Source organism: Helicoverpa armigera, chromosome 6 (assembly GCF_030705265.1).
Source record: "Helicoverpa armigera isolate CAAS_96S chromosome 6, ASM3070526v1, whole genome shotgun sequence".
In the NCBI taxonomy this organism is placed as follows: domain Eukaryota; kingdom Metazoa; phylum Arthropoda; class Insecta; order Lepidoptera; family Noctuidae; genus Helicoverpa; species Helicoverpa armigera.
In genome coordinates, this window is record NC_087125.1 from 8,071,200 (window position 1) to 8,127,908 (window position 56,709).

General features: G+C 38.3%; 10 protein-coding genes across 12 annotated transcripts; 7 read left to right on the forward strand and 3 right to left on the reverse strand.

Annotated features, from left to right (window-relative positions):
• Window positions 1-503: 503 nt before the first annotated feature.
• Window positions 504-4,852, forward strand: LOC110375441 (integrator complex subunit 2). The gene is made up of 7 exons (XM_021333545.3): window positions 504-949; window positions 1,028-1,401; window positions 1,638-1,822; window positions 1,995-2,343; window positions 2,425-2,497; window positions 2,582-2,765; window positions 2,849-4,852. The coding sequence occupies exons 1-7, from the start codon at window positions 660-662 to the stop codon at window positions 4,766-4,768; spliced, it is 3,375 nt and encodes a 1,124-aa protein (XP_021189220.3). The 5' UTR covers window positions 504-659; the 3' UTR covers window positions 4,769-4,852.
• Window positions 4,853-4,885: 33 nt separating this feature from the next.
• Window positions 4,886-10,935, reverse strand: LOC110375434 (anaphase-promoting complex subunit 5). Of its 2 annotated transcripts, none has more exons than XM_064035113.1 (13): window positions 10,716-10,935; window positions 10,556-10,632; window positions 10,129-10,336; window positions 9,920-10,053; window positions 9,712-9,818; window positions 9,322-9,478; window positions 9,055-9,242; window positions 8,634-8,922; window positions 8,397-8,547; window positions 8,117-8,293; window positions 5,517-5,951; window positions 5,135-5,295; window positions 4,886-5,023 (listed from the first exon to the last, which is right to left on the reverse strand). In XM_064035113.1, the coding sequence occupies exons 1-13, from the start codon at window positions 10,843-10,845 to the stop codon at window positions 4,904-4,906; spliced, it is 2,334 nt and encodes a 777-aa protein (XP_063891183.1). In that variant the 5' UTR covers window positions 10,846-10,935; the 3' UTR covers window positions 4,886-4,903. The 2 variants fall into 2 exon arrangements, with proteins under 2 accessions (XP_063891183.1, XP_063891182.1); XM_064035112.1 differs by having other exon boundaries at window positions 9,322-9,481.
• A 484-nt stretch (window positions 10,936-11,419) lies between these two features.
• On the forward strand, window positions 11,420-13,823 carry LOC110375464 (frizzled-7). The gene is made up of 2 exons (XM_021333572.3): window positions 11,420-12,801; window positions 13,045-13,823. The coding sequence occupies exons 1-2, from the start codon at window positions 11,622-11,624 to the stop codon at window positions 13,560-13,562; spliced, it is 1,698 nt and encodes a 565-aa protein (XP_021189247.1). The 5' UTR covers window positions 11,420-11,621; the 3' UTR covers window positions 13,563-13,823.
• Window positions 13,824-16,563: 2,740 nt separating this feature from the next.
• On the reverse strand, window positions 16,564-17,855 carry LOC110375486 (protein transport protein Sec61 subunit beta). The gene is made up of 3 exons (XM_021333613.3): window positions 17,692-17,855; window positions 17,379-17,581; window positions 16,564-16,790 (listed from the first exon to the last, which is right to left on the reverse strand). Exons 1-3 carry the CDS (start codon window positions 17,692-17,694, stop codon window positions 16,703-16,705), a joined length of 294 nt encoding a protein of 97 aa, XP_021189288.1. The 5' UTR covers window positions 17,695-17,855; the 3' UTR covers window positions 16,564-16,702.
• Window positions 17,856-18,713: 858 nt separating this feature from the next.
• Window positions 18,714-21,776, forward strand: LOC110375442 (2',5'-phosphodiesterase 12). The gene is made up of 8 exons (XM_021333546.3): window positions 18,714-19,506; window positions 19,871-19,994; window positions 20,239-20,378; window positions 20,466-20,628; window positions 20,726-21,014; window positions 21,100-21,220; window positions 21,368-21,519; window positions 21,608-21,776. The coding sequence occupies exons 1-8, from the start codon at window positions 18,849-18,851 to the stop codon at window positions 21,713-21,715; spliced, it is 1,755 nt and encodes a 584-aa protein (XP_021189221.3). The 5' UTR covers window positions 18,714-18,848; the 3' UTR covers window positions 21,716-21,776.
• A 610-nt stretch (window positions 21,777-22,386) lies between these two features.
• Window positions 22,387-24,794, forward strand: LOC110375444 (uncharacterized). Its single transcript, XM_021333547.3, has 4 exons — window positions 22,387-22,585; window positions 22,674-23,117; window positions 23,845-24,010; window positions 24,530-24,794. The coding sequence occupies exons 1-4, from the start codon at window positions 22,513-22,515 to the stop codon at window positions 24,756-24,758; spliced, it is 912 nt and encodes a 303-aa protein (XP_021189222.2). The 5' UTR covers window positions 22,387-22,512; the 3' UTR covers window positions 24,759-24,794.
• Window positions 24,795-25,719: 925 nt separating this feature from the next.
• On the forward strand, window positions 25,720-34,937 carry LOC110375481 (uncharacterized). Its single transcript, XM_021333604.3, has 3 exons — window positions 25,720-26,027; window positions 34,185-34,536; window positions 34,695-34,937. The coding sequence occupies exons 1-3, from the start codon at window positions 25,954-25,956 to the stop codon at window positions 34,896-34,898; spliced, it is 630 nt and encodes a 209-aa protein (XP_021189279.1). The 5' UTR covers window positions 25,720-25,953; the 3' UTR covers window positions 34,899-34,937.
• Window positions 34,938-35,840: 903 nt separating this feature from the next.
• On the reverse strand, window positions 35,841-40,866 carry LOC110375428 (RNA-binding protein 39). Of its 2 annotated transcripts, none has more exons than XM_021333526.3 (8): window positions 40,708-40,866; window positions 39,698-39,752; window positions 38,569-38,648; window positions 37,345-38,023; window positions 37,000-37,266; window positions 36,695-36,910; window positions 36,332-36,456; window positions 35,841-36,242 (listed from the first exon to the last, which is right to left on the reverse strand). In XM_021333526.3, exons 2-8 carry the CDS (start codon window positions 39,749-39,751, stop codon window positions 35,954-35,956), a joined length of 1,710 nt encoding a protein of 569 aa, XP_021189201.1. In that variant the 5' UTR covers window position 39,752; window positions 40,708-40,866; the 3' UTR covers window positions 35,841-35,953. The 2 variants fall into 2 exon arrangements, with proteins under 2 accessions (XP_021189201.1, XP_021189203.1); XM_021333528.3 differs by lacking the exon at window positions 40,708-40,866 and adding an exon at window positions 40,481-40,504.
• A 428-nt stretch (window positions 40,867-41,294) lies between these two features.
• On the forward strand, window positions 41,295-43,340 carry LOC110375429 (protein CWC15 homolog). The gene is made up of 5 exons (XM_021333529.3): window positions 41,295-41,460; window positions 41,609-41,753; window positions 41,975-42,254; window positions 42,374-42,478; window positions 42,593-43,340. Exons 2-5 carry the CDS (start codon window positions 41,623-41,625, stop codon window positions 42,728-42,730), a joined length of 654 nt encoding a protein of 217 aa, XP_021189204.1. The 5' UTR covers window positions 41,295-41,460; window positions 41,609-41,622; the 3' UTR covers window positions 42,731-43,340.
• Window positions 43,341-45,647: 2,307 nt separating this feature from the next.
• Window positions 45,648-52,967, forward strand: LOC110375475 (protein 60A). The gene is made up of 7 exons (XM_021333590.3): window positions 45,648-46,105; window positions 49,646-49,835; window positions 50,329-50,483; window positions 50,971-51,171; window positions 51,951-52,024; window positions 52,240-52,374; window positions 52,674-52,967. Exons 1-7 carry the CDS (start codon window positions 45,733-45,735, stop codon window positions 52,797-52,799), a joined length of 1,254 nt encoding a protein of 417 aa, XP_021189265.1. The 5' UTR covers window positions 45,648-45,732; the 3' UTR covers window positions 52,800-52,967.
• Window positions 52,968-56,709: the final 3,742 nt, after the last annotated feature.

Genomic DNA, 56,709 nt, shown 5'->3' on the forward strand with positions numbered 1-56,709 from the left:
AAGTCTGTTTTCATTGATATTTTACCTACTGCCAGTTTTATGGCACATCTGTTTCTGCACGATTTTCTTAATCCATAATTTAAGATGGCGGGCGGGAACAAATTAATGCATATTTGTAAAATTGAATTATAAATGAAAAGTATGATATACAAGCGTTGTAATAGCATGAACAGCGTGTAATTTTACTAACTTGACTCTCGAATAGTTTATATGTGTAAGTTTATACCTTGATATGTATTTTCTATTTTATAATTGTCGTTTCATAGACATCCATCTGACGCAGGCGTCAAAATCGCTCTGATTTGCCATTTTGGGCACTGCATAGTCTGCACTGCAGTTCAGTGTGGTAAGCTTTTTGTTCGGAACGTTCTATCTAGTACGTAGTACATATATATCGATGACTGTCGCAGACTTACTAAGGACTTGCTCCGTGTGAACAGAGCTTAGAGATTTTTTATCCCTGGCAACTAAATGTCTGTCGGCTGACAGTGACAGCAACAAGTTGACATTTTACACATGTCATGATTGTTGACATGGTCGGTGTTTGGTTCTTTTAACTTGGATAATATTGAGATTTTGGTGTCCCTACCGAATTTAATTAATGGAAGTGAGGAATTAGCTACTAACAATTGTGATATGAGTGTTTTATCTCAATAAACATGGATATAACTTTTATGAAACCTGTACAACCTAACGTCTTCAAGGCGATCAAAGATTTGGATATTGCAGCACTGAAAAAGTTCACGCCGGAGGAATTACGCCCTATAATACCATGTCTTGTCCGCATGGCGCTTATTGCCCCATTAGACACGACCAGGACTTGTGCCGAATCGAAGAAAGATGTGCTTACTATGCTCTCTGGCATCGATTTGGTGAACTTCATAGTTTCTCTTCTATCCATTGAATTTAATGCTCTAGAAACTGATGTCAAGAAAGAACAGCAAATGAGGTAGTGTACTGTTATTTGTCTTCCTCCTAAACTATTTCTAATACCGGTTTATAATTTAATTCTTATCCTATATTTCAGATTGAAAAGTGGATCACAATGCACTGAAACATTTTTGATACAAAGCGTCACCAATGGCATGACTAACGATTTTGAGCAGTCTGACTCTCCCCGGCGAGTTCGTCTGGTGCTGTCAGAACTGCTGCTGATGCAGGCGCAGCTCGCTGAGTACAATCAAAACAAGAACACCAATGCTGAATGTTGTGTGAAGCCATCGGAACTCTTTGACAATGATGTATATCTGGAAGAGGTTACTGATGTTATAAACATCAGCTTGGCAGAGCTGCCCAATCTGCTGAATGTCTGTGACATTGTTGAGGTACTACTGTACGTAAATAAAGGACCCATCATCATTTCTTGGGTGGTAGCCAACATGCCTGATACATTACAAGAAGGTTGGTTAATTTTTTGTTAAATAAGGAATATGCATTTAGTGACTAGTACTTAGTAGACTGCCTCAAATGGCCATTATTATAATTTGATAGGTATATGTCCTTAGAACAGCACACAGGCTTTCATATCAATTAACAGTTTTCTTAATTGCTTCTTATTTAGTTCAATGACTTGTTAACTAACTGAAAAGAGACATCTATAAGACTTATCATACTATCTATTGATCCTTGTGTTTCAGTGGCTGAATCACTAGTAATGAATGCAGATAGAAGTGAAGAAGGTGGCATCAGAGCTAAAACCCTGACCACATTGTGTGCAGCCTGTCCACACCTGGCAGCTGCTGTAAGGGCCAAAGCAGCATCAGCCTCAAGACTGCCTTCATTGGTCATAACCCTCACCTTGAAACACCATCAGGATGACCTGGTAGGCCAACATACCACATATATATAATATAACTATACTTTTTGTATGAACTTCACAACTGCAATCTATATTATATCTATGATCACATTGGTCATGTAAAGTCATGTTATGTAAAACTGAGCTGAACCGAACTGTTATGTGAAACTGATTAATGAGAAAATCTTGTTTACAGGTTTCATTCATGTCTGGACTTCTCCTAGGATCAGATCAGACCACCAGAGCATGGTTCGCGACTTTTTTGCGTAACTCACATAAGCGCGGCAAAGGCGATGGGCATGCAGCCTTGACAAAACTGCGCCAAGAGTTGCTGAACAGATTGAAAGATGCTAGTGCTGGGGTTGAGGCATCAGCACTATTGCGATTGTACTGTGCTCTAAGAGGCATAGCAGGCATTAAGTTTCAAGATGATGAGGTGGCCGGTCTGCTAAGGCTGGTTACACAAAAGCCACCTCCTACACCCGCTGGAGTCAGATTTGTATCATTGAGTCTTTGTATGATACTTGCCTGCCCATCTCTAATGGGTATGTATGAAATTTCATTGAAGTTGATATTCCATATTGTAACTGCCAAAAATGTAACAATCCTCAACATTTTTCTTTCAGCTGCACCTGAACATGAAAAGAAAGCTATAGAATGGGTGCAATGGCTGGTCAAAGAAGAAGCTTATTTCGAAAGGTAACAACGATTCCATATAAAAGGTACTTAGTAATAAGCCTAATCATTTGTAACAAAAACTATCTTGTAATTTTATTTTTGCAGCACTTCGGGTGTCACCGCGTCCTTTGGCGAAATGTTACTGTTGATAGCAATTCACTTCCATTCTGGGCAGCTGACGGCGGTGGGTGAACTTGTCTGTGCCACGCTGGGCATGCGCGTGCCAGTGAGACCGAATGGCCTCGCCAGAATAAAACAAGCTTTCACACAAGAAATATTTACTGAACAGGTAAGAAAAAGTATATTTTCGAGCTGAACTTCATATATGTAGCCATTTAATTCATATTTTACCTTGCATTTTCTATTTTCCAGGTTGTTACAGCTCATGCTGTGAAAGTACCAGTGACAGCAAATCTCAACAGCAACATACCAGGCTACTTACCAGTTCACTGTATTCATCAACTGTTAAAGTCTCGAGCTTTCTCTAAACATAAAGTTCCAATCAAAAATTGGATATACAGACAAATATGCAACTGCACAGCCCCTCTCCATCCCGTCATGCCAGCCTTAGTTGAAGTTTACGTCAATTCTATTCTTATCATAAACAACAAAGGCACTAATGAATATGTAAACAAACCCATTATGGAGGAAGAAATCAGAAAAGTTTTCAGAAATTCTATATTTGGAGCTAATTTTGATGTTCAAAGTAAACCATTTGCACCAATGGAAGTTGATAATGGAGAAACCTCGATGGAGATTAACATCGAGAAACCAACTTTGGCATCACAGTTGCTCCTGATATACTACCTACTGCTGTATGAAGATGTTAGATTGTCTAACACAGCCACTCTTATGGCGAATGGACGCAAAGTAAAGAGTTACTCTGCAGCCTTTCTATCTGAATTACCCATAAAATATTTACTTCATCAAGCTCAAAAAGACCAGATGAGTTATGGTGGTCTATTCAGCCCTCTGTTGCGGCTATTGGCCACACACTTCCCACAACTGTCTCTAGTGGATGACTGGATGGACGATCAAGTATTCGGAGATTCAAACCGTCATCAAGTTGACATAAATCTTTCGGAAACAGCCATAGATGACGCATTCAGAACGATCGAAGAAAACCCATATAAAACTGGAAAGATTTTGAAAGCTATGCTTAATAAAAATCCCACAGATATATGGCCGTATGCTGAAACTTTTGTAAAATATTTCAAAAACGTGTTGGGAGATCAAGTGCCACGGCATATACAGGAGTTATATCACGAAGTCTGGTTACGTCTGAATACAGTATTGCCACGATGCCTGTGGATTATGACCATCAATGCGTTACTGGACATCAATGGTGGCGTCAAGAACGTGACCATAACACAAGAAAATGTTTTAGTTGATCCACTACAAGTGCTGCGCTGCGACATCAGAGTATTTAGATGCGGGCCTATTTTAAAGATTATACTGAGAATATTAGAGGCCAGTTTAGCAGCTTCAAGAAGCCAACTTAGTCGTCATTTGTTAGACAAGCCGTTGCTCGAGAAAAGTGGACAATTGACATCTGATGCAGAACGAGAAGAATTAAAGAATGCATTAGTAGCGGCCCAAGAAAGTGCCGCGTTGCAAATATTACTCGAAGCCTGCTTGGAGACTGCAGATGACGAAGCTAAACCCGAATTGATGTGGGCTCTTCGGGAAGTTAGAAGCATCATTTGCTCATTCCTTCATCAAATATTTATTTCTGAGCCATCTTTAGCTAAACTGGTACATTTTCAAGGGTACCCAAGGGAACTGCTGCCGGTCACAGTTCAAGGAATACCTTCTATGCACATATGCTTGGACTTTATACCTGAGCTTCTTAGCCAAGCTTCACTTGAGAAGCAGATATTCGCAGTTGATCTCGTATCGCATTTGTCTATTCAGTATGCATTACCGAAAGCGATGTCTATAGCGAGATTATGCGTCAATACTTTGTCGACTCTTTTGTCTGTTCTCCCAAGTGATCTGCGGTTGGAACTGTTCCAGCCAGTACTGAAGTCTCTAGTGAGGATCTGTACGGCATTCCCGTCTCTTCTAGAAGATATAACATCTCTGTTGTTACAACTCGGGAGGATATGCGAGTCTCAAGCATCACTCGGTCACTGCTGGAATGATACCAGCATACTTGGCGAGGGAGCCTACGTACCCTCAGAGGTACAGCCAGAATCAAAGGTTTTAGTTGCCGAAGTTTTATGCAGAGATATAAAAGTAACAATGTCAGAAATCGTCGAGAAAGCTCTATTGAATGATAAACTCTATTAAAAAAATGTCTTTATAAGTGACCAACATGCAACATATGAATTAAGTTGAACGATAAGAAAGTACCAATAAACATTATAATTAAGATTATTTGGTTTTAATTTCAAATAAAAAACATCGTTTTTGTAAATAAATAGTTTAATACATAACCAGTAACATATTAGATGGTTCTACAGAATTCTGTAATTCTAATTGCCGGTACATCCAAGCGCACTGATTCCTTGCCGCGTGGTTACCAATGTCGTGGTATAATTGAGCCTGGAACAACAAGTACACAAGATAAAGTACCTAAATAAGTATTATGAATGATTGCAAAGTAGTAGTATTAATAAATTAGTATTTTTAAAACGTCGACGTCAAGAAACTTACCTGTAAATACCATGTTTGCAATAGCCGAACATGAGCGCCAACTTTGGCGAAGTTCTTTTTGACGAATTCTAGCGCTTCACAACACGACTGAAGCACTTGCAGCCTCGCTTCACCCGACGGAGCCGCGGTCGCGATCCGGCACTTCGTGTACAACAACATGGCTGAAATATATATTTATTTAAGAAAATGTAAAGTAGGTATTATCACAGCTCAAGTCAAATAACTTTGCCTCTCCGAAGTTCGCTGTAACTGAGTAACTTTCACAATATTCAAATAAAACACTAGGTACTAGGCATGCGTGATGCATCCAATGTCTAACTTCGAAAAGGCAAAGTTCTTCACTTCAGCTGAACATAAGTATATAATTTTTAACAATTATTACCTCTAGCCATGTCGTATGCACTGCCATCCGCCATAATAGTAGGCAAAGCTTTCCTGACTAGTGACAACGCGTTCTTCGCACACCCCATACTTATTTGTACATTAGCCAAATGCATTTCAGCGGTAGCAGCTAAATAATGTAAATGGTAACCCTTTGCCAACCACAAAGCTTCGTTCAGTAACATTATATTAGTTGATTGTATGTTACTGAACGAGTGTTGGACTTGAGACATAAGTATCATGGCTTTAACTCTGAGGGATACGAAGTGTAGGCTGTCGTCTTCAGTCTTGCAGTAATCCAGTATATCGTACAGTGACTCGAGCGCCTCGGTCGCGTCTCCCTTTAGGTAATACATTTCGGCTTTTAGTAGTTGACTCTCCCATCTGTCTGAAGACGCCAGTTGCCTGATGCTCTGTTCCGCTTCCTCCCACTTTCCTGAAATCGGTTTGGATCGCCGTAAAGTATTTTCTGCCGTCTGTCAGATTCGCAATGAAATAATAATTTGTATGCGCGCAAAAGCTTATAAGTCGGTCTGTTTGAGAGGGTTTGTTGAAAGAAGTTTGATCACAGTTAGGTTACGAAGGGTGTATGGTACTTTTAAATTATTTTTATAAAATTGGTTTCTTGTCGTGACTACATGGATACAATTGAAACAGTAAAAATACAAAAGTTTCAAAAACTGGATGATTTAAATTATAATTTGTACAAACGTAAAAATTAATAGGTAATGACAGGCGAGGCAAGGCGATATACTTATATACAGTCATGGACACATAATTAAAGACACTGTTGGAATCTTACATTGCTGCCGCATTTCATCTGCATTTCTTTTTTCTGATTGCTACTGGAACTTTATTTTCTATTTTAAAATATTTAAGAGGGCATTGTGAAATATTAAAACTAAAGACTATCTTCAGTGATCCTTCGCGACAAGTTTTTTTTCGCTTTATCCGAATCTCGAGCGGTATGAACCATAACGTGGCCTGGCCATATAATTAAAGACACTCCATTTGCTCAGAGGGAGTAATGCAAATTATTAATATTATTGATGGTACTTTTCTATAACAACATTCCCTACACTGTAACTAAGCATACTAATGAGTACTAATATTTGGTTTATTTTCTTTTACCTCAATGACAGCACGACTTCCCTAAGCGTGCAAGCGGTCAGTTTTGTTTTAAGTCGCTACGGGAATTTTCTTCCATGCTTCATAAAAATCTGTATAAAATTGATCAATGTTTCATGTATGACTTATCGCCATTGTGTTTTCTGGCCGATCACAGTTTTTTTTTTCTATTAAATTTGCGATGGGCCAAACCAAAACCGTCGTAAGTTGCTCGATCAAAGAGTCCTTTTTACTACTCTTACAGTGTTTTTCAGAACTTTTCTAATTTGGAAAGAGCTAAGGACCGGTAAATTATGCTTAGCATATAACAAAGTGCTATTTCTAAAATATTATAGTACTTGAATTCGCCTATTTTTAATAATATCTTTCTAAAAGATCACCACACCAAGTAGTGGAGAGAAGCCCCACACTATTACTTTTTCGCCTCCTATGTTTGAGAACTTTCTTAGTGTATTTTGGCTCCATCTCATGTTTTGGAGGCGACTAATTTCGATACATTATTTTAGAATTATTCGTATCCCTTTGTTTAATGAGAAAAAAAATACATTTTTGAACACTTGTTAACTGCACCTTTAACATTTGATAGAAATAGCCAACTACAGTATGGACACGCGGTGCTTTTGAAAAAGTAACATCTTCCGATACCCATGCCTTACAGCTTTTCCCGACCCGGTTGTAGTCTAAAAGTTATGCAGACACAATTGTCGTCCTTTTAGCATCAGATGACTCCCAAAAAAACCAGTACCGAATCATGTAAATGGTTATTTGCCTATAGCACCGCCTTAAAGTCTGTTTGCGGACAAGTTTTCCTTGGAGTCGGTTTTGAGTTGTTCTCAAACCATGCCTTTTTTAGTGCCATTGATAAGAAATCTTTCATAATAAATTTATTACCATGTCCTTACTATAGATCAAGTGGTATGAATAAATCCGTATGTCAAAATATAATATTAAAAAGCCTAAAACATTTTACTTACCAGAATTTTTGTTGTGGTCTTATTGATAGGACTAAAATGAAATTTTTTAAAAATAAACCTAAATTATTACCTAATTCGAGTTTTCATAAGTATTTTACTCACTTCTAAAAAAAAGTATGGCAACTATTTGTATCTTTCGTTTTTTTTTTCTTAACTGGGCTTTAACTGTCTTTAATTAGCTGACCAGCCAAGTATCAGCTACAAAAGTTAGTGTTTATTTCCCATAGAGCTTTATATCTAAAGTATTAAAGAAAGAAAATATTTTTTGTCCTTAATTTAAAGAACACAATGTAATGTTTGTTTTAATAATTATTACACTACAGTTTATACCGTGCTTAAGCTCATGTCAGTACCATAACTATTTATTTCACTTCGAGTCGGGGGTGTCTTTAATTATGTGTCCATGACCGTATGTAGTAGGTATATACGGCGAGGTTCTGCCCCGTGAACGACTTCAGACTTGTGTAGCCGTCATAGTATTCGCGTACAAGCTACAGACCTGCATAGAGCGCGCGGTCGGCGTGGTGGCGCGGCGCGAGCGGCGCGGGCAGGTGCGACGCCAGCGCGTGCTGCAGCGCCGCCGCGCCGCGCCACGCCGCCACCGCCGCCGCGCCCGCGCCGCCCGTGCTCAGCGACGGAGGCGCGTGCCACACGCTGCCGCTGCCAACCTTGCATTCTAACGACAAATATTACATTCAATATGTATTTCGAGTATATAATGGGTAATAACAGCAGTGACACCTATACTGAAGCACATGCCAGACGGTGAAATAACTTACTAGTGTTAAGACCAAGTAGAAGTTGACAGGCCACTGATGCCATCTCGGTCTTGCCGTAGAGCGCCCATAGCGCAGCAGTGTTTGCTAACCCGGCCATCGTGAGGTCAGTCATCGAGTGCAGATAATTTATTGAGTCTCCCCGCATAATGACCTGTGAACAAAGTGCAGATATTTTTACTAGCATTCTCATTTACAGCATCCTGAACTAATAGGTGCTATGCTATGCCCTCAATTAACCTGAAAGATATAGGCAGGTTTGGCGCCATTGACGGCAGCGTGCTGCGCGAGCAGCTGCGCAGCGGCGGCGGTATGTCGCGGGTGGGAGGGCGCAGCAGCGGGCGGCGCGGCGAGAGGTGCAGCAGGGGCCCCGGGTGGCGGGTCGCGCGGGGCCCGCGTAAGCAGGGCCGCTCGACGGGCGCGCCCTCCCGCCAGCGCACCCCACGTGGCCGCGCCCACCAGGCACGCGTAGTCCGCGGCCTCCTGCGCCCGCGCCAATGCTTCGCGTACAGCCTCCATTGCAACTGATCTGCGAACAGCACGTGGACATGACAGAAAAATATAAATAACAGAAGACCACTGTAAATATAATCAAAACCAACTAAAGAATTATGAACCAGCTTTTGACTTATATTCACAGAGCTTACACCCACCAACTCACCTATGACCAAAATGTGTATGCATTGCCGCTCTGTTTAGAGCTGCATAACGAAAATTCTTGTTTCTATCATTGCCAGTATTGTTGTTCCCAGTTGAGTTAAATATTGTTCTGTCAAAGTAATTATACAAAGAGTCCTGGGCACCACTGAACTCTTTAGACCGGATGCAATTTAGAAAACTGAGGAAATGCTGAAAAAGAATAGAAATTACATAATTTTATAATAATAAGTGGAATAATTTTACAATGCTTGTGTTGCAGACTGCTTACAATATCTGGGTATTCAGGTATATCATTGATTATTTGTATAATGGTTTTCTGTAACTGTCGAGGTGGCATAGCTTTCTTCTCATTGATTTGTAATAAATTAGCTTGCTGCGCAGTGAATAATTCAGCTTGTTTCCTCGACCACTGGCATTCTTCAAAACTGCTAAAACAATAATGACACATCTTTCAATTCATAATAGAAGAGCAGTTTAAACTGGTTATAATTCTGAATGGGTAACATGTTACTTGCCATTAAGATATGGCATATTTGGGTAAAGAATAGTGTAATAACATCCACACTTCTATTTTAATAAATTTGATTTACAATATTATCTTTTATCTACTTCTGGCCATGTAGAAAAACTCAGATGATATAAAAAGTAACTGACTTACTTATCTCTATCTATTATATTCATTCTCATAGATAATTCCAATGGTTTAGATTCTTCAGGCATCACTGGAGATGTAGTTGTTGTCTGCTGCTCCATATTGTTTAATTTCTACAATACAAAATTCCATTAATTTCGGAGTTAATCGTGAACTATAACAAATACAAAATAAACCAAATGTATTCTAATCTTGAAGAGTAAATATAAGTTACCTCTTTGCTTAAAGACCTCATCATTAATCCAGGCCTGCCTCTCTGGTAATACAGACAAAATGACTTGTACAATGACACAACTTGAACAAAGGTTAACTTATCTAAGTGGAGCAATATTCTTCGTAAATACAGCCCTGAAACCAACAATTATATTGTTATAATATGTAGTATGAAAATATGAAGTGATATAAAGTCAGTCAGATGTTTACCTAATACACTATATCTCGCCATAATGCAAGGATTGGACTCAATCATCAGCTTGTCTATTGTAGAAGTAACACAGTCCGTCAGAGCACTAACACCATTAACATATATGTTCTGCAGACGGACACAGAAGTTCTGTAAATGAACACTCAACAGATTGTACCGTCCATCAGTCAGCAATGCTTCCAATTCTTTAAACTCCATATCTGGGCACTGCAATAAATTTTATTATTTATCATAAAACATAGGTGAAATATATTTCAAGGGGTTGAGAATGGTTAATTTCAATCTTAGACATGAAAAAAAAAATTCAAATTTAGACATATCTTTTAAAGATTAAATTTCAATGTGTGGCGTAATGTGCTTAACTATGTATAATAACGCTCAAAGCAACATAGATTCTATAATAAAATTACAAAAACAAATGTTTACCTGTATTAATTTAAGAGCAAGCATACAGAAATCCTTTCTATATTTAGATGCCACAGTGCAATCAATCATCCTGTTTGCTGAAACATGATTAATACCATGTTTATAATATAGACCAGCGATTTAACCATTTCATAAAGTCTAATATAGTAAACAAACATACCTTCAATTTTCAACAGTCCATATTCTCGTATAAAAGCTACTACTGCTATTTTGTGAGGAGTAATATTCTCAATATTACCCTTAACGTTAATCAGTTTCATGAAGTCTACATTTTCGCCACCAATTTCCATTTTTATTTAGTTTATTACGAAACTAGGATTCTATTCAAGTTTTCCTTCGTTAATTCTTGAAACGAACGAAATGTCAACAAAATACAAATCCATTCCTGACAGATGTCAAAAAAGTTGCCAGCTGACAACAGATAAGGACATCATCCATTCATCCCTAGGCAGGTTCGAGGAGCCATCTAGTTGAGCAATTTCTGGCGAGATAGTCCGTGGATTGATGACCATCTATATTCTATATCATAACAAGTTCCTCTGTATTTCGGAAGACACGTTATCTGGCAGTCCTTACAGCCTACTGGGTAATCGGATTAGAAGCCAAATAGAGAGAGAGAGCACAGAATACTTTTTGTAATGTAATGAAAGCGGAGACAGTCTGATACTCTTTCATCCCTGGCCCTCAATGAATTTACATTCAGTACGTAGTACATATATATATATCGATGGTATTCAAATAGTATTTTATGCTTTTATATATTTATTATTTAGCTTTATTATTTAGCTATTTTATACTATTTTATGCGTCAAAAAAGAAATGTCTATGGCTTTTTCACCAACAAAAAAACGATTCATGTTTGTCTATTCCAGCTGCTTTCAACTCGAGTCTACAATCTACAATGCATGTTGTTGTGAAAACAATTTTATTTGATATTTTGTATTAATAATCGCATTTTTTGCGAAAATGCGGAGACAAAGTCTTTATTCCTTATAATCTGTAATGGGACATACAGTTTTAAGTTATTATTTTTGTTATTTTAATTGATTTACAAAGTGGTATAATAATGGAAAAAGCGAAGGTTGCGTTTACTGTTCTAGTGTTATATTTTTTTGTAACGACGGAAACTTCACGTGTTACTGTTTACCCTGGTGATACTTTACCTCACCATGGTCGCTGTGAGCCGATTACTATTCAGTTTTGTCAACAAATAAGATATAATCAAACCATATTTCCTAACATACTGAATCACGCTAAACAAGAAGACGCGGGGCCTGAAGTTCATCAGTACACACCTTTGATAAAAGTTAACTGTTCACCAGATCTGAAATTCTTCCTGTGTTCGGTATACGCGCCCGTGTGTACGATATTAGATACGCCCATTCCCCCGTGTCGACATCTTTGCGAATCGGCCAAACAAAATTGTGACGAGATAATGATAACATTTGGATTTCACTGGCCTGAACATTTGGAGTGTTCAAAATTTCCCGTTGCTACTGATGAAAACGTAATATGCGTTGGCGATAACAATATTACTCATGAATCTCGAAAACACACTGAAACTAAGCTTCCTAAAGTGAACTTCAAGAACAATGAAAAGGACCCAACAAAGCTTCATGGAGCTAAGGATTATGGATTTGTATGTCCTATACAGTTCAAGGTGCCGAAAAATTTGGACTTGGAGTATTCACTTAAAGTTGGGGATAAAGTTGAAAATGACTGTGGGGCACCATGCACTGGCATGTTTTTCAGCCAGGATGAAAAGAATTTTGCTCGATTATGGATTGGTATCTGGGCAACATTGTGTACTGTAAGCTGCCTATTCACAGTTTTGACCTTTCTCATTGATACAGACAGGTTCAGATACCCAGAAAGGCCTATCATATTTCTGTCAGTGTGTTACCTGATGGTAGCTGCAGCATATGTTATGGGCTGGAGTGCAGGGGACAGCGTTAGCTGCCAAGGACCATTTCCATCAACTATAAGTGGTGCAAGATTACCCAACATTTCAGTAATCACACAAGGAACCAAGCATGAACCTTGCACAATACTCTTCATGGTGGTTTATTTTTTTAGTATGGCATCGAGCATTTGGTGGGTCATTCTGACGCTGACTTGGTTTTTAGCCGCTGGCCTCAAGTGGGGCCATGAGGCTATAGAGGCAAACTCTCAATACTTCCATTTGGCAGCATGGGCTGTGCCTGCTATCAAAACCATATCAATATTGGCGATGGGAAAAGTTGATGGTTAGTAAAGATATCATTTGTTCTCTTAATATTAATTGGTTATTATTGCCTAGCTAAATCTTTAAGTAGTATATTTATGTACATGTATATACCCCCAGTTGAGCCTCTAGAATTCTATAAATTAAAGTAACTTTTATTCCCCATCTTTCTCAGAGATCTTTAGTTCCTGTATCTTATATTAAGTTAAGTCTTGAAACATAAATGATATTATGGGTGTGTAAATATAAGTTATTTTTGTTTCAGGTGACATCCTCTCTGGTGTATGCTATGTTGGACTGTGGGATGCTGAAGCATTGCGAGGATTTGTTCTAGCACCACTCTGTGTGTACCTAGTTCTTGGAACTATTTTCTTGCTGGCAGGCTTTGTGTCACTGTTCCGCATTAGAACAGTTATGAAACATGATGGTACTAAAACTGACAAACTTGAGAAACTAATGATACGTATTGGCGTGTTTGGGGTCTTGTATACAGTGCCAGCATTAATAGTGATAGCATGTCTATTCTATGAACAAGCTAACTTCGATGATTGGATGGTGACATGGCACCGTGATATGTGCTCTGTGCCCCTGTATTCTATTCCATGCCCATTCACACGTAGAGAAACAGACAGACCGAAATTTGAAATGTTCATGATCAAGTACTTAATGACTATGATTGTAGGAATAACTTCCAGTTTTTGGATATGGTCAGGGAAGACATTAGTTTCCTGGCGCCAATTTTTTGATAAAATTAAGGGAAGAAGAGTTGAAGCATATGTGTGAATTGCTTTCAATTGTCTCATTTGCAGCTGAAATAGTAGGTACATTTCTTTCCCGCCGTCAGTGAGGCAGCTAAAACAATAAGGCAGCTATTAACTCAAGCACTGAGATTACTCTTCAATATTTTTTGAAATTCAATATAAGGCTGATATTGTAAATAGTTTTTCTCATTTATAATAATTGTGTCTTAGGTTTAAGATTATTTTTTGTAATTATTTTTTAATAATAGAATATCAATCAAAATAAAATCATTTGTATTTTTAATCTTCTAGTTTTATTAATAAACCATAACATTATGAAAGTTTTCCCTCACCTAGATCTATCCAGATAAAGACAAGACATTCTTTATATTCCACTAGCTGTTGCCCGCGACTTCGTCTGCGTGGGCAATATAGAATTTCCAATTTCGTTTATTTTATCGTTCATTGCTCAACCCCTGTGGGTGATAGCGTGATAATATATAGCCTATGTGTTGAACCGGCCTCCAGGTAATAGTCATGCAAAATTTGATTTAAATCCATGCAGTACTTTTTGAGATTATCCGGGACAAACATACAGACATACAGACAAAAATTCTAAAAACTACATATTTGGGTTCAGAATCGATCATGGATCACCCCCCAAGTATTCTTTTAAAAAATATTCAATGTACAGTTTTGACTTTCCTATCATTTTATTATATGTATAGATGATAGGTACTGTCATAGATGTACCCTCAGATTTACCTAAAACCTTTCTCGTTGGTCTAGTAGTCGTAACGGCGCTATTGCTGTACACAGTTCCTGGGTTTGATTTCCAGTTCGGTTCATCTTCTTCCCGGGGGAACTTCTGGATCATGGACACATCCGGATAAGATATAGGCTAAGTTACTCTGCAATCTTCCGAGACTCCCCAACTATGTTGGAGTCGGCTTCCGTTACTCTACCCTCAAGAATATTGTAGCAAATCGGTTCAGAAGTTTCGTGGCCTCTAGGATAGGTACGAACATTAGTGTTTCCTCATTATTATAGACTAGCCGTTTTCCCGCGGTTTCACCCGCGTCCCGTGGTAACTACTGCCCGTACCGGGATAAAATATAGCCTATGTTAATTGTTACTCGTGGATAATGTAGCTTTCGAATCCTGAAAGAATTTTTAAAAACTATCCAGTAGTTTTTGAGCCTATTCATTACAAACAAACAAAGTTTTCCTCTTTATAATATTAGTATAGATAAGCCCTAGTATTTTCAAAGTTAACTAGGTTCTAACAAATACCTACCCGGATCTATCGATGTCTCCGTTTAACATCTACATAAAAATGTAGCGTAATAACATATTCGACTATATTATGAAAAGACAAGACATCCCTTTTAAAGCATGGTACCTAGGTACCTATGCCGTAGATTCCTAGACTCTAGCTCAGTGGTTCTTAACCGGTGGTCCGCGGACCACTGGTGGTCCCTGGAGGCATGCCAAGTGGTCCGCGAAGCTTAGCTTCGCGACGTAGCTATACGTTATCTAACTTTATTTCTATCGACTTATATGCGAGCGGGGGTTTAGTCCCCCCATTCATGAAAATGTATGTTTGGGCTACATTTTACGTAATTTTGGTTTTGAGTCTTAAAAAATAATTAAAATTTCGCGCTCGCTTCGCTCGCGTATTCAGAAACTGTATGCCCTTATTTTTGCATTTGTCAACTAACAAAAAGTTAAGTACGTTTGGGCTTAATTTTACGTTATATTTGGTTGAAGTCCGATAAAAAATTTTCGCACGCTTCGCTCGCGTTTTCAGAAACTATATGCCCTTCTTTTGGCATTTATAAACAAACAAAAAGTTAAGTAAATTTTACGTAATATTTGGTTTGAGTCCTATAAAAATTTCGCGCTCGCTTCGTTCGCGCATTCAGAAACTACTATGGCCCTTATTTTTGCATTTGTCAACAAACAAAACATATGTACGTTTGAGCTGAATTTTACGTAATTTTTTAATTAAGTCCGATAAAATTTCGCGCTCGCTTCGCTTGCGTATGCAGAAACTATATGCCCTTTTTGCATTGGTCAACAAAAAAAAAGTTAAGTACGTTTGGGCTAAATTTTACGTAATATTTGGTTTTAAGTCCGATAAAAATTTCGCGCTCGTTTCGCTCGCGCATTTGGAAACTAAATAGGCAAGTTTTTCTTTATTTGCATTTGCTTACCTACACAATTGCCGACATGCGTTTAGCTTTGAGTAGTACTGACTGACCCAAAAAAATGAGTGCTAATTTAGGTAAACCGATGAGGTGGTCCCTGGCAAGACAAACTTTAGTTAAAGTGGTCCCTCATGCCAAAAAGGTTAAGAACCACTGCCTAGCTAGACAATTCCTCGTTGGTTTAGTTGTGGTCTCATACCGCTACTGTTGTGCATTGGGTAGGTATTTGGTTGGATTTCCGAGTTGGGTTCAATGTTTGAAAAAACAAAACCAGCTTCGTGAAGTCGGTTCATCGGCACGACTGGCCACCCATCGAGCCTGGCTACTTACGTAAAACTTTAAGTATCCTAATAAAAAGTCGATCAATGATATTAAAAAACCACAATGAGCGCCGGCCAATGGTCACTTAGCTACAGAAGACCTAATTCTTCCCACCAAATTTTATTTCGAGATTATAAATATCATGTTTAGTTCTTTTTTATTTAAACATATAGTAATTTAATCATACTGAAGTTTGTTTATTTGCTTGAATGTGCTTAACTAAAAAATCTTTCAGTATAAGAAAGCTCCAACCCAGTGATTGAATTGTCATTTGAATCTTAAATCATATCTGATTTTATATCATGAATATAAAAAGCTCATGGTAGTGAGCTTTTACCTACCTAAGAACGGCTGTGCCTATGTTCCATGACCTTTAAACATTCTATTTGTGTCTACAAAGTATTTATCACAGGATATGGGAGAAAGCACTAGCAGAAGCAAGATATGACTGTAATATAGTATGTATTGTGAGCTTTTTAAGCCTTTTGGGAATCAGGATAAATAAAATAAATATTATTATGTATAGAACTTATATTTATTGCAGAATAAGATTAAATTACATAATTTATTTAAAAATCATATCTTAACACCCAACTCCATATCAATCACTTTCACTCTTTCTTCGAACAACCAGTTACTAAATATGTGGAAATTACGCCCTTGTGTATTTACCCCAAATGTGAAGCATAAATACAGACGCAATGAAGAGGAGAGACATAACTAAAACTGGAACTGGACCCCTGCAAATAAAAAATATAAAATTAACGTTTAATACCAATATCTGAAGTTTGTTTTAGAACTAAATATTTTATTAGGGACATTTGCCTGCATATGAATGTGTGCAATATGGGTCTAACTGTCTGTCTGTTTATGAACAAAATGTGGGCCTGCACAATGCATAATACTGATATTCTATTGTGTGTAAAAGTACCAGCAGACAGGTTATTAAAGAGAGATTCTTTAAGATAGTAAATAATTTGATGTAAAAAGCTAATAAAAGTACATCAACAAAAGTAGCTATGCAATTAATTGGATAAACAAATCTTATCACTTTTCATCTGTTTCACATCAATCATTGTTTGAAAGTATATCTGTATACTTATGAATAAAGGTGCCATAAATTTGTCATTTGGCATAAACAAAAATGGTAACAATTTACTGAAATATGATCCTAATAGATGGATCAGAGAGAGAAAGCTCTTTAAACCATAGCGTATAAATAAGACAACCCACTGACCAAAGTAACTGTAAATACATTATTTTTAAGTTTATTAGATAAAGATGTGTCCTATCGTCACAAAACAAACATGTTAGGTTTGTCAACTTACACTTTAACGCCTGGAGAGTCATCGGTGTAGAATCGCCACATGCCACCAGATCCGGCCCCTGTGCTGCGATTTCTAGCGGCAGTAGTAGTCGTTGTAGATTTACGTTGGCGAACTGTGCTACCGCTGGATGACCGTGGGGCTGTAGTCGCCTTGCTAGGTGAGCGACCACCAGATCCAACGTTCGTGGAGCTAGGAGAAGGAGGCTGAAAACATAATATAAAAGATGATTAAAATCATGAATATAATCCATAAACCAATATTCTTGTTAGAAAATACCATTAAATTAACAATACTTTTCTAATAAGATACGTACCATTGTTAAAAATTATCTGTTTCAATTATGAAACACTCACTATGCACAGCAACAGTCTGTCAGGTTTTAATTTAACTCACAAAAATTATAAAGTAGAGCGACGGTGAACCGTGTTGGCAACTAACATGCAACGCGTACAAATCGCATTGACACGTTGACAAACAATGTTGCCAGTAATAATGATTTCCAGCTCTAACTAAACCAATAAAATAATTACATAACCAGACGCTAACTGTAAAGGTAATTCTAGTTTATAATCTTTCTATGAATCTTAAATTTGGTGGCAAAATAAAAATAAATGAATTCAAGAAACATCTACTTTTACAATGATTCAAAGGTTTACTGTGTTTTTAGACGACACGGTTTTTTTTTTTCGGAGCACAGTCTTACCAAGAATTTTGTAGCGACTTTTCTTACTGGATGCCAAGCTCTGAGGAATAAAGTGTCAGTCACTTTTTACCCCACAAATGAACTTCGGGTATTTGGAAGTGTTGTCATGAATAAAGGAGAATTATCCTACTTTAAAGTCGTTGCTTTTTACCTGACAACAATCTTATTCGCTAACTTTCGAATTCTCAGATGTCAACTGGCCTCAGTTGTCATCGGTACTTTGATGTCAATCGATAAGTTCAAAACATTGGTATTCTGTATAGCATGAAGTGGATATCGGTGGATATCGTTACACGGTTGCTGACGCCAAAACTACGATGACAATTTGACAGCTCTATTTTTTTATCCATTAACCATTATGTCCACTGGGCTTACGGAATCGCAATATAACGTTTATCGATACAGAAACAGCTGTCAAAATGAGTCATGGTGGATATCAGCCTGATGACGTCATCTCATTTGGTAACTGGCGTTAGCGAATAAGAAAATAGCTGTTTGACAATTTACTAATGTACACTTTACCAATTGATGATATCTGCGAGCTGTCAGTGGAGTTAGCGAATAAGGCTACAGGTAATAGCTGTGACTTTTCACGGTCCACTCCAGTCTGAATCCTTTATTCTAGTGACATATCTCAGCTGACTTTTGTCAAATGTCAATGTGTCAGACAAACATCATCAGGCAAGCGGGCTATAGGTTATGTTTTTCTGAATATTTACGTTAATTCTACCTATTTACGTTTATACTTACAGTTTATTTAATATATTATGCTATTTCGATTTCTGAACATAAGATTTTACGCCACAGTTATTTCACCATCAAACATCATGAACATCAATAAATGCTATTTCAGATACATACAACATGAAGATAAAGTAGACATTTCTTTTTTATTTGATGTTAAAGGTTCTCCTAGGCAATTCAATTTTAGCCGAAAACCAACAGAAACTCTAGAAGTCTTACTCGGTCGCATGAAAACCAACATTGTGAAAGCGATAGACAAGGGGACTAAAAAAAAGAAAAATAGTGAAAGCAATACAAATGTTCTCCTAGAATTTTGTGATTCTAAGAATGCTCCTATTGATGCCAATATCACTTGCAATGACCTTTTTGCTATGAATGGCCCAGTTAAATTAAAAATGTCTGATAATCTTTATGAAGTTGTTTTTAATTCTCCATGGGTGATAAGTATGAATTTGCCTCAAAGTATTTTAGCTGGTTTCCCTGTGTATCCACTGCAGTTTGAGACACAATATGCTAAACCAGAGAAGTGTACATTCAATTGGTACAAAGGATTACCATTAGATGATAAGGGGAAGCCAGTGAATGAGCAAAACATTCAGTGGGAACTAACTGGAAACAATTTTACTTACACACCTCTTGCACAAGAAGTTGGTATGAAGTTAAAATTAGAATGCATACCAGGTAAGTTGCTTTGTTTACAATAATATTAAGTGGATTTCATTCTCTGTACGTTTTGCTTATGAACTAGATGATAAATCCAGGTATAGAAATGGTCCCACAGTATGTATGAATGTGATTGCTTCTGTGGTAGACCTGTGTACTTAGTAAACCTGAAATCAAAGGCTGGTTAGGCGCTGTTAATAACAGTATATGTATTTTGGAAGTATTTACTCATTATACCAAACATATCTAGCTATTTACTGTAAGCCTTAACTGGATTTGAACGTTTAAATTAATTTTAGTTTAAATAATAATGCACCACATGCAGGCAGGTACTTCTTTTAATTCATGATTCAATTAATTAAAAAATACTTTTCTGTTACAGGAAATTATAAGACAGTTGGCCCTGCTGTTGAAACAATATCTAAGAATCTTATAGAAGCTGGACCTGGGAACTGTCCATTTGAAACTAGGCATATGTTTACAACACAGAAACTGAAAGAAAAGAGGTTACAATTTATTTATGAACTCAATAATGTACTTGATATTATAATGCTGAAAAGTTTGTTTGAATGTGCTAATTCAAGGAAGTACTGGTCCAATTTGAAGGCCCTATAATATTATCAAGATGTGCAAAGTAGTTCCTATAAGACATGGGTTAAAACCCTGGCTAAGCTATTATATAAAATTTTCCATTCACTCAATTGTCAATCTTCAATGTGATATGTATAAACCCATTTTATCTCTTTTTAGCTTCAGATGTGTATCCTACAATATTCTGGCTGATTTGTACTGTGACTCTGACCACACAAGAACAGTTCTGTATCCATACTGCCCCCCATATGCATTACACATTGATTATAGGAAACAACTTATTTTAAAAGAGTTGCTTGGTAAGAACCCTAAATTTTATTTGAATCAATAATACAAAAGACTAATTATAGTGATGTTAAATTAATAAATTGTGCTTCAATTTTCAGGATATAACAGTGACATAATATGTCTTCAAGAAGTGGACCGTAAAATATTCAAAAGCTGTCTAACACCAATAATGAACTCAGCTGGTCTAAATGGTTTATTTTATAAAAAAGGAAAAGAAGTTGCTGAAGGCTTGGCATGTTTTTACAATAAAGACAGATTTAAGTATGTGTGGTAAAGTCTATTTTTGACTTTATAAGTGGTATAAAAATCTGACATACCTATAACCTATGTACAACAAAATTGTTTTTTTCTTTTTCAGATGCTTTGGAGATGAAGCTATAGTATTATCTGAAGCATTGACTACTAAAAAGTGCCTTCAATCAATTTGGGCAAAAATCAAAGATAATGAGCCACTAACTAAACGATTGTTAGATAGATCAACAGTATCAAGTGCCACATTCCTTGAGTCCATTGACAACCCTAATGAGATTCTAATAGTTGGCAACACTCATTTGTATTTTCACCCTGATGCTGACCATATAAGATTGCTACAAGGAGGTATTGTCATATACTGGTTAATGGATATTCACAAAACTATAATTTCAAAGGTAGGAAATATGCAAGCTCATGTTAGTTCAATTAAGGGCAATGTTTAAGAGTTAAGTCCATAATAGTCTATAATTTCAATTTCAGTTTCCTGATAAAAGAGTAAGCCTTATACTTTGTGGTGATTTCAACAGTGTTCCTTCATGTGGCATATACCAGTTGTACACAACCGGTTCATCACCAAGCACTTTACCAGACTGGAAATCTAGTAAGTACACATAATAAAAATAACATGATAGTTTATATTCCATAACAAGTTATTAAATTTTTTAAGAGGTATCAGTTTTTCATAGAACAGTTGTTAATTTCAACAATTGGGGACTAATAACTCTAATAAAGCTCTTTTCCATTTTAGACATAGATGAAGCTGTAAATGGTTTAAGTTTGGAACAAACCATTTCTTTAGGAAGTGCATGTGGAACCCCACCCTATACTAATTATACTGCAGAGTTTGCAGATTGCCTGGATTACATATATTATGAAAAGTTAAATTTAGAGGTGGAACAGGTAAATTTTCAATAAGTATTCCTCAATGCCAGATACTAAAATATATTTTTAATAAATGTGGTTTTCAACAACATATAATTTTTTGCAGGTTGTTCCTCTTCCATCTGTAGATGAATTAAAATTACACACAGCTTTGCCGAGTGTTGTATTTCCTTCTGACCATATAGCTTTGGTAACTGATTTACGGTTTAAGTAGAACAGTTAATATATTATATTTATGTTACATTCTATAGAATAAAATATGCAAATGTTATTTATGTAATAATTTATTTCTTATTTAGCCTTAGCTGAAGCTTCCTTTGAATTTCCCTGAACGCCGTACGTTTTTTTAGGGTTCCGTAGCCAAAGGGTAAAACGGAACCCTGTTATTAAAGTTTTGATTAGAAAATAAAAAAATATATTCCATGAACTCGATAGATAGCATTTTACCCACTGCGTTACTGGGCCTTCGCCAAAATGCCAGAGCTAAAAAAAATTGCGTTGAACTTTTATAATATGTGGCATGGTTCAATAAAGTTCCGCACAAATTGATTTCAAAATGTTTAGGGATATTCGGTAATAATTTAACCGGTACTTATAATATTATGAAATTGTTGATGAGGAGAAGTACGTTTCATTACACTACCTCAAAATTATACGACGTTGATAAGATATGAAGCTCTATTCTTTGCAGTAACGTATCAATATCAGCGCTATGTAGCTCGCAGCCAGGAATATAATTTAAGAGAAAAAAAAAGCAAATCCATTTCACAATATTATTGTAGGGGGCCGATGACTTAATGTATGTTTAAATTTTTTCTCATAAGGGGCGGGCGATGTGTGACGGAAAGACAAACTTTTTGTCTATTCTGTCAGTGTCATTGTCAAATTCCGTCATTAAAAAAATATTTATTTACGTCATTCACTTGTCAAAATATGAGCAGCTATAGTTACGTGTAATAACGGGAAATTTCCATATATTTTTCATTGGAAATAATTAATCGACATTCTAAAATGTATAAAATATATACCAGATCGAACACCTATTTTAGTGGTAAACAACATTATTTGGCAAATCCAGTGTTTGGTAAGTAGATTTGAACATGACCTTGAAAATTGTTTATATTGTACACAAAGAGACAAAATCCATAACTTGCTTTTGTTCGACGTTGCAGGTGGATTTAACAATAATATTGGTCAGGACGTAAACCGTATACATGTCACAAATAGTCTGAAATTTCCTCCGGCCGCTGCATTGAAATTGCCGACAAATGTAGTCGACATAAATGCTTCAGAAATGGGTAGATTTTCACCGCTACGCGAACGAGACATTTCTGGTCCAGTTATCAGTTCTTGCTACAAAAAACAGATTGACTTGGGAAAAATTGATATAACTGTCCAATCCGACCCTCACGTGAACAAATATGATTGCCGTGGGGCAGTCAGTTTGTCTTCTTCCATGCAAAGTAATGTGCCAAGTCCATTCAGTGGAAACCACACTCATCTCAATATGCCTGGATCACAATGGGGGCAAGGGCATAAATATTTGTCTGATCATCTTCACAGCGCTCATTACTTGACACTCAGGAATGAGTATCGAGCAAGAGCAATGAAAGACGGTATGTACACATAGTGATACCTAGTTTGTTCACTAACACTACTGACTGTACAACATTAACATACAGGGCAATATTCTTCTTAGCCTTATGGATGCATGTTATCTTTTATTGATAACAAAATGTGGTATGTCTGGTTAATGGTTTGTCAATAATGCATGTCACAGAAAAGCATGAAGCATGGGCATAGCCAGCACATTTAAAGGTAAGGAACAAAATAAGTTGGGTATGGTGTCTATGGGATTGATGTAGTTTTTTTCTTAAATTATAATTTCTAAAGATTGTAATAAGATTGAAAGCTGGCTAATTCCATGTACAGCATTAAAATAATAACTGGCTAACATTACATTCCACATTGCTTTTATTTAATAAAAATAACATATTATTTTTGAGGATCAAGCAAGATGATATTTGTACTTTACCATGCCAACACTGTGCATTGTTATTTTGTTTACCAAAAAGGATTTTGAAGATTAAAAACCTGTATCGAGGTTTAAAAGAGCAACAATTTCACTTTGCTTGAAAAAAAATCTTTTATTTCCCACAACTTAAAATATTCCACGTCATGATCTTATCATTTTGTTTTTATTAAAATCATGACATTTCTTGTTTTAGCGGTGTGTAATCTTAAATTGGCTTAATTAAACACTGTATGAAAAACGGCGGTATTTTTACAATTGTTTATATCCAGAATGCTAATTATTTCTTAAAACTTTTTTTCAAAGCATAGCTGTTGGCACAAGATTTATGAGTACAGATACAAAAAGTGCACAGCCTCCACTGAGTTCAAAAGAAAAGTTGAAAAAGGCTATCAAAGAATATGGTTCAACAGTGATTGTATTTCATGTTTGCATTTCCCTGATGTCATTGGGAACCTGCTATCTTCTAATATCTAGGTATGTTGCGTGCTATAACAACCTCATATCATACATTCATTAATCTTGATAAGTCATCTATACTAATATAATAAAGAGGAAACATTTTTTGTTTGTTTCTTTGCACCCTGGTTGCAGAACTACTGAACCGATTTAAAAAATTCTTTCACTTTTAGAAATCTACACTCTTCCATAGTAACACATTTTATCCCTGTACGGGCAGTAGTTACCACGGGATGCGGGTGAAACCGCGGGAAAACGGCTAGTATAAAAGAAACAGATATTATAACAATGTAAAATCTACTAAGAGTGCTCGAAGTCTAGCAGATTTTCTCGTGCATATACTCACGTACAGGTGTTATCGCTAGAATTGGTAGTTGTCAGCTGTCCAGACTGGATTGGTAGTTGTCAGCTGTCCAGACTGGATTGGTAGTTGTTGTTGCCTCGCAGAAAACCCGCTCATGAAATCCGCTTGTTTGAAAGCCCTCTAAAGTTAATAGTTATATGAGGATATTATAGTCATGTGTATTTTCTTTTCAGTGGCCTAGATTTGGTGGCGGTGCTAAAGTATTTAAACATAAGTGAAGGCACAATTTTGAAGGCTGCAGGATCGAATGCTGGCACCTTTGTCGTAGCATATACGGTCCACAAATTCTTTGCTCCTTTCAGGATAGCAATAACACTGACGGCTACACCTTTCATTGTGCGATATTTAAGGAATATTGGGTTTTTAAAGCGTAGTGTTACTACTACTGGTGGAGGGAAATAAATGTAAACATGAAATAAAGTATTCTTATAAATATAACAGCAATTTTCTTTTTCCACCATTCCTGTAAAACATAAAACCTTATAAATACTTATGTAAGTACGCAATGTGGTCACGGCACTGTGGCTCTTGATATCGCTAGGGTCGGTAGAGGTGTTCCACCATTTCTCAATTCAAAAACTTCTAAGTTCAGGCTTGGACCTCAATTGGTGTTTTTTTTTGATATTGTAAAAATCTTGAATCAGGACAGGTAAAGACGCAATTAACTTTATACGTTGAGCTGGCACTACGTGTAAGTCGTCGACCCCTTCGCTAGTGTTAACGATCCATTATTGTCTCACCGACCTGTTGTTTTCTGTATCATAATAGGTATAGCTTTGGCTAAATGAATCGATATTGCTTTTAAGTAAGTACCTAAACTGAACCTTATAGATCAACAGAAACTTTAGAAAAATGACGTTCTTGCTTGCTAAGTGCTTGATTAGAGTGAGTGACGAGTGCTCTATTACTTTTGTAATAAATAAATATTATATTTACATACTCTGTTTGCTGGACAGTATTCTTGTATTATATAAAAAACCTCGTTTGACTTTGACCTCTATATTCACAAAACAGTTACTTTAGAATTTAGAGGCATGATAGCGTTACGATGTCGTCATAAGTTAATTATGTATTATGCTTGGTTATCTTGATTGCGTCTTACTTATGGTAACATTAATAGTAGGTATGCTACGAGTACCATTCAGTTAGAGATTTGTATTTAAGTACCTTCCTACATACCTTAACATACCTACTTACTTAACTACTAGGTACTGTTTACCTACCCGTTGTTATTTTACTTATAAGCAGGTGTACGGCAGGTAACCGCATTTTTATGCAATTAACCACAGAGCACGAGAAACTAGACACAGGTTTAAGTATGTAGGCAAGTAGCTAGGTCATTGGTTATGAATGTAGCTAACGGTCACTTATTGGTACAGCCCATCTCAAGAGTAAAGACGTCAATAACATTATGAGACGATAACAGTGTCAAATGTTCATTATTACTACATAAATTCATTTTGTTTATTCAAATAAATGTATTCCAGATAATTCATATCTATGAGTACTTATTAGTTAGTGTTTGATACAGTGTAGTCGAAGTAATAGTGCCTAAATAAGTTGTGCTTATTTGAGTTATTATAAATATTTTTAAAAAATGCTTAGTGATAAATTGGCATGTGTGTACATATTTCTGTGCTATACCCTCATGTGTGGTGTCTGTGATAACAGGTTAGTATAGTATCACAAGGATAAGTTAGGTACTTTATTTTGTAAGAACGTCTGTCAGTCACTATCTAGCTACCTACTAAACTTCTTTAGCTGAATTTTTAAAGCTATCTTGGTACCTGGGGATACATGGGGACCGATACCTCATACTGCCACCTGGATAGCTTGTTAGATTCTTAGTACCTATGTTCATGAAACTTGTGTCTCTTGTATCCAGGGCTAGTAGTTTGTAATCGCGGAGAACGATTCGTACGCGTAATAAATCCCATTTGCCGACGTTTTTAATCGATTGTCTTGTCAAATCTTTAATTTAACGTCGTCTCATCCGAAATATGTCCACTGCTGGACAATGGCGTCCGCCAAGGTCCGCAAATTTGGGCGCCTTAGATAATTGCGATAGGTACATAAAACATCACATAGAAGGTACCCTCCAGTTTTAACTGGGTAGGCCCCATCTATGGTACCTATTATTTAAATATTATGAAGCTGAAGTTTGTTTGTTTGAACACGCTAATCTCAGGAACTACTGGTCCGATTTGAAAATTCTTTCAGTGTTAGATAGCTCATTTATCGAGGAAGGCACTATATAGGCTATATGTATCATCACGCTAAGACTAATAGGAGCAGTGCAGTAATGAATAAGTAATGTTTCAAAATTGGGGGATTTTTTGTTCTATTGAGAATTTCTGCTGCGTGTAGTTTCGCAAAATGATGTATTAAATTGTTTCCCCTTATAAGTTCAAAAAAAATGTCCTTGACAGCATATGTCTATCTCTTAGGGTTAGCTCACTATAACCTTTTTTATGCTTATCTTTGTTCTCAAAAAATGCATTATTTGCGAGGTGTTTTTTACAAACATGATATTAATCCTTATCTAAATAAATACTTATATACGTCACAAGTAGGTATATAATTTACAACAAAACTAATAGTTATTTGTTACACAAGAATGCAAAGTTGCTTTTTAATCGCGAGCTCAATTTTGATGACCGAGCAAGCGAAGGATTCTAAAATTGCGAGTGTGAACTCCCCTATGTATTTTCTTATGTACACTTGATGTACTATCTCTATTATTTAATTATTTACGCTCTATGACCTCCCTTATGTACACTCTTAGAACTCCCCTATGTATTTCTTTATGTACACTTTACGAACTCCCTATGTACACTCTATGTAGGTACTCCCTCTATTATTTCCTTATCTAGGTACGCTATATGAACTCCCCTATGTATTTCCTTATGTACCTAAGCTCTATGAACTCCGTTACCTATGTTTTTCCTTAAGTACACAGTTTTTATGGGGTTAAACGGGGGTTGATCGTTCGCACGGAAGTCCTGTTTTAGAAGTGATTGTCCTAAAATTTTATTGGCTTTGAAGAACTGTGACTTTGTCGGTGTAATTACCTAAGGCCTTATGCCTTCAGCGGGGCCCAGCAGGGCCAAGGCCTGCCGGGGCTGCGGGTTGTTCGAAAGAGATACCGCGGCCCTGGTAGGTACATAAAAGGCCTATGACGGAACACGACGGTTTTTAGTCAGTAAGAGTCTGACACTCCCTCACCGCTGCTAACCCACAGCGGGAGGGGTCATTTGATGATTTTTGACGTCGGAAAAAAAAGCCTAATGCATAATAGACCGCAGTCCATCTAATCTAGTATCTATTTTAGTAGAGCGAAACCAAACTTTCGGTTTAACTCAATCGCCAGAATTTTTTGGCTTATTGGCAGATGGCATCATGAAAATTTAACATTTTAGCGTTTCATTTAACAAAACGAACAATGTTGAATGTCAACGCCACTTTATAGGTAAGTAGGTAGGTCATTGAACGGGCTGAACAAACGACTTCCAACATGCGTCGTTCAGTGTTACTAACAGCGCATGCTCCTCCTGTCTACTTCAGAGGCACATAAATAATAGTTATTTGTTATACAAGAGTGCAAAGTTGCTTTTTAACCGCGGGCTCAATTTTGATGACCGAGCAAGCGAAGGATTCTAAAAATTGAAACACGAGCGTAGCGAGTGTTTCAATAATTAGAATCCTGAGCGATAGCGAGGGAATCAAAAGAGCACAAGGTGAAAAATCTTTGCACTCGAGTGCAACACGTAACTTTTCATCCCACCTCATCGAGGAAATTACTAAATGCAAAAAAACAAAATGGCGCGCACATACGAGTATCAAATTAAAATGATGTACCTACCTATTAAAGTTCATATATTTGAAAACTCACTTAAAAAATGAAACGTCGTTAAAAATCTGTGTAAAAGCACTAATAAAAAATACTTAATTAATTGAATAATTATTTTAAGCAGTATTTTATTTGTTTAATATGTATTTGTTTGAAAAGTCTTATCAAGATTGTCACAAATGGAGTATTGCACACGATGTTCTAAATTCAAATCACTTTGCCGCTCTAGAGGATAAAAACGACTTTTGCACTCAGATATCAAAGGGTAAAACTACACTTTCCGAGATGGTGGGATGAAAAATATTTTTGAAGGTCTGTATAGTATAGACCATCTGTAGTCTATGCTTATAGGGCTCTATAAAGCGCAGTTTTTTTTTTATATATAATAGGTACTTATCTATGTAGAGTTAAGTGTTATCACCGATAACGGCTCAACAAAGGAGGCCGGCGCAGCTGTGTCGCGCCCCATTGTTGAGCCTATAATCGTCTCTTCGGGGAAAACCGCCGCATTAGCGGAAACGGTAATCCCCAATACAATGGTCGATGCCCAGCTGCACTCGACCATTGTACCTAATCCCATTGTCTCACAGACAATGGAAATAACTCAGGCGAGTGCACCTGCGTCAAACGTCGACGCCGAATGCATGGACACCTCGTCCTCCCGCTCTGCCTCACCCGTCCCTGAGGATGCTCAACCCTCCGAGCCCTCTGACTCCTCTTCCTCCGACGAAGACTTCACCGTCGTACAAGGAGGTAAGAGGAAAAAGAACAAAAACAACGACAAGGCGCGCAAGACCATCGCCCTTGCCGCATCTCCTCTCCCTAGCCCGCCCGCTGTGTCTACAGCATCCCCCGCCCCGTCACCCTCGACCTCGCAGGTCGCTTCCTCCCAAGGTGCCGCTAAGCCCAAAAGCGCACCAAAATACAAACCTCCGCCGCCTGTATACTTACAGGACAAGGCAAAATGGACCGAAGTGTCCAAGTTGTGTGTTGATCGTAAGATCAACTACAGATCGGCCTCCAATACCGGCAACGGTATAAAAATCGTCCTCCCTACGTCAGACGACTATAGGGAGATAACTAAAGCGCTAAGAGCGAGGAACATTTCGTTCCACACTTACTCCCTCCCCGAGGAAAAACCTCTCCGGGTCGTCATTACCCGTATTCCGAAGGAAATCCCTTCGGATGACATTTTAAGTGACCTTAAGTCACAAAACATCCCTGCGACGCAAGTTCATAGGATGCACCGCGCCCGCAGCGGCCACGCCTTCGACATGGTGCTCGTAGTATGCGAGCCGTGTCCCTCTAAAATCCACCCGATTTTTAACATCAAATCGGTGTGTAATTTAACCGGCATCTCAATCGAGAAGCCAAATAGATCTGGCATTGTATCCCAATGCCACCGTTGCCAACTGTGGGGTCACTCACAGCGCAACTGTTTCGCCCAGCCTAGGTGCGTGAAATGCCTAGGCCAACACGGCACCTCCGACTGCCCGCGACCCAAGGACCGCACTCTGTGCACCGAGCCTCCGAGCTGTGTACTCTGCGGCGCCTCAGGTCATCCCGCCAACTACCGCGGCTGCCCAAAGGCCCCAAAAACGTCTCCCAAGCTGGGCAAGCGTGCAAACGCCCGCCAGCTAAGGGAAAGCCCATCAGCGAGGCTACCTACCGCTCAACTTCCCGAGCGTCTCAGCCCACAACGGCCCTCCCCATGGAGCCCTCTCAACCATCAGAGAGCCTTTCCAACCCCGAGGCCAACTCAGCCCCAGCCAACTCCCGCCCCGGTGAATAATTCCACCGCGGCGCCCGCGAGCTTACCTCGCGTCCCTCCCGTCGTTCCCTCCGCGCCCTCCGCGCCCTCCGCGCCCTCCGCGGCTCCTATAGCCGCCAAGCCCGCGCAAGCGCAAGCGATCACGCCTTCTTCTAGCCCAGTATCAGCGCTCAGTTCTATGAACGTTATACTGAGCACGTTCAGTGTATTTACGAGCGACAGAGCTCAACAACTTTCGAGGGAGATAGTCGCCAGCAATGGCGACCTTATCAAACTCTACTCCGTTATGCAGGAGTATTCAGATGTCGCCCAGGCAGTTCAAAACCTGCCTCACTTTAGGAAATAGAAATGGATAATACATCCAAAATTAAACCCCATTCCCTTAGGCTTGGCTATTATAATGCCAACGGTATTCTCGGCCAACGCGACGAGATTTCCGCCTTCCTACAATCCCATAAGATAGACATTCTTCTCGTACAAGAGACCTTCCTAAAGCCGCGTGTACGCGGCCCTAATATAGCCAACTATAAGTTAATTAGAAATGACAGGATCACACGCCACAAAGGCGGCACGCTTATCTATTATAAAAGATCGCTACATTGTGTAGAGATCACTCCCCCCGACTTAAGCTGCATTGAAGCCTCGATCTGTCGACTAGCCATGTCCCAGCACCAGTCGATCACTCTCGTATCGGCCTACTGCCCTCCCACGTCCTCATCCTTTCAGTCCTACGACCCGATCCTTTTCACGAACGATCTCAGAGTCTTACTAGGCCTGAGCGACTCTGTAATAATAGCAGGCGATCTAAACGCCAAACATCCCGCCTGGAATAGCAACACTACTTCTCCAAGAGGCAGGTTGCTATTCAATCAGTGTGAATCCCTCAACTTCGATGTCATCGCTCCGATGCATCCCACTCACTTTCCTAATATAGTCGACCACCTTCCCGACGTTCTCGATGTAGCGCTCCTCAAGAACGTAAACTTACGTTTACATTCGATCGAGGTACTACACGAGCTCACCTCCGACCACAGACCGGTTCTTGTGGAACTAGCCTCGCGCTCAGGCCCACTCGACCCGGATCGCCCTCCTCCCACCCAGATTGTCACGGACTGGAGAATGCTAAGCGAAAGCTTGAAATCCTCCTCCGCCCAGTTAGAATCAATTCCCGATGAAATCAACTCAGTCGCTGACATGACGGGCGCGATCGGCTCGTTCACCGAGCACGTACAATCCACCGTGGACAAGTGTTCACGTAGAGTTGAAGCGACGAGCTTTCATCGCTTCAAGCTCCCGGATGACGTGCGTGCTCTGGTGACCGAGAAGAACGCGGCTGTCCGTGCCTACAGTACTTTCCCTGCGACGCTAACAAGTCTCACATGCGTAACTTACAGCGTGCTGTAAAGGAACGCCTTGCTGAGATGCGTGAAACGCGCTGGGACAAGACGCTGAGCGAACTCGAGCCGACTCATCAAGCCTTCTGGCAGCTTCAAAGGAAACTCAAATCCGATGAAGTAGCTTCCACCCCGCCGATCAAACGCCCCGACAATTCCATCGCCTTCGAGGACGATGAAAAGCGGAATGTCTGGCCGACAGCCTCGAGGCTCAATGCTCGCCTAGTACCCAACCGGTCGACCCGGCTCACCTACTAAAGGTCGAAGCTGAGGTCGAGCGCAGATCCTCCTACCACCGCAAGAAGACCCCGACGATCCCTTGCCTCTCGTCACTCCAGACGAAGTGGCAGAGATCATCAAACGTCTCAAACCCCGTAAAGCTCCGGGCCCAGATAGAATAACCAATAAAGTGTTCAAAATCCTACCCGCTTCCCTCGTAATGCTCATGACCGCGATCTTCAATTGCGCCATGACCCATAACCTGTTCCCACAGGCATGGAAAGAGGCAACCGTAATCGGTATTCCCAAACCCGGTAAACCAAAATCAGACCCGTCCAGCTATCGCCCTATCAGTTTACTCAATGTGTTCGGCAAGATCTACGAGATACTTATCTATAAGCGTCTCAAAGATTACGTCGAAGCAAAGAGTCTTATTCCATTAGAACAGTTTGGTTTTCGAACCCATCACTCTTGTGTCCAACAAGTCCACCGCATCGTGGAAGGTGTGAGCCACGGATTCCAACGTGGCCAACTCACCGGCACGATTCTCTTCGACATAGCAAAGGCATTCGACAAAGTCTGGCACAAAGGCTTGATTTACAAGCTTTACCAACTCGGTGTCTCAGACCGTCTCGTCGTCATCTTACGAGACTTTTGTCGAATCGCACCTTTCGCTATCGCATAGACGGCACTCTCTTCGGCCCACCCTATAAAGCTGGCGTCCCACAAGGCTCGGTACTCTCCCCCATCCTCTTCACGCTATACACTAGCGATATTCCTAAGAACAAGCATGTTCAATTAGCCCTATTCGCCGACGACACGGCAATCTACTGCTCAGGCCGCAGCCCAGCCGCCATAGTGAGACATCTCCAAGCCTATTGCAACACCCTAGGTGTCTGGACTAGGCTATGGAGAATCGAACTCCACCCCGACAAAAGCCAGGCCATACTCTTTTCGAGCCCCCGCCGTAGGCTTCCTCCCGCGCCCCCGTCAGTCACCATGTTTGGTAGGCCGATTCCTTGGAAGGAGCATGCCAAATATCTAGGTGTAATCTTAGACCAGCGCCTCTCATTCGCCGAGCACATACGTAAGGTGCGCTCTAGAGCAGCCTTTGTGTACGGCAGATTGCACTTCTTGCTCAATTCAAAGAGCAAATTATCTCTTAAATCCAAGTTACGCCTCTACGGATCGTGCATACGCCCCGTTATGATGTATGCTTGCCCTGTGTTCGCACAGGCAAGCCATCGCCTCCTTCACAGAATGCAGGCCCTTCAAAACCGTGCTTTACGGAAAATCACAGGAGCTCCCTATTATGTTCGAAATGAGATTCTTCATGTCGACTTAAAAATCCCTACCATCCACCAGTATATGAAGCGTGCCGCCATACGGTACTTCGAACGCGCTGAGAAACACGATAACTCACTCATCGTGTCAGCCAGTAATTACACTCCCTCCCGCATCAGTAGGATTCGCCGCCCTAGGCATGCCCTTCTAGAACCTGACGATGAGATAACTGTCCTCCAAGAGAGTAGTAAACTCACTAGCACCCTACACAAGCACAAACCGCGTTCGTACAAACCTCGCCGCCGAGGTCCGCCGCGACATCCCGTTCTCTGTCCTCCCGACCCTTGCTCATCGAGCCAGCCCGCGAGCTGAGCCAGTAGCTTTAAATTCCCCATTTAATAATAATGATCATATGATCCAGCCTGTCCCTTTGCTGCCTCCCCAGCGACGCCCTAAGCCGAGGTCTGACCCCACAGGGGGTACCCTTAGCGCAGTCGCTTAGTTTATAAGTTGTTTTACGCCCCTGGCTGGAGGCCTTAAATTCTAGGCATCCACAGGGAAAAGTCCGGTTAAGCAGTACACGGCCTCCTAGGCTGAACTGCGAGATGCCATACCAAAAAAAAAATGTAGAGTTAAAGGTACCTAAATATTTATTTTTAAGTGGGTTATTGTTGGTATAGTACAGTACCTTAGTAGGTACCTACTCACCTAATTGTGTGTTTTAGACGAAATTAAACTCACCATATTTTTTTGATATTTTTAGTTAAGCACCCTTTGGCTACACGATACGAGAGCCTGATACCTAACTACCAACTCATTTTGTGACCTGATTTGCTATCATATGAATTAGTACATAAACACACAGTTGATAAGTTAACCTCTGAGTGTCAAAATGGCTGCTATCGAAAGTAACACGTGCGGAGTAAGTGAGATAGATCTAAACGATATCTCCAATGATGAAAGTTAAGTACCTACCTAATACAACAATGAAAGACAATTAGATAGTAATTATTAATATGTATTACCTAGTTCAATTTATCCAGTTTTGTAATTAGCATAGCATTTTTTTTTCAATTAGAACTTCTTATTCAAACTTATAGGTACTTTGTTGTATGAATTGAAAAGTTATGACTTTATCTACCTACCTACCTAAATCTGTAGGTAGGTACCAACATAGATACCTACCTACCTAGGATTTTAATAAAAACATAAAAGTTATCTTTAAATGCAGTAAACAGTCACATCCATAGGTAGGTAGGTACATAAGCATAAAAGCTACTTAATTAATTAATTTTCTTTTTAATTTACAGCACTAGCCAACAAGATGACGCTGTGTATCTGTTTGATTTCACAAAGAATGATGACGTAGACGTTTGGCAAGAACAGTCTGATACGGTGCGCGATGTAGGCATGTCCAAGGCCATATTTGTGATTCACAAAAATATTGGCTTCAGGAGAGCTATATTCTTTGCTCTGCTAAATCCCCAACTGAACGGTGCGGGATTTGCTGGCATAAGAGCTATTCAGACATGGAATCTCACTGACCACACTAAACTTCAGATTAAGTGTAGAGGGCAAGGACAATTCAATGGTTTCAAAGTTACTTTACGGCACAAGGGATTAAATGATGAACCTAACTACTCATTTGAACAATATTTCCAGGTAATTTTTGTTATAATGCTAACTAATTAGGCTTAGTATAAAGAGGAAACTTTTTTGCTTCAACACTAAAAGCTCCAAAACTAGTGAATAGATTTGAAGAATACTTTCATGCTGAAAAGTTAGTGGTGGAAGATATTAATTTAATTACCGTTTTTCAGGCGCCAAAGGACGAATTCGCAATTCGAAATCTCAATTTTTCCGATTTTAAGGCTTACTACAGAGGTAAAAGAGTAACCAACAATGAGGTATTAGACTTGTCTCAGATTACGAGTATTGGAATACAAATGTATGGCGGGGTGTATCAACCAGTAAAGCAAAAAGGTCCAGCAACGCTAGAAATTGATTGGATACGAGCAGTTTAAACTGTTAATGTGTAATAATAAAAAAGTTTTTATCACTTCTATTATATTTCAATATACAGACATGTCCAAGTGCATGTTTGTATACCTACTTATATCGTAGGTACCTATTTAGTTCATAAGTATATGGGTGATTGTTTATAATCACTGTTACTGTTTCGTAATGCGCCATTAGGAGTACCTATTGAAAATCAATTTGACAGGCATAGCTCACTTTCTTCATCAAACCAAAGCTAGCAGGTCCTAATCTGGACAGATTGCTTTGCTTTTTTCACCATCCGGAATATGTACCTAATGAATGAAAAAGGCATCCCGTACGAAGCCGGAGCAGGTTCTTTTCTAGTAAATATACACTAATAATGAGGAAACGATTTTTTGTTTGTAGGTACCACCACAGATTACTATAATAGTTATGGTACCACCCCCTAAAGGCTGCGAAACTACTGAACAGATTTGAATTTTTTTTCACTGTTGGACAGCTACTCTTCCCGAATAACAGGATATTTGCGGGCAGTAGTTCTAATGGGTCGCGGTACGGAAAACGATCTAATTGAGATAGTGTGATGTCTTTGCTTCACTTTGCACTTTTGTTACACGTACTGTTGCATGTGCAAGAGACTGAACGGATTTTGATCGAAACATTGTATGCGGGTAGTAGTTATCTTAGGAAGCGGGCGAAACTAATGGCGGAAGCTATACTCTATCCACGGAAGCAAGAGCTAAAAGGTAAACAAAGAATGACACTTTTTCAAGATGGCGGTATAACCCGACCGATGACAAAATCACAGATACTGCGAACATTTTACACAAAAATGTGACGTTTTGTCATCGGTTTATACCGCCATCTTGAAAAAGTGTCATTCTTTGTTTACCTTTTAGCTCTTGCTTCCGTGGATAGAGTATAGTAACTTATAGTAATGCAGTAAATAAATTAAACTCATTCAATCTTTATATAATAATAATAACTTTATTATCTAGCATAGAATTAGGTCATCACTAGATATTATAATCAGTATACACTCACGACCAAAATTAAAATAAATGCTTATTGCTGTAGTTTATCGTTGTCGGGACGGCAACAACAGGGTAAGTGCTGTCATAGCATCAGGAAATAGAGAGTGGTAGTTGACAAGCGGCACGTACGCGGCTGTAATGACACGGCCAGCGAACCACCGCCCGTGCAGCGTGTTCACCGAAGCAACTGCCGTCGCTATCGTTGGACATTTACAGTACACATTTCCTTGTGGAGATGCTTTGTCTACATACACATGCAACACGCCACCATGCTTATTACATTCACTGATAACATCGTCCCTAATTTCAATATCCCAGGTAGGATTTGTTTCTCTGAAAAAAAAAAGTCATATTTATTATCACTCTTCTCAAGATATTGAAATGATGAATATGTATTTACAAATATAATAGGAGACACTTACGAGGCCGGATCAAACATGTTATTGAGCATAAAACATTGGGTAGCTATTGGTGGCGCCACTTGTGGTTGCGGAGTTACCATTGCGGAACCCGCGCCCATCAACACTGATGCTGCAGCAGGAGGTATCTGAAATGAAAGTCAATTATAATACCGATTTTAACTATCATGCTAAAACATAGTTATAATAATGCACATTATGTAAGCTTAATTGTACGTTATAGCTGATTTAAAAACTGAAAGGATTTTTTTTTCTCACTATATTGTCGGCTATATGAGTTTTCTCCAGGTTCGGGGAGAGCTAGCCTGAGACGCGTGTGAAGCCATGGGAAACAGCTTATATAACATAAAATAATCTAGTTTATACCTGTAATCCAGTGCCTTCTGCGAGTTTGAACATTAGCTGTAAGCGTCCTGTTGCGCCTAGGTCAATACCAGCACGGTCCAACTCATCTGCATCGAATCTAGTACTTGAACCGCCGTCAGTCCGTTCCGTCACATTACCGACTTTCATAGGTCGTCCAGCTAATTCAAAACCATTTAATTGTTCCATAGCTTTCTTCGCATCAGCAGCATGATGGAACTGTAAGGTTAATGTTGAGAATTTAATAATTAAGTAATCTTCTGAACTATCAAGCTTATTGGAATGGACTAGCTTAAGACTAAACTTACCGTAAGAAATCCATAACCTTTGCTTTTGCCTGTTTCAGGGTCAGTCATAAGTTGAATATGATCAATTTTTCCGAAAGGTTCGAATATGCCGCGGAGCATGTCTTCTGTAATGTTAAAATGCAATGAACCAACATATAATCTTGTCGGTCCGTTACTGGTCTTTGGTGCTAAATTCGGCAATGTATTGCCTACCCTGTTCTTTTCTGCTTGTGTATGTTGTACTATGATAGGAACTCCAAGCAATTTTTGTCCAGTCAAACCAAGGGCCTGTAAATAAAATGATTTTAATCAGCAAATAGTTAATTAACTAAAAAAAGAACCTGTACTTCATTAAGATTTGCTTACCAAAGGTACTGATTCCGCGTCCTTGAATTCGATATAAGCTATGCCTTTAAATCTTCTGGTTTTGTTGCAAGTGATTAACCTTACATCTCTCACTTTGCCTACTGATGAGAAAAATTCTTCAAGATCTTTAGCTCGAATCCTCTGTGACAATTGCATACAAAAAACGGTGCGAAGATCCCTTTCTTCTGGAGGCAAGTCATCTAACTTAGGCTCGAGACCTCTAGACTTTGATCGGTATTCTTTGGCAGGGTCTCTTTCAATAGTCTTTTCTCTTTTGCTGTTGGAGGTGCGATCGCGACTGCTTCGATCACGTTCCCGACTACGTTCTTTGTCCCTACTCCTTCGTTTATCTTTGTCACGCTCTCGTTCTTTGTCCTTATCCCGATCTTTATCCCTATTGTGAGTTCGATCCCTATCTTTGTTGTTATCCTTGTCCCGATCCCGTTCGCGCTCTCCGCGGTCGCGCTCCCGGTCGCGATCGCCACGATCACGGTCGCGGTCACCACGATCACGATCACGTTCCCGCTCACCACCGCGATCACGATCACGGTCGCGGTCCCGATCCCGTTCCTTCCGGTCTTTGTCCCTTTCACGATCTTTGTCTTTTCTGTCATCTCTATCTTTAGACCGACGTACGTCTCGATCTTTTGATCTTCTCCTGTCTCGTGATCGGCTACGTCTAGAAATAAATGTACTATGATAAGAATATATAAAAAAATTAAAGCTAATAATTATGTATTATCTAAAGACGATTTTAAAATGTACATAATATTTATCCTAACTAATATTATAAATGTGAAAGTAACTGTCTGTCTGTCTGTCTTTTCTTCACGCCTAAACTACTGAACCGAATTGTGTGAAATTTGGTACAGACATAGTTTGGAACTTGAGAAAGGACATAGGATAGTTTTTATTTAAAAAAAAAATATAAAAATAAAATTTATTCCGGACATATAGCGCCATCTATTGGTACAAACCAAAAATATGCCGGAAGTCACTATTCCATGCGAACGAAGTCGCGGGCAAAAGCTAGTTATAATATTATATTTACAAAACTTTGGATTCTCTGAAATAGCAGTACATAATTACATTTTGTCAAAATACAATGTTTATCAACAATTTATTATGATACTTGTGCTAAGAATAGTATAAGCAAATTATTTTCTAGAACAGCTAAAAATTGAAATCTATCAATATCTACTGTACAAAATAATGTTGTCTTACCTTCGGCTTCCGTCGCGTTCTCTGTCTTTGTGCTTATCAGAATACTTGTCCGATCGATGCTTTGAAGAGGAAGTGTTATCCTGTCACACAAAGCACAAGGTAGAAGCAGCGCCACAGCAACACACGCCGAGTGAATAAATAAAAATTGCATTAGTTATTTCATAACATCAACATGGAGAACATTTGCAGTATTTCAACAATGGCATTTTGGTTAAAATGTCACTGATGAAACAACACAAATGCTGATGGTTTTTACTTTGCCTAGGCTACTGTTGACAGCTGGTATATTAACCAGCCAATGTTCATCCATGTCATGGTAGTCTCGCTGCCCTTTCTACACTTACCGTTCTTAAAACCACTGACAAAGGATGCACACAGCGCTAACATCACACAGGGATACTTCTGCAAAAGATTTACGACCCATCAGCTCATGGTCTTTTTTAAAAATTACGCTCTATGGATATCTTATTTTTGACTTTGTAATTTAAAGTGATTCAATTCAAAATGTTAGGATGTGTTGAATTTGCAAATAATAAAAAATTAGGTAAGTATAGTAGTGGATACCTCTCTGTCTGTTCAGGTCGGTGAAGTATGCTCGACTATTACCACAAAGTTCTATAAATACAAGAAATGATTCTCAAATGTAATTTTGCTTTATTATTCTTACCAGATGCTGTTCAAAGATGCAATTAACTAGTTCTGAACTACAGATTTTCAAATCTCCCAAAAATATAGTTTATAACATCTTTAAACAGAGACAAGCCTAAAGTGACTTATACTTGATCATTTTTACAATACAACTTTTTTACATTATATAACTTCATACACATTATAAGAAAAATGAATAGCATGTAACATGGTATTTACACATCATTATAAATTGAAGTAAAATTGGTGAGTAATATTACACAATATTTTATAAATCAAATGATTAGGTACTGGGAACAATCAATTTGCTTAAGTTTTCTGCAGTGTATTGGAGATTTAAATTTACATTAGAAACTCAACAATGTCAGTAAAAGGATTTCATTAATTGTTACGGAATGTTTAATAAGAAGTCACCTAGATATTGACATGAGCTGTTTAATTGACTAACAAGATAGGATGAACAATAAAATTGTAAACTTACCGATTTATTATAAGGCGCCTCCAACATCGCTTCCACATCTAAATCTTCTGCCATGCTGAAATTAAAGTACGAAAAATTCAATAAAATCTTTTTATAATCTATTCTAATAGAGAAAGGATTTGATTGTTTGTACCGTGAAGGTAAGGAAACTATTGAGTGTATTAAAAAATTCTTCATTTGAAGAACTTCTCTTCCCAGGTACTATTTTTTATCCTGGTATAGGTAGTAGTTCAGAAAAAAATGGTGGAAACGGCTAGCAACCAATAAGTATTTTATGTACTGAAGTACAATAATGACATCTCATGACAGTAAGGCCCAGAGTCCCTAAGTTTTCGACTGTATAAGACATAAGCATGTTGTGGTCTGTTGTATTATCCAGATTATGAGGCGAAACCTTGTTTCCTAGAAATTAACTGTTGACACAGAAAATTGCCAGTTGTTATGTAAAAGGAACCGGAGTTGTCTTCATGTATTGTCTAGTGCTTAATTATTATCGATATAATTTCTTTGTTCCTATGAGCAATAAGTAGTAGAAATCGGTAAAAACAGTAGTAGCTGACGCCGTTCACAATAATTTGAAGGCAATTTATAATATTTTGTAAAAAGTAAAAACTGAAGCAGTTAGCTTGTACAGTGATAATTGCTGGCCTTAGGTACTGAATATTCTAGAACATTTATCAAGTGCTAAAGCTTCAAGTTACTTGAATTTTATCAGGCTTTGCCGGGAAAAGATACAAAACCGAGATGAACTTCAGTGATTTTACCAATTGGTCGTATTCTTACTCTAAACAAGTAGTTTACGCCGCTATCCAGGTTACAAATAACAGCGGTACATATATACCTTATTTATGTAACTTGAGTGAAAGTGATGAAGGAAAATTTAAAATGAGCACATGAGTAGGTACAAAATGGCGTCTCTCAATATGGTTTGTTTGACGCGCCTCGTCGAGAGGTTGGTTTCAGTTTTGCAATAATAATTTGATCAATTATGGTTATGTTGATACACCTACCTTGTATTTTTGATAGATATCAATTATTTTAAGGAGCACGGCACAAATACACAATTCTTTTGGGGATAATTGTTATTTTATTTCTTGTCCTGGCGCTAGGCATTGGACAAGCAGAAGCAAAATCGTACGTGGTGTTACCACTGCAGATAAATATTTTTCTTGAACGAATGAAGGTTTTTTTTTTATTATTTCTTGTCCTAGCTGGCTAGATGTAGCTAGCACTGATCTTAGCATATACGTGTATTTAAAAAATAGAAAGTAAATATGGGAAAAAAAGTCAGCGAGATTCATAAGATGAATGTCCCTAAAAGATTTTTTTTTTTTGGTCTTAGCATTTTTGCATAAGCCCAGAAACGTCGCGTCGTAAGCAACAATGCCATTATCGTTTTCTACGAAACTATTTTTTTTGTTCTCAGAAATCTCACATTAGACTGAAATTCAGCACGCGCTGTAAACAGTCTTTGTACATAGTTCAGGATTTTTTAAATGTTTTTTTGAGAAATCGATCAAGGATGTTGGTTCGCGTCGGAGCGAGCGAAGGTGTTTCCTGGTTCATGGCCTTCGTTCCTGTTATGTTGTCAAACTAAAAAAACTGTCACTGTCAAATTATAATTTCTTAATTTCCTGTCCCGTCCGTGATTCGTCTTAATATTTTCATTCCATTTTGAGGAATATTGTGATTGTGAGTGAATATTGTGATCAATTTTGCAATTCTCTCACTTTTTCAGTGATTGACCAATTTAAATTTCGAAGGTACGTATGATGTAAAGTTTTTTGGTATTATAGTTGTATGTTATTCGGATGCTATCGTTATCGACACGCATGAAACTTTCATTCATCTTTAAATTTAGCTATTTAATAACATGACTGTTTTCTTAAGCTAAATGTGTTTTGGTTTTAGATTAATCCGTGAATATGACAACAGCAGCAAGGCCTACTTTCGACCCAGCAAGGGGAGGGACGGGTCGTGGTGAAAAAGACCTGAGCGCAATATCTCGTCAATACTCCAGTCGAGATCTACCTGGACACACTAAACTCAAATACAGGTATATATTCAACTTTAACAGACTGATTTTGGAGTTCACTATGTTGTTTCATAAATCCTACTGTTAAGAATGAACCCATGACCATTAACTGTCAATTGTTTTGACACTGTGATATTAAGACTTAAAAAAACAATAAAATTGTAATACCTGATAGCAATATATTAAGTAATTAGTTCATCTATTAAGTATTTTTTAATTAACAAAGCATTCATTTCTCTCAGGGAACAAGGACAGGGCACCACTGATGAATTGCGTTCAAGGGATTTCCGTAAAGAGTTAGACGATAGGGAGAAGGAAGGCAAAAGCTCGAGCACAAGAAGAGCTACTGAACCTCTAACTAAGAGACCTAAAATTGACCAGGTGCCCGCAGCCAGCTTGGATGCTGATGATCCATTGGAAGGAGACTCATCAGACTCGGACGACTCTGATGATGACACTGCAGCATTGCTAGCAGAGTTGAATAAAATTAAAAAGGAAAGAGCTATTGAACAAGCGAAAAAGGTTTGTCCTTATATAACTAGACGCTGATAATACTGCACATTTGCCAAAAGCTTTGTGATAATAATCTTTTTTTCTGTAAGGTTGTTTTTTTTTGTTAATTATAAATTCATTCATTTTAGGAGGCTGAAAGAAAGCAGGAGGAAGAAAGAATTCGTATGGAGAATATTCTGTCTGGAAATCCCTTACTGAATTATTCATCAGCAGGACAAAAAAATGATTTAAAGGTGAGTGATTTTTACTGTCTTTAGGTTAGAATAGTTGATGTTCTCTGTGTAACCTACATTGAGACTTATGATAAACAAAGAAAGTCACATTAATTTATAATTTTCCCATTACAGGTCAAAAGGCGGTGGGATGATGATGTAGTGTTTAAAAACTGTGCCCGATCAGAGCCTGAGAAGAAAGGCAACACATTCATAAATGATTCCTTAAGATCAGAATTCCATAAGAAATTCATGGAAAAGTATGTAAAGTAGTGTCAGCCAATTACAATGTCAATTTGTACAATATTAATTTTAATTTTATTCAGTTGATTACAGTACGTGTAAACACGTGTTAATCATAGCTGCTCATTGTGAGGTATTCTAATTGGCTATCTAGGTGTGAAAATATTTTGGTTTTTATTTTTTTAAATTACATTGTGTCTAATTAACTTTACATGGGGCTAAGCTTACCAAGCACATATGGTGAAATCCTGATTGATGTGGTTAGCGTTACAGTATGTTTCAATGTGTGTATACTTAGCGTGCTGATGTTGCATTGCTGCTATGCAGAATATCATAGAACTTGTCCAATATCGTATTCAAATCATAGACATCCTCTTTATAATTTAAATAACTTTCTAGAACTTTTGACTGGTTTTATTTGTTGTAAAAACAACACAACAACTTTTGTATGTTAAATACAAAAGTTTGTATGCTATGTAACTACATATAGGTCATACAAAAAATGTGTTCCAATTATAATTATTGTACTCCTTTTTGTTTTTGTAACTTTCTACGAAATAAGTACTTTTATAAGATTTATGTATAAGTATTAGTAAATAAGTATTAAAATAAGTTTCATAATAAAAATAATTCTTAAGCTTACCTTTCTCTTTTATTTTACTTTCGCAACTTAATACCAATAATTAATGGTCTTTAGATGAAGAGTTTCAGCCTAAAGACATCTAATGCTTACGCAGGGCCGAGCCGAGACCCCGAAGCGTGTAGGCGAAACCTATGAAGCGCCTATTTTTTTCCCGACTACGCAGTGCAGGGGAGGGTAATCTCTTTATCATCCCATGGGTATTATGTATTTATGTTAGTCAAACCCACACATTGGTTTAAAATTAGACTGAACTTGTGTATCAATTTCAATAAAAGACGCGTCTAATGATTGCTCATGACGGCGCGAATGATAGAAAAGAAAATAGAAAAATCTAAATGAGTAAAATTAAGTTGGCGATCTACTATTACCGAGAATTACATTTTAGGATATAAACATTTAAAGTTAGGCAATTTCAAATATTTCTCCGACGCTGCTGGGATTTTAATTCTTAAATGTGTTCATCGAATCTTTACTGATCTTGTAATATATTTTTTATACAATTTTGCTAATTATTGCTGAAAATCAAATGTTATTTTTTACCTTTTAAAAAGTATTTTTATTATTTTTACAATTAACATTAAAAACTATTCTAGAAAAAACTTCATTATCCTACCTAAACTAAATATTTACTAAAATAAAAAAAGGAAACAAAAACTATGTAAGTATCAAAAAATTCATCCGCATCGCTGTCAGCTGGGATCGTGCCCAAAAGGCTGGCTGCATTGCCACGCTGAATGGCAATGCATATTCTTTGACCGACTTATAGGCCAGCCTTTTGGTCACAAGTGGACTCCACTAAACGCTTGCTGATTTCTCGAAAGAGTGTGCGCACTTGGGCCGCATGGTCCCAAGGTTTCAACCCCAAACGCCCATAATTGCCTATGAGGTTTACATATTTTGCGCCTTTTGAGGTTTTCCGCGGCTGCAGCAGCTGCACCGACTCAGCTCGCCGTACTGGGAAGGTGGGAAGGTGTAAGGGTGTCGCCGTAGTTTGCGTCCGACACCAAAGACCTTCCCATCTTCCAAGGCATTATAGACATCCCGTCTGGTCTCTTGCCATCGTAACGTGCTAAGCCTTTGGGTTCTAAAACGGCTGGCACTCCGGCGGTGACAAGAGCACGACGGATTATGTCATTAATACTGGCGTGTCGTGCCCTGCGACCTGCACTCTTGCTGCAGGAAAGACTACGGTGCCGGTGACAGCGATGCGGAAATCCAGTGGGAGCACCTAGGCTTTTGGTCATTGTTTTTATAGGCACTTTATTTATGGCGTTATAACCATTACTATTATACCTCTTTCCCACCGCAACGTCAGGGTAGATAAGAGCGCCCCGGTGGCAGGTAGCAAATTTTATGCCACCAAAATTTACGGAATATTTTTGTTAAGTAAATACCTATGTATGTCTGTCTACTCAGTTCATCACAGAGGTAGCTACTGGGTACAGCAGACAAATAGCTATGAGGTGTCCTTTATTCAATAATACTTAATTAGTCCAATTCCATGTGGGATAAGTAGGTAGGTATTGTAGGTAATGTTGCAAGATACTTATATCTCTATCAAGATGTTTAAGTATCTATTAATTAGTAGGTAGGTATTTTATTATTTTATAGAGGTACCTATATTTCATAATACCATAAGTACATTCTGTAATTTGTCTAACAGCAGGTACCTACATACGCAAACCTACGTAAGCAGGTAGTCCTAAGAATAACTACTCATTTACTAAACAACAGGAAAACTTGAAATTAAAAATAGATCTTTGGTGGATTGTGGCACACCACCCTTTTAATTGAGCAGGTTAAGCTGTAACGAAGGAATTAGTGGACCAAACAAATATAGATCAACTAGGAAAATCGTGCCCTAATTATGATGGTGGTCAAATTGGTACACCTACCCGCCTGCGAATGTGATGACGAACAATCTAATAAAACATAACCCGTTTATACAGCGTGGTATAAAAGGCATCTTCAGAAATTCTCCTCAGCTATTTTCCGTAGGACCCACTTTCTGAAACCACGGAAAATGTTAGACACTACTTAGTTCTTGTGGGTCACTTTAAGGTTCAAGTCGTTTTATTAAGAGGTATTATCATATCTATGCAAATCGTTGTATAATACCTTACCGAGTGACGTGTTCTTGTTTGCATCGTACTTCGGTGCGGAGTATGAACTTATATATGCAGTCAGGCTGGCTGGACGTGTCCGGCTCAATGTTTAGTGTTTACGTTATTAAAACGGACGATGTGTGTAAGGCGAAGGCGGGGAGGAATGTGGCAAGTGCGGCGCCGGCGGCGGCGGCCTACCTTGAGTGGGCAGGTTCACCGGCTGGGCTCGCCGCGCGCCTCTGCGCTCAGTTCTCGCCAGTCGAGTGAGCGCTCCGACAGCGAACATGGCTGGCCAGAAGACGGCATGTTTGTGCGCGTGTTTCATTTTGTTTACTGTTGCCATTGAGGCCACTCTCTCTGGATTGTACATCGATAATGGCGTTGATCAGACTGTTATTCATCACTCGATGACACGACACGAACGGATGGTTGTTGAACATGAAATCCTGGAGCTTTTAGGTCTCGGAGAGCGACCACGGCGAGCTGGAGCGCCTCCACTGGACCGTTCGGCGCCTAGTTTCTTGTTGGACGTATACAAGCAACTGGCTGAGGAACACGAGCAGGCCCGTCCTACTCGCAGCTCCGAGATGGCTCTCAGTGGTGATGAGCAACATGCCATCGACGAGAGCGACCTCATCATGACCTTTCAGAGCAAGAGTGAGTTTAATTAGCTAATATTTAGTAGTTTTTTGTTATTTGCTCAACTTCATTTGTACTGGATGATAATGGAGCATATTTTGGCTGTCGTGTTTGGAATACCATGAATAATTAAAATCCCGTTGTGTTTACCTACTTATGTGCCTATTTTTCTCACGAAAGTTGTTTTTAATTTAGGTGTAACTTATGACTTAGAATTATAATTTTCTCCTGTTGAACATAGTTTCGTTCTCTTGAGTGCAGAGGATACGCAGCCATCAAATAACTAATGATTCGTTTAATCGCTTAACGAGACAGTGCCGGTGAAATAAATTGTTTTAACTTAATGACACATGCTGTGAATGTTGGCCCTTTTATGTCCTCCGTAAAGCTTTTGTTTTAGAGAAGGATACAAGAACATTCCATACAAACTACCTGGAGGGTCAGGTAAAAGATTAGTAGACAAAATTGTTGAGTCATCAATTTTTTAAACATTCTTGGTACTGTGGTATTGACAATTTAATTGTCTGGAGTGTGATTTGATCGGCGTCGGCTCTGGAACAGAAAACTACGTTGTTTATTCATTTTACAAATAACTCGTGAAAATATGGGTATTTATCTACTCACTTAGGTACATTTATGGAAATTCAAGCAGTTTTTAGGCTCGTTTACCTAATTATAATTTTCAGAAAGTCGCAACATCGGTATGTAGGTAGGTACGTACTAGTTACCTACTTACAGGGTTTAGAGACACAGCTAAACGAAATAAATAGATGTATTTAAATGATTTGGGTAATATACATATATTTAATACATAAAAAAAGTTAAATGGACCGTTAAAGACGATTTATTGTTTTTAACTTTCAATAATATGGGAAATGTTAATTTTCATGAAAATATTAACTTCGCTGGTGAGGTTTCTACTAAAAAGCCATGAGAGAACACGACGATTGATGTGAGAATATAATATTGTAAGTTGTAACATAATATACGTGTCTGCTGGCTACCGGTTCTTTCTGGAATGCAATGCAGTGCTATCTATTCAAGGAAAATAATGAATGGCTCGTACATAAACAATATTGTTTTAAGTTACATAAGTTTATCTACTCATTATGTAAATACAATTTAGCTAGATGATTGCAGTAGCTTTGTTTTTCGCATTCATCTATAGAGTAGTATTTATTTCCCGCAGTTTCACTCGCATCCGGGGAGAACTTCCTGTACCGAATAATGTAGATTTCCATCTGTGAAAAAAAAATTAAATCGGTTCAATAGTGTCAGCGCATTTAGGGTATAAATTAAAAAAGTTTCCTCCTTATTATCTTACTCTATATTCTATATTAATAGTTTTTGTCTAAATATCCTTATATTTTGTAACGAATGTATCCTTGTCAATCTTTCTCGAAAACATTGGCAGGTGCAATGCAATAATTGCACAATTGTAAATCTATGATACTATTGGTATTTCCACACGAGCAGTTGACTTGCCTTCTATACTTTTACTAGAATGAGTTGCACCATAAAGCCATTTCACTATTAAAATAATCAAACAGTAAACCATAAGTTGGTGAAAATTCTTACTGCGTTCCTACCTCCAATGGAAATATGTACTCATAATATTATTGAAGACAGTTCTAATAATATTATGCCGATATTTTCTACGACGCCACTAGTTTCTTCGATGTTCATTTGATTGTATTTGTTTAACTCTCATGAATAATCATAATTTCATAATGGCTTATGCATTAAACATAATGCTATGTTTTAACGTTAATAAAGTTAATATTTCTTATTTATTACATACACCTGTAGTTGGAGTCAAATTACAACCGGAATATTGGAACACCTGGTCACAATTCTTTTTAAATAGTAAATATCTAATAGAATTTAGATTTAGAATTATATTTTTAAGTTGTTACGTCAGTTTAGGTGTGGATGCATATAATTATATTTTTACCTTTTGCTTCCATATACCACATGCACACTTCTTAATGACAATTTATAAAAAGGAAATTGCAGCCTATTAATAAATACTTACAAGTATGACGATCGATTATCGATTTGCGAAAGGACCTGATTTATCTCTTTATACTTTTTCAATTATTTCTTTTCTTTTTCTTTGTTTCGGATGGCACGTTAAACTGTAGGACCCGGCTGTCATTGAACATCCTTGGCAGTTGTTACGGGTAGTCAGAAGCCAGTAGCGCCAAGTCTGACACCAGTCTAACCAAGGGGTATCGGGTTGCCCGGGAAACTGGATTGAGGAGGTCAGATAGGCAGTCGCTTCTTGTAAAGCACTGGTACTCAGCTGAATCCGGTTAGACTGGGAGCCGACCCCAACATGATTGGGAAAAAGGCTCGGATGATGATGACTTTTTCTGTTTTCACTATATGAATGTTATATCTACCTACTAGTATCTACCTATGTATAGTTCAATACTATCAAATCTAATTATCTATATTCGGAGATAAATGAAAAAAGCTCTTTATTTTGAATTTCCACAAGTTGTTTAACATAGTTTTATCAGTTGTTGAATATTTCGTAGCCAGCCGTAGCGTCTCCCGCCGGGTCCTCGTCGAGGCTGTGGGCGGCGGCGACCTCTCGCGTCCGGCCCTGGTTCAAGCCATGGTCCGGGGCGAAAGGGAATGGGATGCCGTCGCCTCCTTCTGCGAAGCAGTCATGCTCGAGAAGGAGGCGGCGGAACGTCAGAGAGTTCGCACCTCTCATCCCGGCCGCCGCGCTGGAGCAGGTAGACACCACGGGCGCCGGGTGTCGCGAGACGACTCCCGGCCACCGTAGGCGTGGGTCTGTGGGCGGTGAGTTCGGGTGGCTCATCGCTCATGTCTGTTTTTAGACAACAGACCCGTGTCGGCGGCGCGCGTTGTTCCACGCGCTCCTCAAAGAGATGTCAGCAACCCCAGAGGGGCCCAGCAGGGCCAAGGCCTGCCGGGGCTGCGGGTTGTTCGAAAGAGGTACCGCGGCCCTAGCACATAAGGCCTACGACGGAACACGACGGCTTTTAGTCAGTAAGAGTCTGACACTCCCTCACCGCTGCTAACCCACAGCGGGAGGGGTCATTTGATGATTTTTTACGTCGTTAAAAAAAAAAAAAAAAAGCCGTAGCGTCTCGTAGCAGCGGACGTAATAAATTACGTTCAAAAACAATCAAATTGTCCTCATTATTTTCTATTTTTTATTTCGTAAATTAAGCTACTTAGGTACTACTAAGACACGCGACATGCACAATGTCTAGTCCATAATTAAGTAGACAGGTATGTATGTCCTATTAGATAGTTATGTGATCGGGCATGGATAGTTTCGTAAAAATTTAAAAAACCGCGGTAAAAAGTGTACCTAATGTCTCAATGCTCATTACACCTAAGATTCCTCCAAGGGGCGATTTCATTACATCATCATCTCCAGAGCCTTTTCCCAACTATGTCGTATGGGTCCTATAGGACGTATTCATTATAATACAATTAAACTCAAGTTCTATAAATGTACAAATCTAAATTGTACTACCGAAAAACTCGTATTAATTATTCATTATATAATTTCAGGGCATCACCTTGGTGCACTTCGCCACGGCCACGGGCGACACGTCTGGTTCGAGGTGACAGGCGCGCCGGGTGATGCTTCCGCGCTGATGACGGCTGAGCTGCGTCTCCATCAGGCACCTACGCATACAGAAGACCCCACTGCACTCTATACTGTGGTCGCACACAGAGTCATTAGTGTCGACAACATGGGGTACGTAAGTCTAAAACCCCGTATTAGTGGTAAACTTTCGTTTATAAAAAACAAAGTTGCATCAACATGTTGCCGAGTTGCTGGCGATATGTTGCTGACAATGTGTAAATAATAATAGGGAAAGTACTTGTTTCCAGTAACATTCTTGTTGTTCATCAACAATGTTACTAAACTAATGTTTACCATGAATACGGGACTTAATATTACCTACTATGGAAATCTTCTTATCTCAGAAATTACCTAGGTAGGTATGTTCCTAAGCGTAGTTTTGCCAGAAGTGTATTTTTATGGTACTTTAGGTGTATTGTTTGGCTATGAATACCACACTACTTAAAAGGCTTCCTTCAATTTTGAATACACCTTTTGTTAAATTTAAAAAACAGTTTAAAAAAATAAATTAAGAAGCGGTGTGGCGGCGCCAAGACGCTATAAAGTTTTGTGTAGTTTGTACTTTCATCCGCATCTCTAAAAACTATTTAATTTCGGCTTCCAGGAGCTTGCAAATGGAGAAAGTAGCGGCGGTGAACACAAGCGCAGGCGCCGAGGGTTGGTTGGAATTGAACGTCACCAGCGCACTGGGGGCGTGGCTCTCTTCACCCGCTGATAACAGAGGATTCTTCATCACGTTACATCCTCACTCACAGCCTGGTAATATTTTAATTATCGATTCGATCTTATATTTATTAGTAATCGATAAAGCCACTTTTTGCCACAATATGTAATTTTATAAAGAGGCCATTTTCCGAAAACCCCGTTGAAGAACACATGGTGTAAATGTATTTAAGCAGCTGGTTCGGAAATATCAAAAATACTTCTCTATTAGTCAGTGATATCCAAGAAACTGTTAATTAGTAGGTTCAGATTAGTTAGAGAACAAATAAATTGCTGAGGCTCATACCCGTCAAAAAGCGATTTTGTAATCGTTGTGCTTGCGAGAAAGTAAAACTAGTAAACATAGTGTTGTACTATGTTTTTAATTATTATTTGTTAAAGTTAACAAAGTGAGTGAGCAGAATTTTGTAAATTTTAATAAAAAAATATGTGAAAATATTTCAGAATTTCATCAATTAAAAGGTTTTTGTTATTTATTAGGTGGCATGGCATAAAATACTCATTGTTCTTTATTTATCTTCAGAACGTCACGTGAAGCCTGAAGAGATAGGATTGGAAGAACCTAGAGGGGTTATTGTGGAGGGGAAGCAGCCATTTTTAGTGGCATTTTTCAAGAACGGTCCTAAGCTCGGGGGCGCAGACGCAGGCGCGAGGCGAAAACGAGAAGCGAGGCGCTGGCGCTCACACGGATATTCTGAGAACTATCTCAGGAATCCCCTCACAGGTTAGCTTTAATTTTGTTTAAATCACATTAACCGTTTACGATCTTCTCTTAACTTGCTTACAAGTTAAAGGTTTACGATACCTATCCCATTTGAATTTGTGTGTCCTGATGGTGGTGTTTTTAAATTATGAGGCAGTTTAATTATAACAGTTGAGTCCTGTACTTATTTCAGTTGATTTCGGAGAATAGATCTCTGTAGGTAATACAACGAAGCGCTTTGAGAAAAGGTTCTTGCGCATTGCTTGGCTCGTCTTGGCTGGACATTGCCGTCATTTGCCGTGCCCACAGGTACACGACATGGCAAAAGATGAAAATATCCGGGTTAACTGAATAAAGCCTTGCTGTAGCTTTGATGATCGGAGTTTGGTCTAGTGTTCAGCAATCTATAAATTATTTGATTTCAATAAAACTTCATTTACGACCAAGAACATGAAATAGACAAAAATAACAGCTATTAGGTAATTCCGTAGTTTCATGAATGTTTATGAATTTACGAAATCCTAGTTTTCCCGTTAATTTTCCTCGCGTCATGTTGGCTACGTGACTATTGATAAAAAGCTCCTACAGTTACGCGGAACTGATGACTAATACATATTAGGAAAAGGTACCTATATCAAACTAATCTGATGCGAATGATGCGTACATTTGGTTCCGTTATCCGTCTTATCATGAATGACTATCGCTGGACTATTGTTACTCATATGTTTAAAAATATAATTGAGAAATACCTATACAGATAATCTATTTACCTATATCCTAATGTTTTATGTCCGTTTCAGATACGTCGCACTGGACGACGAGAAGCTGTGAGATACAAACTCTTTACGTTAGTTTTAAGGATTTGGAATGGCAGGTCAGTTTTACTTGTTTTCTGTATTATTTTATCATCTGATCTTCTTATTTCTAGAAAAAGTTGGTAGATTTTTTTAAATATTGCATCAGTTTTTGCAATATGGAACATACCTTCATCATAGGATAAGAAATCATAGTTCGATGATTCATAATTATGATTTTCAGTATTTCATATTTAAAAGTTCTTTTAAGTCGTATGTATTGGATATGTTACAGGATTGGATCATAGCTCCAGATGGGTATGGAGCGTTTTACTGCAGTGGCGAATGCAATTTCCCCCTGAACGCGCACAAGAACGCCACAAACCATGCCATAGTGCAAACACTTGTACATCTACTTAATCCAACTAAGGTGAGGAATATTCATAAACTTGAAGATGATAGGTACCTATAGCAATATTTGTTTCGAGTTAATTGCTTAATCATTGGCTACAATATTAAGTTTTAGAAATAAGGTGAGCTTAGTGACATTCCATGGTCCAACAAATGGTAAAAAATTTATAAGTACTCTACTAACTAGTAGTTTTTCGTTTAAAATGGGAGTTAGAAGTGTGCGGTTGCTACTAACGGGGATACCTATCCCCTAAAAGGGTCTTCAGAAATGTGACCTTATGATTTCGCTTCTTATATTTGTCGTTTTAATTATTTCAGGTGCCAAAACCATCGTGTGCGCCGATCAAGTTGTCGCCAATATCCGTGCTGTATTACACAGATGACTCAAACGTCATCCTTCGTAAATATAAGAACATGGTGGTGAAAAGCTGCGGCTGTCATTGACGGCCACACGACGTATTCAAAAACACTAGTCTCCCAACAATACTTTACGCTTCACACAAATATACGAAGCTTTACTCAATAATTAGTTTTAAGTTTGTGTATTATTAAGTAAATGCCTGTCTGATCTGATTTTTTATAAATAAATGAAGAAATACAATTTTATAAAAAGTATTTTTTTTTTGTGTTCCCAAAAATAAAGACCTTTCCCGTAATCTAATTAGCATGTAAAAGTACTTATGATAGAAATTACCAGGATTTAAATGAATATGAGTATTTCATAGGTACAACTAAGTTTTTTTCATGTTTGAGGTTTTTATATTATGAAGCAGTCTATCTGTAGGTATTTAGGTGTAATAAGCGATTTGAAAAAAAAAATGGCTGTTGGAAAGTTGAACTACCCCAGAGTAACATAGGCCATATTTCGTCCGAAAACTTGAAAGAACTTACACCGGACGCGTGTGGAACCGTAGGGCGCTACAATCATATAAAACGTTTATTATATAAGGTGCTTTAATATTACCTGCCAGGACTTAAATGGGCCCCCCATTTAATCTATAATCGCCATACTACCCTCCATTCAAGTCCTGGCAGGTAATATTAAAGTACCTTATATAACTGAACTACCTAACTGGATCAAATAAAGTACTTACCTACTGTCACAAAAAGCTATTACTCATTGTAAAACGTAACTTAAGATCCCCTTTTGGGCTGGTAACAAAATTAACATTTTTATAACTGGGTCGAATCGTTCATTCGCTCGTTCATTCGAAATAATGTAAATGTGTTGTTTTGTTCACTCTTTAAGAAACAGTTACGTGTATTACTTCATTTTTAGGATTGAGAAGATTTAGGAACTTAAGAATCCTGATGTCTTATTAGATAGAATTGTCAGAAGTTTTATCTTCAAAATACAGGGTAGAGAACTTACGCTTTTCAAATATTAAGTAGAGATTCTTCAAATATTAGGTAGAGATTCTTCAGGTGAAAAGTCGCGGTGGCCTAGTGGGCAAAGAACCAACCTCTCGAGTAAGAGGGCCCGTGTTTGATTCCAGGTCAGGCAAGTACAATTGCAACTTGTCAACTTTGTACTTTCTAAGTATATCTTAGGCATCAATGACTGTGTTTCGGATGGCACGTTAAACTGTAGGTCCCAGCTGTGATTGAACATCCTTGGCAGTCGTTACGGGTAATCAGATGCCAGTAAGTCTGACACCAGTCTAACTAACCAAAGGGTATTGGGTTGCCCGGGTAACTGGGTTGAGGGGGTCAGATAGGGCAGTCGCTCCTTGTACTCAGCTGCACTCAGCTACATCCGGCAGAAAAGCACTGGTACTCAGCTACATCCGGTTAGACTGGAAGCTGACCCCAACATAGTTGGGAAAAAGGCTCGGAGGATGAGGTAGAGATTCTTCAGTGGTGATTGATATACCTACATAAGTTCTGACGATTGACGTTTAGTTTCTGAGTTTTATTGAATAAACGATAAAACTAAGTCATTCTTTTAATTGTGGATGGGAACAAGGAATGGTTTTTGAATTATGGGGGGAATTTCTTTCCGTACCCGGATAAAATTTATGTTACTCGGGGATAATCTAGCTTTAACCCTATGAAAGAATTTTTCAAATCAGTTCAGTAGTTTTGGATAAGGATACAGAAGTTTGGACAATTTTACGTAGATAATTCTTGTGGGCTGAGCCGAACTCTCAATTGACCGGATCTTTAATATAAAAACAGGTACTTTTTAATATAATTACGAGCCTTTTTATAATGAACCTACTCACAAAACCCTTGGGCCTGTGGCCCTCGGTTGGCGAGTCTGCACTTGCCCGTTTTATAATGTAGTCGATGAACTTTATAGCTTTGATATATATTCGATTAGCACGGCACATTACTAATACCGCCCCAAGAGTCTCGAACGTCTGTGCAATTGCTAATGAAACCGCCATAGCAGCGGTCTCTTTGTTATACTTGATTTTAATATTCAGAAGATCAGTTCCGTTCTACACGTGTTGTTATGTACTTTAGTTGTTCAATCATTACCATATATATTATTAAATCATTCTTTGTTTTTATGGCCGGTAAACATGTATCATCAATATACATATACCTATAATATAGAGCAATATATTAAATGAGTCTGTATATCTAGATGATTGTAATTTATCCCTGTCTATTTTTGATGTAAGATACGTTTTGCCCTACAAATAACATGTACAGGTAATTTTGTAGATCCACAGTTAAGTTATAGCCGTATTAATGCGACCATTTTCATACGACTTTTGATATAATATGTTCTTTAAAAGTATTTAACAATGGTTGCATCTTCTGATTTTGCTTATTAACACTCACATTTAATATCGAACACTTACTTTCTTTATATCAGACGGTTTGCTTCATGTAACATGACTTCTAGGAATCCAGTATTTAACATTTGTGTTTGTAGTAAATCAGTTTATAGATAAGAGTATCAATATAATTGTTTGTTGTCATTTACAGCAACTCTGCCGTTGCAAGGCTTGCGACGATAACTGCATAGCGTAAACAACGTAAGATAGCTAATAAGTTATTGCAGAAAGTAAACAATTGGCTCATCAGAGAATACTTACTTGAAAGATATTTACTGTACCCTGTTGCATTATTTTTTATGTAGGGTCGGGCTGTGTATTTATTAGTTCAATGAACTTACAAAGTCCCTACACAAAGTGTAGTGTATGAATTTAGTAGGTTCCTACAATATCAGGAATTATTGTAAAAAATAATAGCAAGGGGTTGTTTTCACTAACGAAGCCTATTGTGTGCTTTATTTATGTTCACTCTGTTTGTGCTAGATTTCTGTCAAACTGGCAACTAATCTTTGCGAAAAAATATAGTAGCTGATTTAGTCATGTTAAGGATCATATAGTTTTTACCTTTGCCTCAGTAATGAACCAATAATAGGTTTCTGAGTATCTTCGTCGGCTTTTTATAGGGTACTAAGTTTATAATCCGCCAAATAATGGTGCTCTAAAACCTGCCCTTAGTCTGCCTTGTGTTTGAGTGAAAATTTACACGTTGTACTTTATAAATATTGGGTGTGTAAATCATGTGAATTCAGAAAGCAAATCAAAAATCTAATTGTAAAAATATTCGAAGTAAAATTTTAATTGAATAGCATGTTTAACTTTACAGTCCTAGAGCCAGCGACTGCCAGACCTACGTTATTTTATAAAGGCTGAAATTTTGTCTAGCAGTCGCCCTCTCTCGATCTATTAGGTACATCATTATTTATTAGATACATACATATTTATAAAATATCCTTTTTTATTAAGTGCATTGCAGTACCTATGAATGGTACTGCTTGTGTAATTTACCCACATCCCTAGCAAGTTGTGTGAATCATTACGTATCTACTCTAATGCTTCCTAGGCCTGGCACTCGACCTAGGTCCTCTCAACGCACAACGCTTCCGTTTAAAATGGCAGAGAAAACTAGATGTATAGGTGTATGTCACGTTTCCCTTCTATGTTTTGTATTTGAGGAAGGTCCTTGAAGGTTGCCAAACAAATTAATTGTGAAACTATTTGTTCGCTACAAATAAAGGGTGGAAACCGAGGTCCTGAATTCAAGGTAGATGTACATTTCTCATCCACAATGCTATACTAATTTACATGAATGTCTGCCTGCACAGAAAAATTGGGCAAAAAAGTACGTATATCAGGCTTTAGTAAGTACTAGGTATTTATGTGTATATCTGCTTATTTGATTTTCTACCAGAAAATCGCGATTGATTTGAAAATTTTTTCTTTGGTACGAAAGAGTAGTCTAGAAAAGCCTATAATAGGACAATGTGATATGTGAACGCTTCTTTTATTAGGAGAGAGGCGAAAGAATTGGATTGCATATAAAAATGCCTACGTAAAATATGTATTTG

Coding starts and splice junctions, on each gene's coding strand:
- LOC110375475 (XM_021333590.3), top strand. CDS start 45,733: ATGGCTGGCCAGAAGACGGCATGTTTGTGCGCGTGTTTCATTTTGTTT. Junction 46,106..49,645: donor CATGACCTTTCAGAGCAAGA/GTGAGTTTAATT, acceptor ATATAATTTCAG/GGCATCACCTTGGTGCACTT. Junction 51,172..51,950: donor TCTCAGGAATCCCCTCACAG/GTTAGCTTTAAT, acceptor TGTCCGTTTCAG/ATACGTCGCACTGGACGACG.
- LOC110375464 (XM_021333572.3), top strand. CDS start 11,622: ATGGAAAAAGCGAAGGTTGCGTTTACTGTTCTAGTGTTATATTTTTTT. Junction 12,802..13,044: donor GGCGATGGGAAAAGTTGATG/GTTAGTAAAGAT, acceptor TTTTTGTTTCAG/GTGACATCCTCTCTGGTGTA.
- LOC110375441 (XM_021333545.3), top strand. CDS start 660: ATGGATATAACTTTTATGAAACCTGTACAACCTAACGTCTTCAAGGCG. Junction 950..1,027: donor AAGAAAGAACAGCAAATGAG/GTAGTGTACTGT, acceptor CCTATATTTCAG/ATTGAAAAGTGGATCACAAT. Junction 1,402..1,637: donor GCCTGATACATTACAAGAAG/GTTGGTTAATTT, acceptor CTTGTGTTTCAG/TGGCTGAATCACTAGTAATG.
- LOC110375429 (XM_021333529.3), top strand. CDS start 41,623: ATGACAACAGCAGCAAGGCCTACTTTCGACCCAGCAAGGGGAGGGACG. Junction 42,255..42,373: donor CTATTGAACAAGCGAAAAAG/GTTTGTCCTTAT, acceptor CATTCATTTTAG/GAGGCTGAAAGAAAGCAGGA. Junction 42,479..42,592: donor GACAAAAAAATGATTTAAAG/GTGAGTGATTTT, acceptor TTCCCATTACAG/GTCAAAAGGCGGTGGGATGA.
- LOC110375486 (XM_021333613.3), bottom strand. Junction 16,791..17,378: donor GACTCTCCAGGCGTTAAAGT/GTAAGTTGACAA, acceptor TTTTATTTGCAG/GGGTCCAGTTCCAGTTTTAG.
- LOC110375428 (XM_021333526.3), bottom strand. CDS start 39,751: ATGGCAGAAGATTTAGATGTGGAAGCGATGTTGGAGGCGCCTTATAAT. Junction 38,649..39,697: donor AGGCGCCTTATAATAAATCG/GTAAGTTTACAA, acceptor TTTGTGTGACAG/GATAACACTTCCTCTTCAAA. Junction 37,267..37,344: donor ACGCGGAATCAGTACCTTTG/GTAAGCAAATCT, acceptor TTTTATTTACAG/GCCCTTGGTTTGACTGGACA.
- LOC110375442 (XM_021333546.3), top strand. CDS start 18,849: ATGCTATTTCGATTTCTGAACATAAGATTTTACGCCACAGTTATTTCA. Junction 19,995..20,238: donor CAGAAACTGAAAGAAAAGAG/GTTACAATTTAT, acceptor ATCTCTTTTTAG/CTTCAGATGTGTATCCTACA. Junction 21,015..21,099: donor ACAAAACTATAATTTCAAAG/GTAGGAAATATG, acceptor TTTCAATTTCAG/TTTCCTGATAAAAGAGTAAG.
- LOC110375481 (XM_021333604.3), top strand. CDS start 25,954: ATGCTTAGTGATAAATTGGCATGTGTGTACATATTTCTGTGCTATACC. Junction 26,028..34,184: donor TGTGGTGTCTGTGATAACAG/GTTAGTATAGTA, acceptor TTTAATTTACAG/CACTAGCCAACAAGATGACG. Junction 34,537..34,694: donor CATTTGAACAATATTTCCAG/GTAATTTTTGTT, acceptor ACCGTTTTTCAG/GCGCCAAAGGACGAATTCGC.
- LOC110375434 (XM_064035112.1), bottom strand. CDS start 10,845: ATGGAAATTGGTGGCGAAAATGTAGACTTCATGAAACTGATTAACGTT. Junction 10,054..10,128: donor GGCGAGATATAGTGTATTAG/GTAAACATCTGA, acceptor TGTTGGTTTCAG/GGCTGTATTTACGAAGAATA. Junction 8,294..8,396: donor TCTACTTGGTCTTAACACTA/GTAAGTTATTTC, acceptor ATTTGTCGTTAG/AATGCAAGGTTGGCAGCGGC.
- LOC110375444 (XM_021333547.3), top strand. CDS start 22,513: ATGTATAAAATATATACCAGATCGAACACCTATTTTAGTGGTAAACAA. Junction 22,586..22,673: donor TTTGGCAAATCCAGTGTTTG/GTAAGTAGATTT, acceptor TCGACGTTGCAG/GTGGATTTAACAATAATATT. Junction 23,118..23,844: donor AGCAAGAGCAATGAAAGACG/GTATGTACACAT, acceptor TTCAAAGCATAG/CTGTTGGCACAAGATTTATG.